General features: G+C 37.2%; 2 protein-coding genes across 6 annotated transcripts; one reads left to right on the forward strand and one right to left on the reverse strand.

Moving 5' to 3' along the window:
• The first annotated feature begins 30180 nt into the window (after positions 1 to 30180).
• Positions 30181 to 51559, forward strand: LOC116261317 (calcium-transporting ATPase 4, plasma membrane-type-like). Of its 4 annotated transcripts, none has more exons than XM_050079428.1 (8): positions 30181 to 30584; positions 44934 to 44988; positions 45072 to 46999; positions 47087 to 47245; positions 48943 to 49114; positions 49333 to 49631; positions 50144 to 50517; positions 50962 to 51559. In XM_050079428.1, the coding sequence occupies exons 1-7, from the start codon at positions 30414 to 30416 to the stop codon at positions 50459 to 50461; spliced, it is 3102 nt and encodes a 1033-aa protein (XP_049935385.1). In that variant the 5' UTR covers positions 30181 to 30413; the 3' UTR covers positions 50462 to 50517; positions 50962 to 51559. The 4 variants fall into 4 exon arrangements, with proteins under 4 accessions (XP_049935385.1, XP_049935386.1, XP_049935387.1 ...); XM_050079429.1 differs by having other exon boundaries at positions 50965 to 51559; XM_050079430.1 differs by having other exon boundaries at positions 51103 to 51559.
• Positions 51560 to 52690: 1131 nt separating this feature from the next.
• LOC116259790 (probable glycerol-3-phosphate dehydrogenase [NAD(+)] 1, cytosolic) lies at positions 52691 to 57928 on the reverse strand. 2 transcript variants are annotated; one of them, XM_031637703.2, is made up of 6 exons: positions 57694 to 57928; positions 56220 to 56881; positions 54656 to 54877; positions 53876 to 54123; positions 53532 to 53671; positions 52691 to 53094 (listed from the first exon to the last, which is right to left on the reverse strand). In XM_031637703.2, exons 2-6 carry the CDS (start codon positions 56875 to 56877, stop codon positions 52956 to 52958), a joined length of 1407 nt encoding a protein of 468 aa, XP_031493563.1. In that variant the 5' UTR covers positions 56878 to 56881; positions 57694 to 57928; the 3' UTR covers positions 52691 to 52955. The 2 variants fall into 2 exon arrangements, with proteins under 2 accessions (XP_031493563.1, XP_031493564.1); XM_031637704.2 differs by having other exon boundaries at positions 57565 to 57700.
• Between the last annotated feature and the right edge of the window lie 14161 nt (positions 57929 to 72089).

The raw sequence follows: 72089 nt of genomic DNA on the forward strand, positions 1-72089 counted from the left end.
AAATGCAGCAATTAATGTTACAAGAAAGGCAGCTACAAATAAGTTTGGCACAAGGCTAATCCACAATTCTGCTCCCTAAAGACATTCTCATGATAAAGTAGTCATGGATGATACATGAGATGATTATTAGGGATACCATTAACTATAAAAGTGAGAAAATGGATGCAAATCAGTCAATAATTATATATCAAAGACAAGAATCAAAAGGAATAGAAATGAATAAACACTAAATCGAAACCACACTGCCAAGTAATGTTAATAGAGTAATCTAAATAAACCAAAAACACACATAAAACTGAAACAACCATAACATGAGAGTTCAACCTTCCTGGTCCTCAAGTCCAAAGAGATATAATTTCAACCCCACCAAAACATGAAGTTATGTTTAGTCTATAGTAGGTTTTAGGTATAGACCCAAAATAAGAAGATAATGAAGAAAAAACACAAACCAACATAGTGACAATGTCCTTTCTTGCCAGTTTCTTCATCTTCTTGGATGTTCATATTAGCTTCCTCATTTTCTTTGATCTTAAAATTTATTATCTTAAAGGACTCATTGAAATTGTAGGATACAACTTCATAAGTATCAAAAGACCTATAACGTGCACCTCTATACCGATACATGAGAGGATGACATTTCTCCTAAGTATTATAGATACCCTGCTCTTTGCCCTCAAAGAAATTCCTGTAGGGCTTCATAATTGACATCCTGTTAATAAAAATAATTGTGCACATATATGCTTTAGCAATATGTAACAGGTATGTCCAAAAAACCATGACAATTAACCATATACATGCATGTAGAAATCATCAATAGAACACTTATTGCTTTGGTAATCACTAAACATTTGGGTCGTTATAGCAATGTGCAAGGAATAATTGCTTTCACGTTAAATTGTTTATTCCACAAACTTAGATCCACTTATGATAGTGAAAACCTTGTCATTAGATTGTGGATCATCTTATTCAAATTGCTCAACATTGAGATTATGTTCGATAATGATATTATGTAGTATATATGCTGCTAACACAAATTGAACTTGTTTTAGAAATGAGAATTCAACTTGTGCTTTCAGCATGAGAAACTACCCTTTTAACACTCCAAATGTCCTTCTAACTGCAGTTTAAAGTGATGAATGTCAATGATTAAATAATTCCTCAACAATTTGTGGTGCTCTTACACTAGGTGTGTTAAATTCAGACATATGATAATAGTGTCATAGATAATGTGTTAACAATCTCACAATATTTGGATAACCATCACCAGTAAATAGTAATTTCTACAACAGATGTCCACAACATAAACATGTAGCTTTATAGATAAATTGGTGTCATAATTTCAAGGTATTCATTGTTTTTTTTACCTAAAGGATATGACAAAATGATGTTTGGATGAACAAATGCACAATATAATACTCTTGAATCTATGGTACTCCCTTCCCAACCTAAGAGTACATAGTGGAATCTCATAACAAATCCAACTATGGCTACCACATTGTTGGAAAAAACATTTTTCTATCAATGTTGTTTAATGTGTTGATGCGAAACAATGTGTAGACATTTTGAAGCAATGCGATGTGCAATAATGTGAGGTGATGCGTATGACCAAAATTTTGAAGTATATAATAGCTTCAAGATAATATAAAAAATGAAAACCACAGCCAAAATAGCAAGTATTTGAATAAAGGACAATGTGAATAAGAAATCTGCAAGATTTTAAACATAATATTCGAACAATTCAGGCCATAAATCAATCAATATTTGGGATTTTGAAGTTCATTCTGGAAGTCTTGGGAAAACTTGGTCTCATTTGATTGGTGAAATTGGATTGATTTTGGGGAATTGTCTTGTTTTGAGAAAAATCATTTTGGAAGCTTTTGACCAAGGTTAAGAAAATTTGCTTGCTTTGGATTTGAAAATTGGCTTAATTGTTGTAGAAAATCCAATCATGGATTTGAAATTGATTTTGAAAATGTAGGTTTTTGCAATTATTTTAGAAATTTTGTATTTTCACATCAAAATAAGTTAGTTGCTCAAGTTTTTGTCGCAATATGATTTGGTTATGGTAGCGACTACAACTTGACTCACTTAGATTTTGTAAAAGCGAGTGGTTGCATTTGTGAAGTGAGTGTATGCATGCATTTATAATCTCTTGCACACACATGCTTCACTCTCTTTCACTCAATGCGTAATTTCAATGGGATCTCACATAGATACATGCCTATCTTGTAGATGAAAAATATAGAACGTGCTCCAAGCTTAGTCTTGATGTCAAGAATAGCCTTTGGAGTTAATGTCTATGTGCTTAATTTGGAAATTTTGAATTTGGGGTCCCAAAAAGAATTGGATAAAGACAGATTTTGAGAGAATCCTTCTCCTTGGGTGAGGAAAATTGTGAATTTCTCTAGGATAGAACATTGTCTCTTGGTTTGGAAATGAGATTTGGTTTGGACAAGTTTGTTTAAACTTGTTTTTGGCGTAAAGTGTTGGCAAAGTAGGGCTTTTAGATCAAGAACCCAACTTTTGTAAATTCTTGGTATTGGGTCTGGGTTGGCATTTTTATAAGACTGATTTTGAGTTGAAAATGGTTTGATAAATATCTCCTATTGATTTTGAAAATGATAGGATATTTGAAGTTTAAGTTTCCAAATGCGTTTGGTAGGAATATGATTTCAGTAAGGATTTTAGATTTGACCAAAACGTTTGTTTTGGATCTAGAAGCTTCTTTTGAAGCCCAATTAGATGAACTTGTTAATAATTGATTTTCAAATTCATGGATATTTTCTAAAAAATCCAGAAATGAGATAAGTTGAAATGAGCCGATTTTGTTTGATTTGTTTCATTTTATGATGGATCATATTCATGGATTTAGTAGATCTAATCCTTGGTAGAACCGTTTTGACAAGGCTGTGAGATTTAATCCATCGTACATTCAAGAGAACATCCATTCTTTGTTTTCTCCCTCTCTCTTTGCATTTATTCATTCAATTACATAGATGAAAGGATGATATTCTTGCCCAAACAATTATAGTATTCCTCCAATATTGCACGGATGAGATCTTTCTAAATCAGATTTTGAAATCATCAATTTCTGATTTTTGAAAAACAAAATCTTAGCTCGAATGGGTTGGGAAAATTGTGGGAATGCATACACATATACATTAACATGTACATTTTTTTCGCATCAACCCAGCTGGACATCACTCACAGCTCTTTAAAAATAAAAGAAATCCCAACACAAACCCATGTTTCGTTTGTCATTTCCATCTGTCTATCACATGAAGAGGCATTCATGGAATGCCCACCATTGCTTCTAAGGTAATGCTTTCAAAAATGCCACAAATCATGAGGATTATAATGAGAAAATTCGTTTATGAAAGTCACTATTTTAGGACAAGAAGATAGATGCCATTGAGTTAGATAGCTTGGTAAGAACCTCATACCTGATGCTCCTATTTTAGGATTGGTTAGGGTCTTGAACATGGTGATGAATCACCACCATTTGGTAGATTGGAAATCAACTTGCCGATTTTATTGGAATAGCAGAAATGAAACCCATTGATTTGGGTGTTAGGGAATTTAAAACCAAGGGTATTTGAACCATGGATTTTAACATTTGATGGAAGGAGGCATCAACTTCACCAAGACTGCTGCAAAGCAGACTATAGTGCAGTCGTTTTGGTAGAGGGAGGAAGCAAGGGCTGCATGCAAGGGACACCTTCTCCCTTGCCAATCAATTCTCTCATTTTGGCTTCTTTCTTTACCTTGCCTAACTTGAAAATCAAGTAAGCATGGAGGAGCTGTCTCTTCATGTTAGTTATAGAAATCTGGTCTTTGACCAGCTAGTTAGAATTCAAGAGAGAAAGAAGGAAAGGGGAACATCTGTAAAGGCTGGTTCCCCTTTCAACTCAACCAGAATTTTCTGGTTCCATCCTTGGAACCAGCTAGGAGGGGACGTCCAAATGGGCTGTCTTAATTTTTTTTAGTCTTAAAAAATACTTGTTTAATTTTCTTGAAGTTGAAACTAGCGAGAGGGTAAGTCTTTTTGGGACATTTCTTCTTGCTTTTTCAGAAATTTTACATAAGAATGAAGAAGGACTTATTCTTTGAATTCCTCCTTGGTTCATCATTAGTTTGAAAAACCAATTAGTTAATTTGGAAATTTTTTGGATTGATTAAGCTTGCTTGAGCCACTCTCTATTTGATTAGTCTAGATAATCATTGATCTAGTCTTGAGCGCTTTATCATGGCACATCCAAATTGAAATTCTTTTGACTCATTTGAGTTGGGAATGGATTAACACAATTGGATTTGGTCAGAGTTAAATCCGAATTAGGATTATTGTGAATTGTTTTCATAAATAGTTTTTAAGAGAATTGAAAAAATTTTTCGTTCTAGGAGATTCATTCCTAGATTTTTCTAGAATGAGAATAAAGAAGGAAAGAAAGAGAGAAAAAGTTTCACTAACTTATTTTCTTTCTCCATGATGCAGGAAAATTTTAATTCTCACTAATGTGAATTTTTAATTTCGATTGAAAATTTGAGTTTTAGATCTTGATTTGTATCAATCTCAAACTTAATCTTGGAATTTTGCTTAATTTTGACAAGAATCATAATTTTTGCTCATTGAATTTTTGCAAGTGGTCCTAGAATTGGATTAGGCGGACATCGACTACGGTTCAAAATTTTTCTTGAAAATTTTCAAAATTGCCATTGAGAAAAAATTGATAATTTTAGGGCGTGAACAAATGCTCCTCTTTGCTGCTGAGCAAGTTGAAGACTTTGCTTAGCAGCAAAGACATGCACAACAAATTTTTATGAATTGTTAAATTTTTCCTCTTGGGCATTGAGTATTGCTGTATTTTCGTGAAGAGCAATTTCTGAGTAGGAGCTTGCATGTATAATTTCTTCATCCATGTCATAGGAAACATTGTAAAGCAATTGATATTGATTAAAGAATTTTTTATGGTTGGGAAAGGTTTTCACGTTTGTCGCCTGGAGGACTTAGTGCTTTTCACCTTCTGTCCCTTGGCAAACACTTTTTCTTTCGCTTTTGCAACTTTTTGGCTTTAGCTTTTACATTTGTGATTTTTTTTTTCTTTCGAGCCACCCTTCAGTCTTAGGGAAATACCTCTTCACCCCAAAAGATACCATGGAGTTCCACCACTTTGGTGGATTTGTGTAGTCTACTTTACGTCATATCTATCAGGCTTTTTATTGAACTCTTGTAGCGAGTTTTGTGTCAGTAGCTCTCAAACCAGTTGGCCTTCAGGTACCAGGTGTAAAAATACCTTTCAACTTACTTACTCGAGTCAATAAGGCTTCAAAAGGTCTGACGAAAGCAAAATGTTCATGAATTGCCTTTAGCTTCACAGTGTAAGTATATGTGGTAGGCCCACCCACTATTGCAGAGCTTTGAACTAAAGGAACTTCTACACTCACCCGAGCTCATCGTTCAACTCATTTTTTTATAGCTCTTTCTTGCCTTGCCAAGGTCCTTTTGGCTACGAAAACTTTTTGCCGTTGCTTTTCATGTTAGATATTCAGAATTAATTTTGTCTGTCAAGATCAATATCAATTTCTAGACATTGATCCCTCAATTTCATCGGAATTTCTTGTACATTGCAAACCATTGCCCCTTGTTTTAGCTCATTTACAGTCAGATTGCAAACTCACTCTCAGAATTTGAAAATTGTTTGTACAAATTGTTTATGGAAATTGTTTGAATTTTATTTAGGAAATTCATTTGGAAAGAATTTGTTTGTTCAAATGTTGATGATTCTGAATTATTGTTACATTCAAGCATAGAATTTCTTGAGGTGTGACATTAATTAGATTGGGGGTTTCTACCCAGTCGGCATCAATTAGCCAGTATGAATTGGGGGTAAGAGCCCTTAATGATGCAATGTCCTTCTCAATTGGGAGCCCATTTGCCTTTTGGCCTACCCCTAAGAGGAGCTATAGATTGGAGAACTAATTCATTCACTTTGAACTTCCTTTCGATGACAGATTTTACATAGTGCCAAGCTTCCCTTTTGCGGTAATCTTCATCATGTTCAACAGTTTGTAATCGTCTTTCAACAAGGTGATCAAGCTATGTCAATATCTTTTGTTTTTATTTTCTCAGAAAGACCAGCGACAAATTTCATTTGTTGGTTTTTGAATGTGTAATGGGAGCACAATCTCTGTACCATATACTAATTCTGATGGTGTGATAGTTGTGGGCATCCAAATCATAGCCCGGTATACCTAAAATGCATTCTGCATTTTCTTGTGCCAATCTCTGTCAGTTTTACATTCCTTTATAAGACACAAATTAAAATATTGTTGTTGGATGCGTTTGCTTGTCAGTTACCCTAGGGGTAATATGGAGCAAAAAATGATGTTGAATTTGATATTTTTGGTAGAGACTATGCATTTTCTCATTTTTTAAAGAAGTGCCATTGATTGAAACATTGTCATGAGAAATGTTGAATTTGCATATGAGGTTTTTGTGGATGAAGGACACCACATGCCGTCCTTCACCTATTTTCAGAGTACTCTCTTCCACCCAATTGGTAAAATAGTCAGTGGCTGCAAGGAAATAATTGTGACCATTTGAAGCAGGAGAATTGATTGGGCTGACCACGTCGAAGCTCCACATTGAAAAAAGCCAAGGCGAGCTAATTGAAAGGAGGTAAGTTGTTGGAGCATGTATTGAAGGTACATGCAATTGACATTTGATGCACTTTTTTATGAATTGATGGCAATCCTTTTGCATATTGGACTAGTAAAATCCAGCCTCGATTATTTGTTTGACTAGGGTTTGTTACCCCACATGGCCTCAACAAATTTCTTCAGTGGGCCTCTTGGATAATTTCTAATGCCTCTTTTTTGTCGAGACATCAGGTGTATTCTGCATTGAATCCTCTTTTGTAGAGAACTACGAAAACAAAATATCTTGTAGACTTATAACTCAACAACTTCTGTTTTTTGGAGGACATTTCCGACAAAAATGTTTGGATGTAATCCTTGATGTTTTGATACCAAGGTGGTTCCCCACATTCTGTTTGGAGCACTAGTTATAGTATGATGTACACAAGTTTTTTAAGTTGCCAACCTTAAAAAATCTTAATGATTCTTTAGGTTTAAAGGTGATGGTGGAACCCAAGCTGGCCAAACTATCTGCAATTGGGTTTAATTCTCGTTTGATATGTGATAGTTGACATTCCTCGAATTTCTCTATGAGAGATATCAACGGTTTTTGATAAGGAATCAACTTTTGATCATTGACTTGCCAGTCACTATTGACTTAATTGACAACTAGAAGCAAGTCTCCAGAGATATGAACTCTTCGTACTCTGAATTGAGGAGCATTTTTGAGCCCTTGGATCAAGGCTCCATGCTCCACCATGTTGTATGTACAGGCAAAATTTAGTTTGAAAGAGTATGAAATCATCTCATTTTCTAAAATAACAAGAAGTATTCCAACGCCGGCTTCGTCAGTACTTTTAGAGCTATCAAAGTACATGTTCTACAAGGGATATTGTTCAATCACTATGATTTGTTTATCCAAGAAGTTATCATTTATTTTGATTTCTTCCGATAGAGGGAACTCTATTAGTTGATCTGTAATGGATTATCCCTTAATTGATGTTTGTGATACATACTCTAGATCATACTGCATCAATAGGACTTGCCACTTGGCTATCCTCTCATTCAAGAATAGTTGTTCAAGGATATACTTGAGTAGATTAAGTTTATATAAGATTTTTACTTCAGAGAAGAAGAGGTAGTGTCTTATTTTTGACATATCCAAACTAGTGCTAGGCAAGTGTTTTCTATGTGAGAGTAATTCTTTTTGTATTGTACGAATGATTTGCTAACATAGTAGATGGCATGTTCTATTTTACATACATCTTCGTATTATACCAAAAACCACCAAAAGTTGAGTGATTTACTATGATGTATAGTAGAAGTGGCTTGCCCAAAACTAGAGGCTTTAAGATTGGAGGATCAAGGAGATCTTGATCTTTCCAAATGATTGTTGGCATTCAAGTCTCATTCCAATTTAACTCCTTTTCTTAGGAGTTGGTTGAACAGTTCACATCTCATGGTCAAATTGAAGATAAATTCACTAATTGATTAGATTCAGCCTTTTAAACTATGCATCTCTTTTAGATTGGTGGGTGACGGCATATTAATGGTTGCCTTTGCTTTAGTTGGGTCCATTTCGATCCTTTTTTACTGACCATGAACCCTAGTAGTTTTTCATACTCTACCCAAAACGTGCATTTTTGCCAGTTTAATTGGAGCTTGTATTGTAGGAGTCTTTCAAATACTCATAAAAAGATATTGATATGATTTTCTCGTCTTTCATTTGATTAGGAGATCATCAACATAAGCATCCATAATGCTATGCATCTAATCATTAAATATGGTGGCCATTGCTCGCTGATAGGTTGCCCTGGCATTTTTCAGCTCAAAAGGCATCACTATATAGCAGAAAGTTTCCCATGGGGTTGTGAGTAGTGTTTTAGGTTGGTTAAGAGTGTCTAATTTGATTTGGTTATTCCTAGAGTATCTGTCCATGAAAAAAACATTGCATGACCTACGGTGCTGTCTGCGAGTAAGTCGATGTTGGGTAATAGATAATCATCCTTGAGAGTGGCTTTATTTAGATCTCTCAAATCGATGTAGAGACTAATTTTGCCATTTTTCTTGGGAAGTACCATGATGTTAGCCAACTATTCATGGTAGTCGATTGCTTGGACAAATCCAGCTTTTAATAAGTCTTGGAATCCTTCTTTGACTTGTCCTTCAAGTTAGGGGTCCAATTTTCTTAGTTTTTGTTTAATTATCTCGCATTCCGATTTTAAGGGTAACAGGTACTCGACTAGTTGGCTGTCAAGGCTTGGCATGTCTTAGTAGATCCATGTGAAAGTGTAGTCCTTTCCTCTAGAGAGAGGTTAGTGTCAATTTGTAGTACTTTTGGATTGTTTGTAGTGCCTATGTTAATTTCCTCGATCGGATCATTAACTAAACGCGATGGTTGATCTTGTTTTCCCATTTGAGTGATCTGTAGATATTCTATCTTTGAGAGCTCTGAACTCATTTGTGCCAGTGAACTTGATTGCTTTCCTCCTGATTCAAAGAGGGAAATTGTGAGACAAAAATGCAAGATTGAAATAAGTCAGATTGTATGTCATGCATATCATTGAGATTACAACATGTAACACTTGGTTGTCGATGGAGTACAATGATTTCTCTTGAAAATGAATAAAAAAAAAATACCATGATTAGTTTTCGATTGGTGGTGAACATCTGCACATGGTGGTGCCTTTGACAAATGGTATCGATTTGAGCTCTCCTTCTTCCACCATGTTCTCATTGTTGTGACATCCCAGAGCGCGAGTGTCCCTATGACTTGGGAATGTGATAGGTTCTATGATGATGTCGGAGTTCTTTCCAAGGCCAGTAAATGGTTGATATCCTTATTGTGGCATGAGCTTGAATCCCTTCCCGTTCTGGGACAATCTCTTGAACAAAGGATGATCTTTATAAGTTAGTCCAGGAAGAGTGGCCATGCATGCTCGATTACCCACATCTACATTTTAGGTTTGTGCAAAGACATCTTATTGAAATTTCATGCTAGCACATCTTCCTTGTAGACCTGCACACTAGGCACTTCTATAGAGAATGTTGGTACAAGTATCATTAGATGAGGATATAGTTCTTGACGATCTTCTACGTATATTGTTGTTACCTGCATTCCTCTCGCCCATCAAACACATTGATGTAGGGTGGATGGTATTGCATAGGTTTCATGAATCCATAGTTGGCCCAATAACAAATTGAAAGATGGTTCTATATTCACTATATGGAATAGAATCTCAATTAGAGTTTATACGATCTTAACTTTTAGACATACATATCCCATGTAGGGCTGCCCCTGTCCATCATATCTGTAGACTGTGATTGGTGTGGGTGCATATTTCGGTTCCCAGCTTCCTAGAGCTTATGCTATCTAAAACAAACAAATATTCAAACTTGCCCTACCATCAACCAACACATGAGTGACTGTAGTGCTCCAGCTTATGGTTGTAATATAGAGAGCATCATTGTGCAAAGCGCCTCCATTGGGGAGGTATTCATATGTGAAGTATATTGGGCCATTTTGGTATAGCCTGTAGGCCCATTGGTCCACTCTGTTTGGACTAAATTTTCCATCTTGATGTGGGTTGGAGGCTCTTGTCAGCTGTATAATGTGTCCAAAGGCTCTGGATCTAATTCTTCTTCTTCTTCTATAGGGGCAACATTGGTAGAGGGTGTTCCTTTGTCTTTCCTTGTCAGTAGCTTGAAGAAGTTAATTGGACCATCCTTCCTATGAGTCTTCATGGCTTGCTGTTTGGACGGGATGGAAGCATGTATGGTCATTGAAATTGTTTCATTCCCATGCTTTGGGAAATGATTGGTTATAATTTCTAGCTATCCATGAGTCACCTTGATAATTTCTTTGTCTATTGCATTCTGGATTATGTTTTTTGAGTACTAGGCAGTCCTTAGTGTTGTGTCCCGGTGCTCGGTGGAATTTGCAAAACTGGTTTTGTTCCTCCCCATGGCAGGAGGAGAATTTGCAAGTTTGGGCAATGATAGTGTGCGCCTTTTTAGTAGTTCTTCCATGATTTCCTCATAAGATTGTTCCAAGGCTATGAATTTTCTATTATAAGTCCAACCTGGCATTTGTTTTTGTTGTTGCTGGGTCCAACTTTGGAGTTCAATTCTTTTTTCTTTGCTGCATTTACAATGACATTGGATGGAACATATTGGGCCTTGTTCCTTCTAGCCTCTTCTTTATGTTTTGTAAAGATTATTGCATCAAAGGTCCCATTCTCTGTGCCGGCTTCAATGCATTTGATTCTTTCTATCAAGTCAATAGATGACTTTATGGGTGCATTGGAAACTAAGCTTCTCAACGGCCAATAAGGTTGCTAGTAATCAACCCCAAGGTGTGAGATTGAGATATTGGATCCCTCATTTTGTTGAAGGATGATCTCCATCTCTAGATGAAGTCTTTGACCTTTTCCCTGGCCTTGGTTTGATGTTGTAGAGGGTGGTGATAGTTGGAGTTGTTTCCACATTATAAATGAACCATTTGATGAACAAGTTGATCATCTTGTCGAATTTTTTAAGTTCTACTGGGCTGACATGCTCCCGGTACCATGGTGTTGCGATGCCCTCTAGGATCCATGGAAAGCAATGGAAGAGAGCACAATGATTGTTTCTGAATTTATAACATTTGACAAAGAGCATCATTAAATGAGCTTTTATGATCACCCTGACCATCGAACTTCACAAATTTCTTTGGCAAGTTTTTGATGTACTTGTCATTCTCAAATCTTTCATAGAAGTCTTTGCAGGTGAAGTTCCATTTGTTTTGCATTTGAATTGGATGGCATTGTGTTTCTTCTCTAGTTTTTGGAGTTTTATTTTGATAGATTTCTCTTTTTCTTTTTTCTCTTTGGTGGTTTTCATGTTGTCTTCTCCACTACTGGTTTCAATAATCGCATTGTTGGAGGTATCACTGTCACTGGATCCCTTCTTTTCTTTTTCTTCTTATCCACCTTTGCTTGGTCTTTATTGAATTTGAGCATGAATTGGCAGAACATTTTGTATTCCTCCTTATCAGATTTAAGGGCCTTCAAGGTGGTTGTAGAGTTTGAGGATGACTTCTCAACTTGGTTGAGAGGAAATAGTTGTTCCAACTCCATCTCTATCCTCCTTTTTCTCTGACTTTGGAATTGGATGTTCACCTGATTGAAAAGGAAGAAAAGAATGATAGAGATTAGAATGACTTGATGATAGACATGAAAAGATGTTTCATTGCAAATAAGATGAGACAATGTTGCTTAGATTGATTACAATGCCTTTAGACTAGATTTTAACCCCTAACTAAGGGTGACCAATGGACGGGTACCTTCCCACCTTCCCGTCATTTGGCATAATTAGGACCCATGGGTGAGCCAAGGAAAAGGTAGATGTGGGAAAATGCCCCCTTGTTGTTGGGCTAAGACATGTGTTTTGGACTACTCTAGAATATCGAGCTCATACTTTGCGATGGCTCATTCGGATTTGATGTCATGAACATTCCTTTGCTGCTACGAGAATTGACAGAGACAACACTCTAGATGGTACTACACAGTGAAGTAGGGTCGTAAGAGTAGACAACCTCTATTTGGGTTGTATGTATGTCTTGATTTGACAATGTTTCTTTCAAAGAAATCTCATATGATGCTTTCTTCATCAAATTGTTTCATTTTTCTCGGTAGTGTTCCATGCTGAACAATCTTCTATATGGTAAGACATATCATTCAATGTGGTCTAGCTCTCCAATAGAAAAGTTGAACAACCCTTTGTATAGGAAGGCAAGAGTTGCCATGGCTATTGATCGATGGTGGGCTTTAATGTGTCCCCATTTTTTGAAGAGATGAGTGATCTTGAGATCTATAATTTCCTCTTTGTTGTGGAAGAAGATTAGTCCGATGGTGGACATCATCACTGATTTTTTTTACTTGTTAGAGGCATTGCCGGATAGGGTGGTTGGATTGATAGATTCAGAAAGTTCCTTGCTGAGACTTTCCAATTGAATGAATTGGTGCCTATCTTGTTCTAGTAGTGGCCAACTTATTTTTCAAATGAGTTCGTGTATCACCTCTTGAATTTTGACTTCTTCTTGGTTGACGAAGAACTGACTTTCAATTGGTCCTCTTGGATCACCCTCTGGCACATGGAGTCCCATGACGTTGGAAAACTCATCTAGGGTGATGTCGTTTCACCCTATAGAAACCAGAATACGTTGTTCTTGGATTCCACCTTTCTGCAATTGCATGGATCAAATCACCATTGATAGGTTGGGTCACCAATCTGACCACCTTCTTTGAGGCCACAATTCTCTGGTGGTTTGGGTACATACACCCAATGGTAGAGTACCATGACAAGTTAAATTTGGGTAGGTAAACTCCGGTTGGTATGATTCTAAGCCCAGATCGGCTTTGGTAATCACTGAAGAGAGTGATCATAGGGAAAGATGGTGTCTAAAGAGTTTATATAGACACAAGGAAATTGGCTTCATTAGATGATGAAGTCTCATTTTGTACAAGAGGGAAACAAACAACCATTTGGTAGAATTCTATTTTTTTTAAAAAAAGTCTAGGACCCTTAATGAGCCTTTGTTATACCAAGATCAATGGTATTGGCCTTTCTTAAGCTTATCTAGAGTTTGGGGCTCTCCATTTCTCCTTGTTCACTTATTAATATACCGAGGACTATTGTCTATTTCGGTATTAATGGGGTGATTTTTCAATCCAATTTGCTGGTCTAGTTGTAAGGCTATATCTTAGACTAGGTCTTAGAAATAGCCCGACAACATAAAGACCAGGACTTGATAGCTAATGGGGGTTTTTGAAAACTCGAACACAGAAATAGTTTTCTCTATTACATACATTCCTAACAGATGAGTTTTGAAACTTAGAGAGCAAACATTGACCTCATATAACCCCTAAAGCGAGGAGGGGTAAGACTAAGACTAGGGGAGCATGTTTTTTCTCTTCAAATGGCTCTAGATCCATAGAATCATGCATGACAATGATAGGTGTAGTCATGCACGTTTCATGCAATTGAGATCGGGCATATAAGAAAATAACTTGTGTTTGATAAACTAGACAAATGATGATGGGTCCCACTGGGTGTGCCATCTATTTGCACCCCGATCTTCATGGTGACTTGTGTGGCCGAAGGAAAATGTGCACAAAGCACCAAAATTTGGGTTTTATTTGAAAATAGATTTTTAAGAGAAAGGAACCCACCCATCAGTACGAGGAACGACTGTTCCTGCCGCTATTAGCAAGGGTAATCAATCCAAGGTCTAGACTTTTTGAAGCTTTGACAAACCATTTTTCCTACATGCATGCGCAGATATTGGATTTTGGAGTTTATTTTGAACAAGATTTGGATTTGATTAAGAATATCCCTTTATTTTGGAAATTAAAAAATTGTATGAGATTTGTTTAATTAATCCCAAAAAATTAAACTTTGATTTTGTCCAAAAAATGGAGTTTGGGAAATTGAGAATTTTGACCTTGGACAAAAGATTGACATTTTCAAAAAAATTAGGATCCAGAATTGGATTTTTTAATAAAGTTGGGATTTGAATTGCATTTTTGAAATTGAGATCTTGAATTAAAAAATGGAGATTTGGGCTAGATCTTGGAAATTCTTGGAATTGGAACTTGTTTTTGAAATCAAATTTTGGTTTTAGAAAATTGAAATTTCTATGTTTGGAATGGCCATAAGCCGACCAATACTTTGGATTTTGAACTTTTTTTTGGAAATCTTATGGAAAACTTGATCTCATTTGATTGGTGAAATTGAAAAATTGGATCGATTTTAGGAAATTATCTTGTTTTGAGAAACTTGATTGTGGATTTTTTTGTCCAAGATCAAGAAATTTTGCTTGATTTGGATTTAAAAACTGGCTTGATTGTTGGAGAAAATTCAATCATGGACTTGAAATTGATTTTGAAAATATAGGTTTTTGCAATCATTTTAGAAATTTTGTGTTTTCACGTCAAAATAAGCAATGTGCTCAAGTTTTGTCACAGTATGACTTGGTCACAGTAGTGACTCCGAATTGACTCACTTAAATTTTGTGAAAGTGAGAGGGTGCAATTGTGAAGTAAGTGTATGCAAGCATTTGTAATCTACACACACATACCTGCTTCACTCTCTTTCACTCCATGCATAATTTAAATAGGATCTCACATAGATATAGGTCTATCTTGTAGATGGAAAATGTAGGACGTGCTCTTAGCTTAGTTTTGATGTCAAGAATAGCCTCTGGAGTTCATGTCCATGGGCTTAATTTTAAAAATTTTGATTATGGGGTTCCAAAATGAATTGGATAAAGACGGACTTAAATGTTCAAAACTCATTATTTGGAAATTTTGGCGATTTTGAGTCAATCCTTCTCTTTGGGTGAGGAAAATTTGTGAATTCTTCTAGGATAGAATATTGGCTCCTGGTTTGGAAATGATATTTGGTTTGAACAAGTTGATTTCAACTTGTTTTTGGCATAAAGTGTTGGAAAAGTAGGTTTTTTAGATCAAGAACCTAGCTTTTGGAAAATTCTTCGTATTGGGTCCAGAGAAATATAAACTTTTATAGGTTGGCATTTTTATAAGTTGATTTTGAGTTGAAAATGGCTTGATAAATAATTTGCATTGATTTTGAAAATCATAGGTTAATTGGAAGTACATGTTTCCAAATACATTTGGTAGGCATATGATTTCACTAAGGATTTTGGATTTGATCAAAACATTTGTTTTGAATCTAGGAGCTTCTTTTGAAGCCCAACTAGAAGAATTTGTTAATAGTTGATTTTCAAAATCATAGATATCGATGAAAATTTCAGAAACGAGATAAGTTGAAATGTAGCACATTTGTTTGATTTGTTCCATTTTATGATGGATCATACTCATGGGTTGACTAGATCTAATCTTTGGTGAAACTGGTTTGACAAGGTTGTGAGATCTAATCCATTGTACATTCAAGAGAACATCCATGCTTCGTTTTTTTTTCTCTCTCTCTCTCTCTTTGTATTCACCATTCAATTAAATAGATGAAAGAATGTCATTCTTGCCCAAACCATGCTAGTATTCATCCAATATTGCATGAATGAGATCCCTTTAAATCAGATTTTGAAGACATCATCCATGATCAGGTGGTTGACTAGGCTGAAACACCTAGGATGGGGGAGCGACTAAGCTGAGTCGCCTTGATTGGAGGAGACATCTAGGCTTGGCTTGGCTAGACTAGGACATCCCAAATAGGATCATCTAGTTGCTATCTTGAAATGAGTTAGAATCAGATTGGTAAGGCCTACCTTGAGTTTGCCTTAGTGGGAGTGACCATATGGAGAATTGGAGCTGCTTAGGAAGCTTGGCTGATGGCGCCTTGGGCTGAACTCGAGTTGATGCCAAGCAAGCTTTCGTCCAAGGTTGATGCCCTCTTCTAGATGGCTATTGTAGTCAAGGAACCAAGAGTCTCTTGGCTGGAGCAAAGGAGCTTGTAGGGAGCTTGGGAGCTATAAGAGAGTGACGTGATACCTTGGGGAGAGCTTGAGAGAAAATGGTAAGGGGGAGTAGCATCGGAGCTTGAGTGAGTTGCTTGAAAAAGTTGCCAAGGGGTTGCTGAGGGTCCCTAGCTACTTGTAAGTGATGGTTTATACATGCACCAAGTCATCATAACTTGATGTCTTGGTGTTAGACAAATTTTTTTGGAAAGCCAAGAAATCATGGAACAATCTCCATGATTTTGGCATAGAGAGGAAGCAAGGACTGAATGCAAGGGGCACCTTCTCCCTTTCCAATCAACTCTCTCATTTTGGCTTCCTTGTGTATTTTTCTTGGCTTGAAAATCAAGTAAGCATGGAGGAGTTGTCTCTTCATGTCAACTATAAAAATCTGGTCTTTGACCAACTAGTTAGAGTTCAAGGAAGAAGGAAGAGGAAAGGGGAGCATCTTTAATGGTTGGTCTCCTTTTCAACTCAACCAGAATTTTCTAGTTTCATCCTTGGAACCAGCTAGGAGGGAACTACCAAATGGGCTGTCTTAATTTTTTGGTTTTTAAAAATACTTGTTCAATTTTCTTGAACAAGTATTTTCTGAACTTTTCTGAACTTTTCCTCTTGCTTTTCAGAAATTCTAGATGTGGATGAAGAAAGACTTATTTTTTGAATGTCTCCTTGGTTCTTCATTATTTTGAAAAATCAATTAGTTAATTTGATTTTGTTTTGGATTGAGTATGCTTGCTTGAGCCACTCTTTATTTGATTGGTCTATATCATTGTTGATCTAGTCTCGTGTGCTTTACCATCACACACCTAGATTGGAATGTCCTTTTAACTTGCTTGAATTGGGAATGGATAAACTCGATCGGGGTTGAACCGAGTTAGATCAAGATTGAGATTCTTATGAATTGTTTTTCTAAACAGTTTTTAGGAAAATTGAGAATTTTAGCTCTAGGTGATTTGTTCCTAGATTTTTCTAGAAAGAGAATAGAGTAAAAAAAGAGAGTGAAAGAGAGAGAGAAAGTCACATTGAGACTTATTTTCTCTCTGTGTTGGAAGAAGGTTTTAATTTTCACTAATAAGAATTTTAATTTTGATTGGAAGTTTGAGTTTTAGTTTTGATTTGCATCGATTTCAAACTTAATCTTGGAATTTTGGCTTAATTTTGACCAAAATCCTAATTTAAGCAATTCATTGAAATTTTTGCAAGTGGTTCCTTGACTTGGATCTACAATTGGATTATGTGGACATAGACTCCCATTAGGGAATTTCTTTGAAAATTTTTGAAATTGTGATTGAGAAAATTTTGACAAAAGTTAGGGTGTAAATACAATGGATCTTCATTTGAATCATCCATATATTGAACAGCTTTGTCTTCTTCTTATGTTCATAATCATAATGAAATTTCACATTTTTCATCCTTCATTTCTTTTTTCTTTCATTCAAAAGTAGTAATAAAATTAGCAGCATTTAGTAAACATTGAAGACAATTATACTTATCATAATTTCCAATATCTTTTTTATTTCTATACCTTTGCCATCTTCTATTCTCGTAGAAGATGAATCACACTTATACTTTTTTTAAGGCCCGAAGAAATTTTCAAGAGGAGCAATTTCTATATATGATAATTGAAATCTCGGTCCAACCAATTATAATCAAATACAAAGGGTGGTAAAACAAGATCTTCCCCTTCTACAATTTATTTGTCATCTTAATCAATATTATCAATAAATAAGGGATCTTCAACACTTTCCCTTTCTGTATGTCTCTTGCTCAGCTTCATATTATACATGACAAACACCAAATTGTTGTGTTTTTCTTGCTCAAGACGATTTTTCCTTTCTGTATATACTTATCATATAATTTCATAAGTTATAAGTACTACAGAATAAACAGATAAAATAAATAGAACACAATCAATCATGTCAATATGTTTTATCTACAAAAAATAAATGCTCCACTTACGTTCACATCCTGATGTACTGCAAGTCTGATTGATAATTTTTACTGCAATGTTCCTTAATCCTTTTGTTTACATACTAAATGAATTCCACCAATCAATTAACTAAACAAAATAGTAACAAACATATTACATTATAAGTTTATCTTATTCTATCATACAAACATTATGAAAATGAAAAAAAAAACTTGACATATACCAGAAATTAGTCTCTTCCTTCTTCCAATTGCTTCTAGTCCTTGAAAATAACCTTATGCTTTTCATATCTATGCATTTGAATAACAATATTGCATTGTTCTTCTACATCTACCATTATATCCAAGCATTGCAGAAACCAAACTTTCACCATATCATCTTCGTTTGCATCTTCATCATAGTAAAACTACAAATTTAATTAATATCCTGCAACATGTAGATTCTCACACAATTGATCATCTCACCATTTGTCATATATTTGGTAGATTGTCATATACATTTTTTCATCATTCTCTATATTGAAAGTTGATTTTTCTTTTTATCATCCTCATGTGAATATAATGAAACCCCATAGTTGGGTTCTCATCTGAATCAGCTGCTCTTGACCTTTACTATAGGCAATGTGACTCTAATAATATAAGAAATAGCCTTCCAAAAATGTTTGTCATTAGTGGCAATATATGCTACTGACTTATCTTTCACATTCTTAACATAATACTCATTTTCTTGAAATTCTGAAGATAAAAACATATTTTTCAATCTTCTTTTATGCAAGAGTGAGAGGGGACTGAAATGGTAGAGGTCACAACAATTATAACTTATACAACAGTAGAGGTCATGGCAATTTTGGTTCATACAATGGAGGACGTGGGAACAATAGAGGCCGTGGGAACAATAGAGGCCGTGGGTATACTGGAGGTCGTGGTAATACTTCTAATTATAAAATGTCTGCAGTTATTACTTGCCAATATTGTGGTCGCAAGGGCCACAATTCTCATCAGTGTTATGATATTCCAAAAGCATTTATGGCCATGGCTCTCAATACGGGAACAACTAATAACGGTGCTTCATCGTCAACTTCTTCTCCTAATGTGATGGATAACAATCAAGAATGGTATCCAGACACAGGCGCGTCTCATCATATGATGAACTGTGATCAATCTATGGAAGGTAAATCTCCTTATTATGGTAGTAATTTAGTTATCATTGGCAACAGAGAAAAACTATCCATTAGAAGCATCGATAACATGCCCCTAACATCTACACATGAAAGTTTTAGATTAAAGAATGTTCTCCATGTCCCAATAATTCATAAGAATCTACTTTCTGTTGCTAAGTTTACTAGAGATAATGACTACAAAATGAAATTTATGCCTCATGCTTTTTCTGTCAAGAATGTGCAGACGAGGGAAATAATGCACCAGGGATGACTTAAGGATGGACTTTACGTATGGACCAACACTAGCACTGCTGCAAGAAAACTGCATATTGGAAATAAATTGCAGATATGCAATGCTTATGTTTCTTCTTTTAATAATGTTGCTCATGTTTCTAGAAATACTTTTAACCTTTGGCATGAACGTTTGGAACATGTAAATGACTCTTTATTGAATCACATGATCTCATCTAAGTATATTGCTTCTGATTCAATGCCTAAAGAACACTTTCATTCGGTTTGTGCTTTAGCCAAGATGCATCGGTTGCCCTTTGATTCCACTAAGTTAAAAATGTCTTTTCCTTTGAAATTATTACATGCGGATGTATGAGGACCTTCACCATGTATTTTTAGAGAAGGGTACAAGTATTACTTGATAATAGTAAATGATTTTTCAAGATTCACCTGAAGTTTTATGCTTACAAAGAAGTCTGAAACATTCTCTTGTTTCCAAAACTTCCATAAGATCATAGAAAAACAACTGAGCACAAGATTAAAGTTTTTCATAGTGACTGCGGATGTGAGTTTATGAGTGTAGAATTTTCTATGTATCTTGCTTCTCATGGTATTCAAAGACGTCTCTCATGTCCCTATATGCCACAACAAAATGGTGTAGCGGAACGAAAACATCGCCACATTGTTGAAATGGGACTTGCTATGCTTATTAATGCTTGTATTCCAGCTTATTTTTAGACTGATGCTTTCAGAATGACGGTCCATATTATTAACAGGTTACCAATTAACCCAAGAATCCACTCCATTTGAGAAACTTCTTGGTACCAAGCCTCAATTGGAGAACCTTAAAGTTTTTGGATGCACTTCTTATCCATTGGCAAGTCCTTAAAATAAATCAAAACTTGCTCCAAAGTCTCATGCATGTGTCTTTCTTGGGTTCCCAAAATGCTTTAAAGGCTACATATGTTGCAATCCTGTAACAAATGTGCTACTATTTCCAAACATGTTATTTTTGATGAGAACACTTTTTTATACTCTGAAACTCGACCACCCACTACTGCTCAAGAGATCATCAACTGGTTAGCTAAAAACGCCTCTCATGCATGTCTTTCTTGGGTTCCCAAAATGCTTTAAAGGCTACATATGTTGCAATCTTGCAACAAATGTGCTACTATTTCCAAACATGTTATTTTTGATGAAAACACCTTTTTATACTCTGAAACTTGACCACCCACTACTGCTCAAGAGATCATCAGCTGGTTAGCTAAAGATGCCTCTCAAACCACCATCGGTTCTCAACTTATCCACTTACCCAACCCTAGTACATTTAACCTAAGTGGGTCTTTAAATGTCCCTCCAAACCATGGCCACATTTCCCAACAAACCAACACGGTTTTCTCTGCACCTATCATTTAGAATGAATCCCATCCAACTATTTTACCCCCTGAAACACTTAGTCATGTGAGAAACCACCCCATGATTACCCGTTCTCAAGATGGAACCCGCCAATCTAGAATATTCACTTATCTTAGTGAGACTAAATCTATTGACACTGAAACTGAACCTGTTGACCTACAAGAAGCCCTACAGGATGATCGATGGCAAGGAGCTATGAATAGTGAGATTGAACCACTTAACAGAAATAAAACTTGGGATTTGGTTCCTTGTATGCCTCATTATAATGTAGTGGGATATCGATGGATCTACAAAGTCAAGTGACATGCCGATGGGTCTGTGCTCGGTTTAAAGCATGTCTTGGAGCCAAGGGATACAATCAATGAGAAGGGATTGATTATGTTGATACTTTCAGCCCAGTGGTAAAGCCTACTACTATTGGACCTGATGCAGACCTTCCCACCAGAAGGCCGAGAACCAGGGCCAGCACGGCCAAGCAAGGCCAAGAGAGTCAAGCGCCATCGGCCAGCATGTTGAAAAGCATAGATCAGCTAAGGGAGGCTAACATAGAACTTGAAGTTGATGCAGCGGGTGGTGTGGGCGGAGCATCATCAGCGGAGCGTGGGCAGCGGGCTGAAGACCTCAAGGCGGAGCAAGCACGGGAACTAGACCTAGATCCGGTTATAGCGAGTTCGAACCCTGAGTCTAGTCCTGACCCAGTCCACGTGTGGCAAGCCTAAGGCCGAACTTAGGCAAGTTATATGGCTGAACCCGTGAGGGAGAGGCCAAACTCACTAAACATTCGAGACGTCTCGGTCTCCTTTTATGCTTTTGCTTTATAGTTGAGTCGTTTCATTTCAGCAAGTGTCTCGGTTCACATGTTAAGAACTGGTTTTATTTCAAGTACTTAAACTCTTTTGTAAGTCTTTTTTCATTATGAAATCAAGAATTAGAAGTTGAGTTTTTTCGTGTGAATTGGCTCTCACCTCTCTCTTTCCTTCATCGTCTTACCGCCGGTGATCGAAATCCAAAGGCTCCAACCCGTGGCTCTGGTTGAAGCAAAACAGGTTTGAAGGCGTTCCTTGAGGCCATCGGAAATCCTCTTGGAGCACCTTCTTCCTACGCACAAATTTCCCGACTGAATCGTCATCTTCTCACTGTGCAACTTCTTCATCCCCGGAAGGAGTTAGAGGTTGGAGAAGATAATCGGGAAGGCTTGGAGGAGAGCGAATCGTGGCTCTAGTCGCCTAGTACCCAAGCACAAGACTCCGACTGCAAGAGAAGAAGTAGGTGTCGTTAATCAACCGGCTCCTTCCCTACTTGAGCATAGCAGAGGACTAGTTGAAATCATCCCTAGTAGGCCTTGATCTCTGCTAAAAACAGAGAGAAAGAGCACCAGAAAGGAGGATCAACGCTAGCTCTTAGAGGACTGATTTTCAAGGTGAGAAACCGAGAGAGCTCGTCGGAATTCTGTTGGTAGACGACCAATAGGATTTCAGCGAAATTGACTGGTTAATCCCCTTGGAAACTCGTCCACAACAGCAACAATCAATCCAACATCGTACTTGAGTTGCTGTCGAGGAAGGAGATTTGTTCCCTGCTCGTCTTTTCCAAATCGTGCGCAATATCATACACAGAATAGCAACAATAGAACAGCAAATTGGGAGGAAGTTTCATATCAATTCTAAGCAAGGTCAAGGCAGTTTTCACTCTCTCGTTGGCTCAGTTAGGATTGCCCAGATCTTAGCTGCAATTTGTTCAAGTTTCAATCATTTCAGATGAGAATTGAGTGAGTTCTAGCCAATGATCAGAAATCCATTTCTGCCACCGGAAATACTCAACGCTGCACTAACTCCGGCGAAACCCGATCGGCTTCCAATCTTTTCCACCAATTCCAAGTTTGCCCATGGTCATTAATTGACTAATTGATTACTGGATTATTTGAAAAGGGCAGTTTGGTAAACTCAAAGGGATAGTGCTAAAGAGTCCAAACCCGTGGGCGCTCACTCCTCTTCTTTCCCTTAGGCTTCCCTTCATTAGTTCAAGCATTACATAACGCTTCTCATTTTAAAGAGCTCCACACTTGGCCACGCACAAAGGTAAGTTAATTTCATCCCTCGCCAAGTGTCCTCTTCATCATTACACCCCAGCCACAACGGTTCACCCCCTTCACTCGCATCCTTCACCTCCTCTACCCGTTGGCCTCCCTTTCTTCTTGTAACCATCCCTAAAGCCAACCCATGAGCTCAAGAGATTAACTCCTAGCTTGCCACCTCTCCCCTTCATCATTAGACCATTTTAATACCTCCCTACTGCATCATTACCCAAGCCATACGTTCACAACCTCCCAATGCAAATCGCATAACCCTTGGCTTCCTCTCTTGGTGTAACACATCCTCATAACCGACCATACTCATTAAGAGCCACCTCTTGTCATTAGGAGCCATCTCACCTTGCCTTAATTTCACTCTCTTAGAATTAACCCTCCACCATCATACGCTTGACCCTTATTCTATCTCTAAGCCATAACCAAACCCTTAGCAATTAATCTCCATCTCCCGGCTCTATACAACCTAACCCAAATTGAGCCTACCTAATCCAACTCCGAGCTCACTCCTTGTTCCGGGTTCAGTTTGACCCCTTGGAGTCCATTAGCTAGGTTCATCTCCAAGGATTGCACGTGATCAAATTAGCATCTCTACTATAGCAAGTAAGTCATCATGCAGCCTCCCCCGCTGCAACCATCTCCCGAACATCTTCCTAGGAGCCAAGGTGACCTCGGCCAGGTGGGCTGAGCCCCTGCCTCCATCCAGGCGCTCCTCCATCACTTTGCTGTCTCTCTTGGCCGACCGAGGCCTGCAGCAGCCGTACACCATCCATTTCTGTTGTCGTGATCCTCTATCACTCTCGGCAGTTGTTACTAGAAGACTAGGTGTCCTAGACCAGGCGGGTCTAGCCTCCACTCCACCTCCTTGCTGTGATATCCGAGAGTGGCTGAGCCACTGGTTTTCTCGGATCCTATTGCTGTTTAAGCCGATCTCTCATCGGCTAGGTAACTTCTAAACATCCTATAGAACAGGGTTATTGGGTGTACTTGCTTTCTAAGCCAGGCTCTAGCCAGTTGCTACTGTCGGTAGTCCCTCCAAGGCACCTTGCCAAGGACACGACTGTGAGTAGCTAGACCACCAAAGGGAAAGGGCATGGTTTGGCCGTTCTTAGGGATTGTATGAATGGTTTGTGAATGAATGATGAGTGAGTTGTGAGAGTTAAATCTGTATCGCTCGCGTTTGTACAAGCCTTAATCCCCTCAGTTTTGTAATAGGATTGAAGACTTGGGTAAGGGAAAACATACTTGTATCTTATACCCAGGGTACTATTAAGTCGGGGTTGCTGTCCGGCGGGAAAAGCTTTGTAAATATAATTTGCTTAAGTTTGGACTTTAGGCTCCCGCGAGTTGATCCTGGACTTGGGATATATTCTCGGGCGTAGAAATCGCTAGCCGGGTCTAGGTTCCCACCAGGACCTTTTTCTTTTTATTGCCACCAGTCGAAGATGGAAAATTCATCAACTGAATGTTAACAATGCTTTCCTTCATGGAACCCTAAAGGAAGAAGTTTATATGAGCCAGCCTCCAGGGTTTGAAGACAAGAGTAATCCATGACATGTGTGAAGATTGAAGAAATCTCTATATGTTCTCAAACAAGCTCTTCGAGCTTGGTTTGAAAGCTTGAACACATATCTTATATCCAAGGGATTAAAAGGATCCAAATCTGACTCGTCCTTGTTCACATACTCACCAAGTCCTACATTGCTTATATTCTCATCTATGTGGATGATATTATTGTGACAGGAATATCCTCATAGGAATTGCAAAAATTCATCAATGACATCGGCAATAGGTTCTCCATCAAAGATCTTGGGGAAATTCATTACTTTCTTGGACTAGAAGTCAATCGCCAGGCTAATGAGCTCCTTTTATCTCAACACAAATATATCACAGATCTCCTCAAAAGAGCTCGAATGGAAGAAGCCAAGGCGGTAATCACACCGGCAGCACCTAATGTTCATCTATCCAAGTTTGAAGGGGATACACTCAAAGATGGGGAACTCTATACAAAAGCATTGTAAGTGCATTACAATATATAACACTCACTCGCCCAGATATTGCATTTGCTGTCGACAAGGCTTGTCAATTCCTTCATGAACCTACCAATATACATTGGACTCATGTAAAGCGAATACTTCGCTACCTTCAAGGAACACAACATGTTGGTCTACACATAAAACGATGATAGGAGATCAACAAGTGGATTCCTCACCATGCTTGGAGGAAACATTATATCATGGGGATCTAACAAGCAGCACACTGTTGCTCACTCAAGCACAGAAGCACAATATAAAGTCATGGCTGGAGCTGTAGCTGAATTAATATGGTTACAACATCTTTTTAAAGATCTTCAAGTTCCTATACAAGAAGCGCCAACATTAAAGTGTGATAATCTAGGAGCAACATATCTTGCAGCTAATCCTGTATTTAATGTCCATGCCAAACATATCGAAATTGATTTTCATTTTGTTAGAGAAAAAGTGACAGCACAAGATATTAAAATTGAGTTCATTAAATCTGAAAATCAGCTTGCAGATATTCTAACTAAGGCACTAGCTGGACCAAGGTTTCATGATCTCAAAACAAGCTCAACCTTGTTAATACAAGGATTGGCTCATGGGGGCGTGTTAAGAAAGCGATAAACTCTGATCAGGAACATCTGGCACTTCCTAAAATATCGAGTACTGATGATTGTAATCCTCCTCCTAAGATTGTGGAATGTAATCAAGATCCTAAAATTGTGGATTTAGATTGTCACGGCCATTCAATAAATAAAGAAAGCTCTCCCTCTCAGTGTGTGTGAGAAATTGAGGGAGGCCAACTTATAGGCTGAACCACGTTAAAACTTTATTGCTTTCTCCTCTTCTTTCCTTACTTTTCACATTCTTATCCCCTTTCTCCTCCTTCCCATCCTTCCTCCTAAAACCCTGGGCCAAGATTTGTGGTAGCAAGAAAGAAAGGAGGAGTGAGAGAAGACGACAAAGAAGGAGGAAGACCGAGATGGACAAAGCAGTGATGGTAGTGGTCAACCTATAGTGGTTGTGGGAGGCCACAAAGGTGGTCGAGTTGTGCTGGCGAGAGAGAGGGAGGGGAAGAAAGAGGGCAGAGGATTGCGGCAGTGAGAGGGGGGGGGGGGCGGGGAGAGAGAGAGAGAGAGAGAGAGGAAATGACGAATAAGAAAGAAGATAGAGATGAAGAGAGAGGGAGAGAGCACTACAAGGAAAATGATATTTACTAACACACAAATTTCATTAGTAAAGGCCTCTCTTAATGCTGACGATGCGTTACAAACTCTGTTACTAAAGGCCTCGTTGCTGAGGCTATTCTTACGAAAGTGTTGTGCGTTAGTATTAATTATTACTAATGATGATTTATGGTCATTACTAACACATCGTCTATGTTAGACAAGGCTTTTCTTATGAAAATTCATGTGTTAGTATTAATTATGACTAACAAACATTTGTGGTCATTATTAATGCAAATAATGTGTTACTAATCATTAAAGGAGAGCTTCCAAATAGGTGCCTAACACAGGCTTGCAGTTCGTATCAAACGCAAGTATAGTACGTGTTAGAAAACCCTTAAATAAATGTAACACATACATTTGATGCATTACTGTAAGCCATAATTCTTGTAGTAGAGTAGCATTGATGGTGGTCGACCTAAAACTAAGGTGGGAGGCCACTGGTGGTGGAGTTGCGGCAAGAAACATTGCCCTCCAATGCGTGGTGAAGAGGAAACAAGAGAGAAAAGATGAACATATATGGAAGCCCTAATATCAAACTTTTTGGTCTGCAGATAAACATTAGACATTAATAAGTTCAACAAAAATCTGCAAACAAACAGCCACTCTATAGCAACCCTTAACCGTATATGCTTTTTGGGTATTCACATATTCGGATTTGAATATGAACAAAGAAAAGTCATATCTGAAATCCAAAATCTGATTTTTTATTCAAAAATCCAAATCTAAATTTTGAACTGAATCTAGACGATTTTCCAGATGCAAGAGCATTGGATATATGATATTTAGAACACCAAAATAACCAAATCAACTTCATAACTTAAACAAAAACATTATCAATGTTAAATGTTCAAAGGTTCAAATAAACGTTAATAACTACACCCATATGAAATCAAAATAGAAACTATGTTGGGCCTCATGTTGGCAAACATCGACAAACAAATGTTCTCAAAGATTCACAAACCTAGGACAATGAGATTAATCATACTACAAACACAAAAAACTATGACAACTTTCAATAATTGGTCTTCTGGCTCACTGTAACTGCTATGATGTAGACGAGAAACATCTTCCAGTTCCTGCATGCTATGGAAATAAAAAGGTAAACAAATAATTAGATTACATGCATGTGTTTGCACCAGAAAAAGGAACACACGCAACAAGGGACATGCTTTTTTCTTCATTCAATCCTATAAACAAGGAGAAACAATAAAAATTTAATCATATGGCGAGCTGAAAGTTTTCAAAGAAATTAAATCAATTCTTTCACAGAAACCAAATATCTATTTCAAAATTAATACAATGGCCAAATGAAAATTTTAAAACATGTAAACTAATACATTTTTACTTAACAGTGTGTCAATTTTTGGACTTGAAGATTCATGTTTTATATTTTAGTGGCAATCTGTAGAGTCATTTTTGTCAAATAAATTATGTTGAGTGTATATTATACATTGTATTCAGGATTATTGTTTGCCCAAAGGAAAATTGACAATAAAAATGAACTAAAGCCAGAGATCAGACCTTTGGGGAGAGCTTCCTATAAGACGACATCAAATGAAATAGAAGAATTAAGGAAATATCTACGCAAATTGTAAACCTGTAACACTTCATAATCCGTCAGTAACCAAATGTATGTATATGATGCGCAATTTCAGGTATCCAAATAAACAAAAAAAAAATCAACAATTGAATGTAAAAGAACGTCAAGAGACAAGCATGGAGACATGGAAAATAAAGTAATACAATGAACTAGTACAATTAATTAATCTCGAGCTAGAATAATGCAGTGGGCATGCTGAATAAGGTAGACCCACCTATCTCTCTACGAATGGACCTCCTTGACCTGAACCTGATCAACAAGATAGTGATTGCAGGGGGGAATCCAAAATAGAATAAAGTTTTCTTAAATTTAATTCCAGACCGATTCCCTACAGATGATAAAAGAGGGATGGACCACCATGTCTGCAGGACTTGGTTTTATGCTGAGGAGGTCAAGGCCTTCAAATGGGCATCATATGAAGATGATTGAATTCAGCATCTATTCTCTTAGACTTTGGAACACCAAACGTGGCAGACCTATTCTTAACAATGGCACAATTGCAGCATTACTCTTCTCAAGCTGTTGAGAACCCTTGTTCATTCTTCGAAATAAGCCAACCATTATTCTTGTCTTCGGCAGGTTGCTTCTCATCATTATCTTGAAAACTAAGAAACCGAACACTACCTTTATCTGAATCACATAACAACTTGTAGATCTTAGTCATATGTGAAATCAAGTATCGTGTTGCTTGCAACTGTTTCTTGTTTAGTTGAAATTGAGAAGATTTCCCCCAAATATGACGTAGAGGGAGTGTCTTCAGCAACATGAGAAGGTTTCCTCAAATTTAACCTAAGAAACCCCCTAATCCAACAAAGCAAAAAAGCTTCAATAAAGGACACTGCATACAACATTTGGGGAGAGAGGGAGAGAGAGAGAGAGAGAGAAAAAGAAGGGATGGAGCAGAGCTTGGCCTCTCACCTAGACGGGATGCCAAACAGTCGGTCGGCTCCAGCGAAGGAAGCCGGTGAGCAGCTGAGAGCTGGAGTGCTGGTAATCAAGTCACCAGGACACTGTTGATAAGGCAGTCGGAAAGCGTGAACCTTGGAATGGAAGACAAACAGAGAAAGCTGTGGGTGAGAGAGAGAGAGAGAGAGAGAGAGAGAGAGACACACGATAAAATGAGAATGTATATCAAAATTTGGGGATAAGAAGTCCCCTAGATACAAAAATTGGGGACAAGAAGTCCCTTAGCTACAGTAACAAATTGCAAGACAGAAGCAAAAGAGGAAATATACAATACAACGTACAGAAAAAACAAAATAAGAAGGGTGTAAAGAGAGTGGAAGGACAAAACGACAACATCACCCAGCCGCAAAAAGAGGACGACGTCGCAACTGAATGGCAAAATGAACATCTCCCCGCACAAGACGAGCTACAAACTCCGGCGAAGAGAAGGTGCCCCTGAAGACCCTGTTGTTGCACTCCTCCAAAATGCGCCACCAAGGTAAAATGAGCCATAACCTGCAAACACGACCCCAGGAAACAGTCAAGTTGGGGGAAGGACAGAAGATGAAAAGAAGACGAATGAAAGGTGAGTCTGTAAGGCTACTAACAAGGGAAGGCCAGGCAGAGGCAAAGACAATAAAGAAGAAATGACAAGATGTAAAAAGGTGGACCTAAGACTCAGCCGCGGCGAGACAGAGGGAACACTGGTTAGCTAAACTGATGCCTAGGTACTATAAGTAGTTAAAAGTGTTGATGTGGCCAGCAAGAAGAAGCCAAGCAAAAGCAATGGCACGAGGAGAGGGGTCAGGAGACCAAAGGGATCAAGGTGAGAGCGATGCCACAGAAGAACCAAAGGAAGCCAGGTAGCAAGAAGAAAAAGTAAAACTCCGGGAATGTGAAAGAGGCCAGAAATGAGGTGCAAACGATGAGAGGTCAACAAGGCGGAGAAAAAGAGGAAGAGCGGAAAGCAGGTTGCACCAAAAATGAGAGGGAGAGATGTGAGAGATGGAACAACTCCAAACACTAGGAAAAGACAGGTCAAATTTAAAGCAAATGAATAGGATTTGCCAGACGCCAGTAAAAAGATAACAATTGGGATACAATATAAGAAGGACAAAAACAGATAATGTCGATGAGATAAAAAATAAATCTGTAAGATAATGGTAAAAGTATAAGATAGTGACGTGAACAAGAAAAATGAAAACGCTTTTTTGCCGTTGGTCATAATGCATGTACGGATTGATATACGGATTGACGTGCTTGAGCTTCATTTAATCTCAAGATCTTTTTCTCTTGGTTTTCATTTTTGTTTTTTATAACTTTTTTAGTTTTTTATAAAAAACGTTTTTTTTTTGTTACGATAAAAAATGGCGCACGGCCTATATAGAGTAAAGTTGTGCGCACCGTTTAAGTATGCATTTTATAGTCATTGTACTCTTTTCTTTTTAATTTTTTGATGTGTGTGTGTGTGCGCGGGCGCATGCAGGGCATATAACCAACCGAGTGAGAAACAGGATTTCGCAGGGGAGCGTCGAAGGGGCAAATTCTCCAACCGTCTCCCGTCTCAATCGCCGAAAAATTGATGCGTAGGAAGCCCCAGAAGATCCCCGCCAGTTAACGGGACCATAATCATCTCTTCTTCTTCTTCCGATACTGTTTCTTTTTTCCGCTCCCTCTCTCTCTCTAAGATGGAAAGGTACTTGAAGGATTTCGTTATCGAGCCGAAGAACCCGTCGGAGGAGGCGCTGCAGAAGTGGAGATCCGCGGTGAGGATAGTGAAGAATCCAAGTCGGAGGTTCCGGCATGTCGCAGATCTTCTCAAGAGGAGAGAAGCCGAAGCGAAAAGGCGGAAAATCCAGGTAATTTCTCTCTCTCTCTCTCTTCGTCCTGGTACTCTTTTTCTTGCGCAGGTTTATTTACTCGTTCTGTTTGTTTTGTACGGTTATGAGAGATAATTGCCGTTCGTCTGTTTGTGAGTAGTTTCCGATGAATTGAGCATTCTGATGCATCGATTTTGGGCAGCTTAAGGGCGAAGCTTCCCGAAGTTTGCTTGAAATCCCTGCAACGTTTCCTTTTCTCCTCTGAAAAGTCTGGTAGGGGCACGTAGGGACCAATGTCTCGAGCAACCAGCAGCAACAAAAAATAATACGCGATGTTATGTTCAGTTGAGGCAATAAATTTTCGTCTCTTGGATCTTCGAATTTCTCAATCCTTAGTTCTTTTGATAACTACGAGTTGCAAGTCCGCAAAGCTCCGCTCAATTTTCCAGGAGCCCTGCGTCTCGGTGCTCCATTTTCTATTTGGCTTCATTTTTTCTCCAATTATTTGGTTCCAAATTCATCTCCGTTACCCTTAGATTCATACTTCTTTGCATGTCACAAGGAGGATTCAGCTATCCAGAATCTGCTTTCTATATCCATGCTCATTTATCTCACTTCTATTCGCCAGTTCTCCTTCCCGCTCTTCCCCTGATTCCGGTGAGGCATTTACCGAAACCCTGAAAATCGCAGCGTTGATATGTCGGAGATGCTTCCACTTACAGATTGAGCTTCAAGCATTCTTCCGATACTTCTTCTCCGCAAACTTCAAAAAAGTTCCCGCCGATCTGCGGTGTGCATGAGAACCATTTCCAATTTTCAAAAATATATCGACTCCATGGATTCATCATACACCTTAGCTTTCCCTCAAATAGATCTCAAAAAATATCTTCTCAAGACCGACAAATTGTTATGGCAGAAAACCTTTTGACGGACAAGTTTTCCAAAGCAGCCATGTGTCCATTTTCATACAGACAAAAACTCCGTAGCTCCCATTCCGCCCCTGAAGTCAGTTGGGTGCAATGTAAAATTGTATAGATATTTTTCTGCAACTATTTTTAATGGTGCAATGGTGGTCAGCATGCCCTAGGAATGTAGCCTCACATTTCTAAGAATTCTATTGCCAACTTTTTCTTCCTTACGAAGTCTATCTACTCACGGAAATAAACTGATCTAAGAGTAGACTTTCTAAGGTTCGAACTACGGACATCACATGTATCATTAGGAATTTGGTTGCCGCGATGTAATTGCAGGGCAACCGTCTTACGAGGACTTGGTTGGGGCCTATCTCTTTTGACTGGGACAAAGAGTATATCGAATGAATTAATCAGCGCTGTATTGGTCTTGAAAAATCAGCTTATTTGACTTGTTTTATGTCTTCTATTCAAAATAATAAATAATCTAAAATAAAAAATCTTTTTTAAACCTGTCTTTATTCAAGAGAGTTTCGGCGACGGGTGGCGGATGCGATGTAATGATCTCCACGAGCTTATGGAGATCACTACTGTTAACAACCTGATCCTCCTCATACTCTTTGAGGAGACAGTTAGCGTTTTCCTGTTTGACTTCCGATGGGACATTTTTGCCCATGTTATGGAAGTTTTATTCATATATATTTTTGGGGGTTCTTACCTTTTACCCATGGTAACCTTTAGATATATGGTATTAAATACCTGGGCATTAGAATGTCCTGCATTTAATTCCCGTACTCTTAAGGGGTACCACTTATTGTTTGTTGACCTGTTACTAAAACCCCATTTGTTTATAACAGTTGTTGAGATTGTACGCGCGTGCCCTACCGGATTAAATGCAACCAGCAAAAAATTTTACCCGGTATTGAAGTTCCATCTAAACAGTTTAGATGGAAATTTAATACCGGTTCTAAATTTCTAGAAGTACCCAAAAACTCATGGCACAATCATTATTTGTTGTTAGAACTTTTCATGAAATTTGAATTAAAGTTATCGCCCTTTTCATAGCCCAAAGGTATCTTAGTCTGACATCCCAAATCGTAGTTGAGAGATCGGGGCTCGAACATTTTTCGATGCCTATCCTCGGAAGTTGTAGAATAAAATTCTGAAAAGACAATTCAAACGGATTCATATGCAATGTCTTGTGATACATGACAAAATTTAAAACAGTCCGGATTTTGGTACTGTCACCAGAAAAAAGGGGTAATGGCGATACTGTGTTTAGGTGAGAACAGGAAACGGGAGATGTACGCTGTTCGGTAGACAAATGGGGCTCGCTCTCTGACAAGCGAAATGACAAGGAATTAAGAGTACTTCAAATAAGCCAAATCTGAGGGGCGGAATGGCAAGAATATGTCGAAAGAGCTATTTATAAAGACGAAAGATATAAAATCTTCAGAATGTTCATTTCTTTTTCAGAAATGATCAAACTGCCAGCATTTCTCTTTGCTGCACGTGTGGGTTCACTAGGGCGGAACACCCCCGCAATCAGCGCAATAGTTCAGGCGCTTGATATGAAAGCTGCGTATCTTGTGTATTAATGTAAATAAAATAGGCCCAAGTTTAGTTCTCGCTTTTTTGGGTTTTGTTATGAAGTCTTAAATTTAGCATTATTTCAGCCTTCCGGGTTCGCATTGATTTAAATTCTCCAACACATACACATTTCATGGAAGTAGAGTCAAATATAATGATGTTAGAATTGGATTTAGGATTTTAAATTAGAATGTCGCTCAGGTATGGGTTTGGTTGAATTCAATATTTCATTCTTCTAAGTTGGTATGTAATTTAAGCTCGCTCGGAATATGATATTTTCAATTTTCAGCAGTGTAACAAAAAAAAGGGGGCAATATGTCTCATATTATTCGAAAGTCCATAGTCACAGAAAATGCATTTTTTTTGAAAAAAATGCGAAAAAATGTGATAAATTTAATGACAGTTTAAAACTTAAAAAACATGTTTTTTTTAATGTTAAAAACGAAAAAAACATGTTTTTTACATTTTTTCACTTTTTTTTATTTTTAATGCCAAACAGTTTTTTGTTTCATTTTATATTTTTTATTTGTTGAAAATCTACTTTTCTTTATGTTCTTTATTGATGTTTGTGTTATTAGTTTCCCACTTATTTTATTTTTCTAGTATTTTTAGTTTTTTAAAAATTTGCCCTATTTTTTTCATTTATTTTTTATTTTTTTCAAGTTTGCTGTATTATACCCAAAAAAAACCTCACCGTTTTTCTGTAACTATATTCCAAAGTCTAGGTGGATTACACGTTGATCAGGTGACTTTCAGATTGAGAACATATGCCTGATCCATAGCGTCCTGTGTGATTTTCACCTCAAATAAGTCAAATTTGGATATCTATCTCCACCAATATCATCTCATTCGAATAATATCTCCCTGGCTCGAGGCTTTTGTACAATTTCCGCCTGAATTTGTCCAACTATTCATTAAGAGGACGTTTGATGCCCTGAAAGCTTTCTTATGGTGTCATCCTCCTGATTAATTTTTCAGGTTTTTAGTCGGATTTTCTTTGAAAATCCAAAACGACAATTCGTTTAAAATGCAGAGATTATCCGCAAATCACTTCTTCCATGTTTGATGGCCCTTCCTCCGTGTTATATAGAGCTCAACTAAAGTAAAACTTCTTCAAAGGCATAAAACGCACACGAATACCGCTAATCCATTGTTTCGTCTTTTTTACTTTTATCAATTATCCCTGAGTTTATTCTTATGAATATCCATGCGCATACGGGTTATAGAATGCGTATTCTATGGGTTCAGATGGTTCTTAAATATTATATAATTTTTTTTTCTTTCAAAATATTCATGAGCAGTGGTTTGTTTATCACTTATGACGTTTTTAACTTAATGTCAACGTGATTTATTTATCGCTACTTAATCTGACAAAGCATCTTTTGATTCAAATTGGTTTTGTAATAAGTTATGATTTTTTATCATAACTTATTTCTGACAAAGCATCTTTTGATTTTTTTTTTTAATTCCGATTGGAAGTGATTATATTTTATCATCAAATTGTTTGGCCTTATCAAAGCAGTTGACTTTTGTGAGGCTAAAAAATTACAAATCTGAATGATGATTGACTTTATGTCTTTTTTACTAAATTATTCAGTAAATAAATCTACAAATGTAGGTGACAAAAAAAATCAATTTCTCTATTTTATGCTGCTTTGTTTTCTCTCTAATTCAAAAATATTTGTTCTAGGTTTGGACAAATTGATGAATGGCACGCACCTTTCCATCTTAAAAGTATCTTGTTTTGAAAAATAAATGACAAACGAAAATTGTGATATAATAGCATTTAATCATTTAACCAATTTGATTGAATGATATAAAATGCTTTGGATATATTATAGCTTTTTTTATAATTTTTCAAATACGAATGCCAAAGAGTATGAGGTTTCTGAGTAGGAATTATGAGCGAATGGCAAAATATCGCTTGCAAATCAACTTTGGAAATCATATTGTTAGTTTTCGTTTATTTTTATTGCAAAAGGTGCGAACTTGTGAATCATAGAAGGACTTAGCATAATTCTTCATTATATATATGACCTCTTAATGTTGTCAATGAAATGTGAACATCCTAACGTGTTCATAAACAGTAATATAATGTAAATCATGTTTTGATTCGATTTATTTTTGTAAGAAAAAAAACATTGATTTTTCTACCATCAAAATTTTGATGCTCTAAAAGCCTTTCATTTTCTGATTATTAAAAAAGCATGATTAAAATAAAAAAAAACAACAAACTTAATTCATGTTCCTCATCGGATTGCTCTTAAGATCACACCCATCTGGATTGATTGCATAAAAAATATTTTAATAATTATTTTTAGTAGGTCCAGTTTTTGTCTGTTACATACGTGGTCTGATATTTACCAAATTCTCTCTCTACCCTTGTGTATGTGTATATGTTCAGATTTGGGTCCTTTAATTTTGTCAATGTCTTAACTAAATAAAATCTATGAAACCGTTATTTATGAAATTAGAAAATCATAATTAGCATTTAGCATTGAACATGTAATTTTAATACATTACAAGAACATCTTATTTCTTTTAAAAATTAGAAATTTTATCGTAATCAATCTCATTTGGTAAATTCAGTTTAGGATGTCCATTGTATGTTTGTTTTGTTTTGTTTTTTTTAATGAAGGAATTGAAGTTGTTAGGGAGCAGAATGCAAGCTACCATAATACCGGAAGCCCGAGCGTGAGCCTGGTGTAGGAGTGGGTTGGCTTATGATGGTTGGTATTAGAGTCCATTCACCATTTGAACTTGGGATATTACTACGTCATGTTTGGTGGTATCATTAATTCTCGGACTTGGGGGGCCCAAACACACGAATACATGTACCTTAAAGAGAGGGGAGAAGGGTGGGAGGGAAGGAGATGAATAGATGTGATTATTTAGTCCTATATTGAAAATTAAGTGGAATATTCGATGACATATCAAAGGACTAACTAAGTCGTAGAATATCCAGCTTCTTAGCCCTTTTGGAGGAGAAACTGAAGCTACCAGAAGCAGGTTTGAATCTGCTACACCGTAAGTCTGAGCTTGCCAACTAAGCATGGCAGAGAGCCTGATTGTTAAGCATGGCAGAGAGCCTGATTGTTACATTTGGTATAAGAGCTAGTTCAACCCTCAGAATTAGGGTCCTGTACCCACATACATGTATGCTGTCTTATATCACGTACCAAGAGGAATCTTTGAGGACATATAAAAGACTTCCTCATATAAAAGACTAGCTAAGTGATAGAATGTTTTGGTTTATAACATTTTTATGAGAATAACCGAAGTTGCTAAAGAGTGGGTTGAGATATGCTGGACTAGAAACAGGAGCCCCATGTGGTAGGAGGCACATTTGTGGGGTTTTACACGTATAGATGCATGTGCTTAAAAAGAGGTGAAGATGTGAGAGTTTAGTCATGTATATGAAAATTGAGAGAAATCTTCGGAAACATATGTATCTGATTAAACGATAGATTGTCCAGGTTTATAGTCATTTTGGTTTCTCGTTTTCTTTTTGGAGAAAAAATCAAAGCTGTTGTGAGATGGATTGAGATTCTCAAACCTGAACCTGGTGAGCCTGGTGTGGAAGTGCGCTGGGACATGATAAAGAAAGCCAGTCGAATCATAGACTGGTAAACAAAAATTTGATATATCTTGATCATGTATGTTTTTAACCCCGGTAGGTGTGGTGATGTTTCTTTTTGTGTTTTTTCCGTTAAATTGGATATCATTTCCTAACAAGGTGAGCTGGTGGAGCCCATTTCTTGCCGAGCAAGGTTCCTAACTTCCTAGTCATCAAAATGAGCGTACGTCGTTGGAATTATTGGTTTTAAATCTTGAATTTGGTGGTACTGTAAAGTTACTAATTTTTTTCTACCGAGTAAGATATTTTTTTTATTTTTGGTCTGTTCATCTATTAGGCCCCGACACATGTCCGGGCTTCAATGTGCTCTCAATATATGTGTGTATGTGTGTGCCCGTGCGTACCTGTGCAAAAGTTTGAGGATAACGAAGGTTATGCTAGATATTTATGGCAAGTCTTTGTTGGGCTCACGACTAATTTTTTATGCCAAAAGGGTTGTTTCTTAGAGCATGACTCGTTGATAACTAAAATTTTTTATGATTGTGACTTCTGAAAATAAAAGGTCACAGTATTTTGGGGGGCTTGTAAAATATGAGAATTATAAAATACGACAAGTCATAAGATCCGTTGCTAGCAGTCTATTGATTGTATTGACCTATAGCTTACAATATCAGGCATATAAGTAAAAAAAAAAGTATTTCTACTTTACATTTGATTTGACATGATATTTTTAGTTTTTGGTGAAAGATTCTAACCATTTTGTGATTGAGACTGCATATTGGTTGTGATGCTATATATTCTCACATTGTCACGAGTTCTCTTACTCGAAGACCTGTTTGATGTTTCGATGGTGCACTTGCGTAAAATCAACGCTGACAAACAAAGACGTTTTCCTTGAGTTTTTTGCGGAACCATATGCGACTGCGGATTCTAAAATGGAGATGGAGATATAAGGTCGATCATTAATTCTGAATGGAAGATATGTAGGTAGGAGATGAGGTAACCAGGCTTGTCAAAACTGTGTTATGAGGGTACATTTGATGTACTGGTGGAACTAGAAATTCTTTTTTCATGAGACACTAAACATATAGTTAACAAAATTTTAATTAGTCTTAAGACATAGGACAGTGACTTGGGTCTTGTGGGGCTGTCTTGTATAACTGGACACACTAATTTAGGCTTTTCAACCACTAATTAATAATTAATCTTTCATATACGCTCCATGGAGCCCCCACCTATGTACGCCCTTGATGTGATGTGAAGAGGGGCAATGAAAGAATTGAAAATAACTAAGCCACACGTTTTCAGTTGAGAAATTTTATAAATAAACAAAAAGTCATTAATTAGTTTTAAGGGGCATAGCATAGTTGGTCGGCTAAAGGATTGCACAAATGATTCATCATCAGTTTGGTTTTCTTGTAGGTATAACTTTTTTGGACTAAAAATAATGTATGTGCGATACTTGAGTTGAATGATATACCATAAACCACTTAAGTTTTAAACCAAAACAGCTCTAGACCCTAAAGACGGGGAAAAGGGAAGAGCTCTGCCTCTTAGATACCCCAAATGAAATGTTGAAACTTTTTCTCACCGATTCAAACTTTGAAACCCCTAAATAAAAACCATTAATTGCGGAAAGAAAAGTTGTTGGAGCTTTCCCTCACTGACACCAAACCTTATTTTAAAGAACAATATTTTAAAGAACAATTTTCTTTAGCTTGACACTATAAGGGGTTGATAAGAACGTTTAGGGCTATTAAATTCCATAACGACAAGCACTTTATAAGAAAATAGGGCGCGGTTGAGAGGGAAGTTAATTGTAGAATTAAGTATTCCAAATTGTTCTTGAAGGACTTTAGAAGAAAACAGGGCTAAGTTTTATTTTTTATCCTAAAAATCACGCGTAAGGACTTACGGAGTAGGTTAAAGGAAATAAATTTTGAATAACGCAAACTGGTCACACCGACGGTTGACCACCGACGGGCTGAGGGTTTTGGTAATCTATTATCCGTGGGCATCGGGTCAAGCTGGGCTGGGCCCAAGACCGATTTTAAGTGGTCGACGAAGTTGGGCCTGCCCAGTTCAATTTCTTCACGGGCCGATTGAATGTTTGAAAGCCCGCCAAGTAATAAAATAATAAATTTATTTCAAGTCAAAAGTAGGGCGACTGAATTTGTCCTTTTCCTAAAAGTCAGGACTTGATTTGGAAATTTCTGGTTCCATCTTATCGTCCTCCACACTCCTGTTTGTCCTTGTCGAGATTCCTGGTTTTCCCTCTCGTTGTACATGTGGTCCCTTTGGACAATGACTTCACGAATAAGGAAATCAGAGGCGCTGACGATGACCCGTTGGGGTTAAAAACGAATGTTTTGGGTAACCCTGGGGGCCTTTTTAATTTGGAAAAATTGATGCTCCAAGCCAGCTCGTTCGTTGAGATTTACTAGTTTTCTAACTTTTGTTGGCTTCAAGTCCCTAATCAATTGGAATTCGGCTGTTTTGATTCCATCACTTGTTTCAGCAAAATCATTTAGAAAGTACACGCATTATTTTTCTAGGAAACAATTAATTTTTTTTTTGTTGCAGTTAAAATTGCTACGGTTTCAACATTATAAAAAACTAGACTTTTTTAGCCAGCAACAACTAGTCTCCTTCACCCGGTCCTTCACGGTTTTTGAGCCGCATTTTCCGTGGTGCAAAATCTTTGCTTTCAGAGTGCTTACACCTTTTTCCAACGGAATTTGGTATCCGATTCTTTTGAATTATAAGCACAGTCGTCACCTTTATGCTTGTTATTTTAAACGAAGTTGATGGTTTGGGTCTTATAGCGACCCTTATTATCAGTTTCTTTTCTTTCTTTGAGACGTATTTTATCATACTTCTCAATTTGAGAGTTGAACCCCCCATTTTTTCCTCCATCTGACGCCCCCCACTATGTTTCAACTTGAGTACTTGAGTATTGATGTTTTCCTCTTTTGCAACATATGTAGTTGGTGTCATGAAAACTTAATAGAAACTAAAATTGATTTTGCAACATATGTAGTTGGTGCCATGAAAACTTAATAGAAACTACAATTGATGGTTTGGCTCTTATAGGGATTTTTTTCATCATTTTTTTTTTCTTTTTAGAAAGAGTATTTTAAAGAGTATTTTATTACACTTCTCAACTTGAGAGTTGAACCCCTCACTCTTTCCTCCATCTCCTGACAGTACAAGACATGTTTTTTGTGTCTAAGGGTAATGCCCCACTATGCTTCAACTTGAATATTGATTCTCTCCTCTTTTGAACATACGAAGGAGTTGATACCATGAAAACTCAATAAAAATGAGAACTCAATAAAAACTGTCAATTTACAGTCTGCGAGGGGATATTTTTCCTTTTTTACAAATTCATATCGTGTCCACAGTGTACAAAACTGGGATTTTTATAAAATTCGAGTCCATTTAAATGTTCCAATATATTCTTGCTATGTCTAACAAGACGGATCCAAAAGTTTGTGTCAAGGTTTTAAGATTATTCTATCCTGATCCATATGGACAAAATTTTGATAAAAGATGAAAATGTATTATTTCAAAATATAATGGCACAAATTTGGGTGCGATCAATTGATGCGTACCCTTCCTATCGTATTATTTTTCTTATTCATACTACTTAGCTGTATGAGTACCGGCCATCAGCCAACACTCATATGCCCATATGGCCTATTTTTTCTTTTCTCTATTAAAAAAGTAGTGTTAGATTTTTAAATTGATTTAAAAAAGAAAAACAAATGCAGGACTGTATTGGTCGGCGTCATGTCGGCACTGCGACTTCAGTGATTGCATATCTGTTATTGTATTACTTTTCGACAAGTATGTTTTCTTTAAATGTTGAACTAGAATGTCTTATGCAAATCTGATAAATGATAATTCATAGATGAAGATAATCCATCTTTTTTTTTTTAATTTGAACGTTGTCATAAAAACAAAGAACTTTGAATCGTTCAATCATTAATCTCTGTAGCATTCTGTTTTCACGCATCGAAATAAATTGATTTTGAAATTGGTTTTTATATCTGGAGCCTTTCAAACCGTATTTGTACAGCTACTACTTAAAAAAAATTAAAAAATTTGCCTTTACTGTACAACGATGTAGACTAAATGGACATCGAGCCTTTCAATTATCCTCCATGAAATGAGTGGTAATCTTTTACTTGTTTCATTTCCTTTATTCCAGCACTTTTCTTTTGGATTACCTTTTGCCTTTATTCCTTCACTGTGATGAATCCTGCGGTGTCCCTCGCACTAGTAGTGTCGGCATCTACCATTTGGTCGACCCTTCATCGCACAAAGCATTGGCTGGAGGAGCAGCAAAAATTCGCCTCTTCTGCATAATGAACTTCTCGAATGATTTGCAACAATCCTTGACGGTCTTCTAATTACAATCGTGCAAAATGTTACTCAGATATTCTCGATTGAAAACTTTCAGCTTGGGTGCATTTATGAGTTCGTCAAAAAGCTAAACCACGCCCTCCGGTTTTTGTTGACTAATGTTGGTGCTCATCAATTTTGGACAAAATATCTTTCCAAAGCAGCAATCTTTGTCGGTAGTAATCTCTGTCGGTCGAGCCAGTGGTTGGATGTATAAAGTAATCGCAAAAACATTGTAACGTTATTCTAAGCTAAGGCTAAAAAAGAAGCAGAAAACAATTAAGAAAAAAGTAAAATAATAAGAAAAAAAAATACGCTTTCTATGATTTCATACATTGGTATAGCAATGAACATTTCGTTTGTTTGACGTACAGAACACATAAAGCCATAACCCATTTAGCAAAAAACTTGAATTCTTATGTACGTCATGAAACAAATTTGTTCAATACAAATGAAATGAAAATATGATCAGTTATTAACTTCATCTTCATTTCCGTCCTCTCCCTGCAATTAATGATTCTCTCTGACGTACATAGGCTCTTGATCATCACCTTCATTTAAACCTTTGATGTTGAACCTTTACGATCTTTCTTCTGATATATGGTGGATGTTCCTTTTCAGTCCATGCCAGCACATCAACGTACTTTAAAATAAACTTGCTCTATGTTTTTTTTTTTTTGGTTGAAATTATTTTTTAATTACTTGTTATGAAATGAATAAAAAATTATTAACATATATTATAAACTAAGCGTATATTAGCTTATTATGTTTGTTTCAATTGCGTATTATATAAAACGCAGAAAGTTCATCAACTACATATGTCCAGAAGTGCTCGCTAGATTACCAGAGATCTAAGAGCAGCGATGGCAGTTACTATCACCAGGCTAAAACGGTACGAAAGCTCTTTTGTGTCGCATAATGACCAAACAGGGAAACTCGAGTCTCACAAGGAGTGCACAAGCTGAACATGGGAAGGCAAGTTCCCAAAAAATCTTGCTGCATGTCCGGGAGGCCGGAAGGGCTGCGGGAGCCGTGGCTCTCATTCCGCGGTTAGGGTTCAATCATATTGGCTGCAGTTTTTCAGTGGAAGTCGCACCTGTATGTATTTATGAAGTTGGGAAAAACTATTCCTACAATTTTGATGGTTCCGGTCCAGCTTTTCAACTTAGAAAAAAAGCTTCTCCCTTCTACAGCTTGGAGGTTTTCATTTAGGTTATGGAGAGAGAGTGGGTATTGAGCGGATCCCAGCCTCATGTAACAGTTTGGGCTTAAACTCAGCTGACTTGAATCCAAGAAACTGCATCACCTTGGCATCTTAGGATTCCGATCATAGGCCCATCTGTATATTCCAAAAGAAAATGATGCTCAGTTATTGAAAGGTTCCAAAAATCCTACTTCCTTCAGATTTGTGGTGAGAGGTTCAGCCGTGCTGGACCACTGCCATCGATGAGCGATCTCACCTTCTGCTATCAAAGTGTAATTTATCCGAGTGGACGCCGCCTCTCTCAGATACATCTGAGACTGGTTTCACCCCCAATCATCACATACTATATTGTATGTCCGACTGTCGCTATGGTGTCTTTCTGACAATGGAGCCACACTAAATTATTGGGGTATTTGGAAAGCTGTTGACAGTTGCCAGTTGTTTAATATCTGAGAATAAATAAATAAATAAATATATATAACACACACAAAAGAACAAAAAACATACCATACTCCCAACTCTTCGTCAAAATGTTCTATGATACTATCCCCCAAAAGACTATTGGGAATTCCGGACGCGGTGCCCAGGTAAATGTTAATCTGTAAATTTTGCTGGATTAGTATTTCATGATGCACATACAGCCCTGTCATAATATTCTTTCCACTAGATGTACCTCGCTTTGCCTTGAAGTTTTGCGCTTCCTGTTTTTGTAATCATTGTTCGTGCTGTCACCTGATTTGTGTTGCTCGCCTGGTCATTCGCTTTGTGAACAAGTTTCAGTTTTTCGTTGGCCAAAGGCTTGCGTGGTCCTGTATGCCAGGCACCATTCTGCTCGAAGATTCAGCCTGTGAAATTTGAGATTCTTGATTGCTCTAACAGGCGTATACAAGAGCTTAGTGAGCCCTAGGATGTGGCATTTCTTCTGTGGTAGAATGATCTACTCAGATAAGACTTAAGATCTGGTCACTCAAAAATTTTGAATTCCTAGTTGATGGTCAATTGGACAACGTCTTGTAGGTCAGACGATCGAATAATTTACCTTTCTCTTTTTCCAATGTCGAAGCAAATGCCTGTATGTGTATATTGATCTGTAATTTGGAAGTGTACTTTGGATTGAGGTTAAGATACTTCCTTCTGTTAGTAAAGGGTAATAGTGTAACTTTACACTTCTTTTTCTTGTTTTCCTCATTCCTCTTTTTTATGTTTAATCTTTTTATTTTTACCCTTTTTTCTGATGAAAGACTAGCTGTTGGAGTCTCCAACGGCTAGTTCTAGCCATTGGAGATTCCAACAGCTCACTCCCTCCTCTATTATTTCGTATGCTCTTTGGGTGAGCTGATTTGTAAGACTTTGTTAAGCAAATTGTTGTTCTAAGCAAGTATTGAGAGCAATGAGAGAGATTTATGGTCTGTTTACACTTTCTACATTTGATCTTTGCAAATTCGGAAGAATGAGAACATTTGGTTTTAAAGTGCCGTAATGGTATTATGGTACAATGTATGGGTATTAATTTTCACATAGTAGGTCGTTTCGTGGTGGTTGTATCCTATTTTTTAGCGTAATCGTAAACATAGTTGAGTATTTTTGTGCGGAAGGGGAAATTTCAGAAAAACTTTGAAGTACATGAAATTTATTAGAAAAAATTATAACACAAGAGTTTCTTGCTTCTCACTGGCAAATTAATGAAAATTGAGAATAGCTTGTAAAGTTTTAAAATAAAGAAAGACGGTGTAGGAAGAGGGTGGTAGCCTAGGAGGATTGCGGCTTCAGGCTGAGTAGTGGGAAAGACCATTCTTCCTGAAACAAAGACAGAAGCATACACTAAAGCACATTAAAGGGGAAGTATGAAGTATCACATAGAAAGCGAGAGCATATCACTATAATAATGTCGGAGAAATACTTTTTAAAATTGCTGTGAGAATTTTCCTTCAAAAACGGCTGATGCTATTTTCTGTGATAAAAACCCGCCGTACATCTTAGGATTTTGTTCGTGTCAATGACTCAGTATTCATGTTGGACATGTGTTGCACGGGTTGGTGCTATGTCTCTACGATTCTAAAGATTGTTTGCTGAATAAATAGACAAGGACAAACTTCCGTCAAATGTGCTGGTGATGAGTTCTTATAGATGTGCTAGTTAATATAAATAATAATCCAGTTAAGCGACGGGCCCCACCTACTAGACCGGAGGAAATCAAGTTTGATATGTCCTCCATCTTTTAGCAGGGGAGATCCTCTGTTAACGGCATAATGCTGCAAGCAACTCAGGCTTTGTTTGGAAGCCTTTCATTGGATGAAAACATCGCTTCCAGGAGTTACTAATATATTATTTCACCAGACAACCGGGTTGTCAAATTGTGGTATTAGGTATTGCTAAAAGCATGCTCTTGTGAATGCTGTTGCCGTTTGATATTGATGTTGCTAAGCTTATCATCATAGAGTGTTTTGCCATTTGTACTAAACATCATCCAAGGATGTTGGGAAAACTACGGCTAGTTCAAATGGCACTGCTTTCAACAGAATGGTGTTGGAGAAACAACAAGGCCCTTCCAAGTAAGGTTTCCAACAGAAGTTGCCAAGAGCCCCCAACAACTTTCTAGATAATACGCATGCCTGACCTTTATTCCTTAGCAAGCTGTAAACCATTCTTTTGCATGTAATACTTGCTGGCGTTTAATTTTGCCGTTCTGTTATCTTCAGGAAAAAATACGTGTTGCACTTTATGTCCAGAAGGCAGCATTGCAATTCATTGACGGTACCCTATCTATAGTGTAGTAGTGTTTATTCTTTTGCTCCATGATTTTCATTTCTAATTCCATGGATGGAATCTGTGTTCAGCTGTTAGTGCAGCTGATCATCATCTTTCAGATGAGGTCCAAGAAGCTGGTTTTGGTATGGATGCAAATGAACTGGCATCCGTTGTTAGAGGCCATGATGCAAAAAAACTGAGATTGCATGGTGGGGTCGATGGAATAGCCCGAAAACTTGCAGTTTCTTTGAATGATGGTGTGAGCGAATCAAGCTTGGATGCCAGGCAAAAGATTTATGGGTTCAACAGATATGTTGAAAAGCCTCCAAGGAGCTTCTGGTTATTTGTCTGGGAAGCATTGCATGACTTGACGTTGATCATTCTGATGGTGTGCGCAGTGATATCAGTGGTAGTTGGAGTTGTTACTGAGGGATGGCCCAAGGGCATGTATGATGGAATAGGGATTATTCTCAGTATATTCCTGGTTGTTCTTGTTACAGCAGTCAGTGACTACAGGCAATCTTTGCAGTTCAGAGACTTGGATAAAGAGAAGAAAAAGATTTTTGTATATGTAACCAGAAATGGGTACAGACAAAAGATATCCATTTATGACATAGTTGTTGGTGATGTTGTTCATTTAAACATTGGAGACCAAGTTCCTGCAGATGGCATCTTCTTAACGGGTTATGGTCTGGTAATAGATGAAGCAAGCCTCTCAGGAGAGAGTGAACCAGTAAACGTAGATCAGGGAAAGCCTTTCCTTTTGTCAGGAACAAAAGTGCAGGACGGATCAGGAAAGATGCTAGTTATGTCTGTTGGCATGAACACAGAATGGGGAAAACTGATGGAGACTCTCAGTGAGGGTGGAGAAGATGAAACACCATTACAAGTAAAACTCAATGGTGTTGCCACAATAATTGGAAAAATTGGCCTCTCCTTCGCGGTCCTTACATTTTTGGTATTGCTGTGTCGATTCTTGGCCGACAAGGCAATTTCTGGAGAGTTCACAAAGTGGTCATCGCAAGATGCCCTTTTGATCTTGAACTATTTTGCAGTTGCAGTAACAATAATAGTTGTCGCAGTGCCAGAAGGTTTGCCGTTAGCCGTGACTTTGAGCCTTGCCTTTGCAATGAAGAAATTGATGAATGATAGGGCATTAGTTCGGCATCTGTCAGCATGTGAAACAATGGGTTCAGCTACGTGCATTTGCACTGACAAAACAGGGACGTTGACAACCAACCATATGGTGCTCAACAAGCTATGGATTTGCGAAGACACTCACATTGTTAAAAATGACTCGTGGAATGAATCCCTATCATCAGTACATGAAAGTGCAATGGCAATCTTCCTGCAAGCAATCTTCCATAACACTGGTGCCGAGGTAGTTAGGAGCAAAGAAGGGAAAAGAAACATCTTAGGGACACCCACAGAATCAGCATTGCTAGAATTTGGATTGCTAGTAGGAGGTGACCCAGACACAGAGCAACGTCTGACACTGGTAGAAGTTGAACCTTTTAATTCTGTTAAGAAGAAAATGTCAGTAATTGTGGCACTTCCTGGAGGAGGGTTCCGTGCATTCTGCAAAGGAGCATCTGAGATCATCTTGCAAATGTGCGATAAATATATTGATTCCACTGGCGAGTGTGTGTCAATGACAAATACACACGCAAAGAACATTATGGATGTCATAAATAGTTTTGCAGGTGAAGCATTGCGAACACTGGGCTTGGCTTTCAAGGACATGGATGAGAAAGGTAATGAGATTCCAGAAGATGGTTACTCCTTAATAGCTATTGTTGGAATCAAAGACCCTGTGCGTCCTGGAGTCAAAGAAGCAGTTGAAACATGCAGGGTTGCTGGCATTACTGTGCGGATGGTTACAGGAGACAACATAAACACAGCCAAAGCAATTGCAAGAGAGTGTGGCATACTGACAGATGATGGTTTGGCCATAGAAGGGCCAGACTTCCGTGAGAAGGGCCCTGAGGAGCTTAAGGAGCTCATTCCAAAAATTCAGGTGCTTGAACAGGCGCTTAAATCCGAAAGAGAGAGAGAGAGAGAGTTTTCTAGTTTCAGTATCTAGCTTCTGACTGTAGTCTTACAGGTAATGGCTCGTTCTTTGCCGCTAGACAAATACAAATTTGTAACACAACTTAGATTAGTACATAAAGAAGTTGTTGCTGTGACTGGAGATGGTACTAACGATGCACCTGCTTTGCATGAATCGGACATTGGACTAGCGATGGGTATAGCAGGAACGGAGGTATTTGTCAGCTCATCTCTGCTCAACAGTTCAATCTGACTGCATCACAAATGCTGCTTTTCTTTTATTTTCTTTTCCTACTCAGCAGCACCTAGATGTTTCCTGCATCAATTCATTTCGACATAGGCTTTCACTGTTTTGCCAAAACGTCTCTTATAGTCTTTTGTCCTTCTGGTAATGCCAAACTGATTCTTCCGAGTAAATTTAGAAAGGAAAAGCTAGGGAAATGTACGAAAAAGTGCATGGAGCTGCTTTGCAAAACCAGTCTATCTGCTGCCACTTGGCAATGCACTTCATTTACAATTCTACTACAACTGGTGTTAAAAGAGATCTTTTCCATCTATATCTGATTATGTCACTTTAGCTTGGTAGATGTAGGTAACAGATATTGTTCAAAGTCAAATGTCTGCGACATGTTTATTGCATCTTCATTTTGTTATATAGACTACTTTTGGATTCTAGAGCAAGAAAAACTTAAAGCGTTGTCAGAGATATCGTTCAGCTATTTCAGCAGCCAAGTTTTTCTCAGGTACTAACTGGGGAGATTGTTTTTCTTGCATAAGTCAAGAAACTAAAAGTATATAATACCTAGTAGAACAATTTATGAAAATTATGAATCTTCTACTGCTTTTCTCGCAAAAAGGCTGAAAAAAATTTAAAATAGTTATTAAAATGTTAAAAGAAATAAAAAATTATGAAATTTATTAAAAGTGTTATTTTAGAACTAGCAAAAATATTATGATATTATGCAATATTGTCATCTTGGCAATGCTTTAGAATATTGCAATAAATTCTTTTTTTTTTCATGTCACTTGTTTTTGAAAATATTATTGCGACTATAACAATGAGAGCTAACAGTAAATTGCCTTGCCTGTAGGCGCACTTTGAAATGTTTGTCCAGAAGATTTGTCTCCTGAAAGAGTAAGTTGTTGAAGGGTCATATTATATTAAATTAAATTGAACTTAAAACCAGTAGGCTTTGGATTGATTTTTGGATTAAGCTTCAAATCCTTCACTTTTGGATTCATCTTGGCATAACACGTGCGTCTGCATTTTCTACATAAATAGTGGATAATTCATTCGAAAAACTTCACAACATTTAGGAGGTCGTACTTTTGAATCTTCTAATATAAAGTGTTTCATAACTCCTACAGGCTAAAAATTATGTTGAGTACATCTTAGAAAAACTTATCACAGAAACTGCTCGTCAGATTTTATACATCAGGTTATTGCAACCCTAGATTATTTAAGAAAGGGAAATTAAGTCGTCTGCTGCTAAGGAAAAACAATGTGAGCTAGTTTGGAGGAAGGAAATCATCAGCCGAAGCCAAATGTAGCTCAATTTGTATGGACTACATGACCATGGACAATCATTTTCTTTGCTGAGTTTCAGTTTGATAAGCTTGGAAATAGTTAACTTCGTCAGCTGCTTAGTCATTTAGTCAAGTTCAGGTGATACGTAGGGACAGGATAGTTGGCATTCGGACTCATTAAGGCTAATTTATTGGCCTAAATCAATTTCTGGCTGGCCATGCTTGTTTTAGCTTATATCAGGACTGTGACTCGTTCGGAATCTCCTAAACTTCAATACAATGTTGAAAATACACACAAGTGGAACTCTCATTGACAGACGACCTTTTGATTATCGCTTTTGTTAGATGAATTTTATGTAACTGTCTAATGATTTCTCCATTCAGGTGGCTAAAGAAAATGCAGATGTCATCATTCTGGATGATAATTTCAGTACAATTGAGAATGTTGTTAAATGGGGCCGTTCAGTTTACATTAACATTCAGAAATTTGTACAGTTCCAACTGACTGTTAACATTGTCGCGCTCATAGTCAATTTTGCTTCAGCATGTATAACAGGTAGGTCACACCTTTGATTTTGGTCAAGCCCTTTCTCTCTTGGAAGGCAAAAACATAAATTAAGCTCCAAGTTTTAAAGTCAGCATGCTTACTGCTGCTTCCCTTTAGCTGCAAACTTTCACTTGAACGTTTTTTGTGGTGCCCTTCTCTTCTGTACTATCATGAACCTTCTGTCTCAGAATGTTTTTTTCTTTTCTATCATTATAATTAAATTTCAGGAACTGCACCGCTCACTGCTGTCCAGCTGCTATGGGTCAACATGATCATGGACACTCTTGGAGCTCTGGCTTTAGCTACGGAACCTCCAACTGATGAATTGATGCATAGACCTCCTGTTGGGCGTGATGAGAGTTTTATCAGCCGGACCATGTGGCGTAACATCATTGGCCAAGCAATTTATCAGCTTATAGTTCTTGGAGCACTGGAGTTTGATGGCAAGCGGCTTCTGAAATTGAGTGGCTCTGATGCAGATTCTGTGCTCAATACCTTTGTATTCAATTCATTTGTGTTCTGTCAGGTTAGTCTTTATCCATCTAATGAACTTCAAACCAGAACAATTTAGGCATTGAGTGGTTAGTTTGATTGAATCCGGACTTAAGATTCCATACAAAGGTTCGACTGACTATGCTATGCAATAAGATTGGTTTCCTGCTGATAGTTGCAAATAGTTTGCTTTCAACTCCAACCAGATGGAAGCTAGTATATCTTGCATAGGGTGGGTTAGTGTGTACATGTCATTCCTCTCAAATACACTAAGCACTCTCTTTGCAACTCATATCTGTAAATTTGACTTTCCTGCAAAGCATTTGAATGACTGATCTCTGTGTTTGAAACTAACTAATCACTCAAAAGCAATAAAATTAAAAAAAAATAAATAAAATAAAAACACCGATCTGCACATACATTTTCTTAGATGACTTCAAGGTTTCTGAACTTGGAGATAACATAATAGTCTAGGTCCTCATCTCTTTCCCCCCAAAAAACAGACAGGTTATGAGAAGTTTTTCTTTTTCTACTGACTTGTTACAGGTGTTCAATGAAATAAATAGCCGATACATTGAGAAAATAAATGTTCTCGATGGCATGTTAAGCAGCGGCGTCTTCTTGGCAGTCCTGGTGGTCACTGTGGCATTCCAGATAATAATAGTGGAATTTCTGGGTGCTTTTGCCAGCACCGTGCCATTGAGTTTGCAGTTGTGGTTGATTAGTGTAGCAATTGGCATCGTAAGCATGATAGTTGCTATTTTTATTAAGCTAATCCCCGTTGAACCAGCAGCAAGAAAGTCAGAGCACAAGCAGGGCTATAAGCTGCTTCCAAGTGCCCCTCAAGAAACTGAATCACCATGAAAAATGAATAAGGATCACCAAACAGGCGATGTTCATAATTCCTTTCAGATATATAGGTGAGCTATTCTTCTTTTTTACATTTTGAATCATAATCAGCAACGTTGGTGGTAATTTGAACATACTGCAAACATGACAATTATCAGGCTCTTGTTATTGTAGCTGACGAAATTTCATATTATTTATGTTTTCAGATGTTTAGGATTATGTGAATAGTGTGATAATGTAAGGATAAGTCACAAAAAAAAAAAAAAATCATATTATGCTAGTTTTGACCGTATACTTTTTTGTTAGCATGTGCTTAAGGAAGAATCCAACACTTTATCAGCTATTGGTGTGCCCACGCTCTGATGCTTTAAACTCCTATAAGATGCAATATAACCTAGCTGGATTTTCTATTAGTTAATTTTCTTTTCATAAGACTACTTACATTAATGTCATCATGTCAGGAACTGACTTAAAAATGATGTTTTTCTATGGATTGGTCATATATATATTTTCAGCAGAAAATGCCAGTGCTGACCTTTCAGCCGTCTGTTAGATGATCGGAGTAACACAAGATTTTGAGCAATCTTTTGGTTTTCAGACTTGAAGAGATCTAGGGAGTGGTATGACACTATGATGTGAACATTGTAATTTTTTAGGGTCCAACATCCATCTCCGAACTAAGGTCATTTGCATCATCAACAAATTTGTCATCTTGTCTTGTTCAAGAAATCACTGGCAGAACCGAGCAAGGTCTCAAAAGCACACAGATTATATTTTCTGGCAAAGTGGAGAATGAAGGGAAGAGAAAAGGTTTTCGCATAAGGAGGCAGTCGAAACAATGGAATAAGAGAAACAGGTCATGAAACATGCAGCTGTACCTCAGAAAAAACTGACAGGTCTAACTGAAGTTTATTCAAGCTCTTCCTTGAAAGCGCCTTGAACATGACTTCCTTGCATGGCACGGTTGAACACTAAATTGAAAAGATAGAAGAATAATTTTCTATTGTCACATGACGTAAATGCACCTCTATGCATTTGAGTGATTCTTACTGATGCATTCCACTGATTAAATTGTTACTGTGCTTAATACAAAAACCTTCTACATTTGTTCTACACTGATTACTATGAAAAGTCAAATGAAAAGAAAATTGTCTAAGGGGTCATTTTGCCCTCGCAACTCAAGGTCTATAATCAAATGAGAAGCATGTAAGCAAATTCTCAGCAGTTTCTCTACAAGGCTTTTTTTATGAGTTTTTTTTTTTTTTTTTTTTTTTTTGTGTGTGTGTGTGTGTAATTTTCTCTATAAAATTATGGGAAGATCTCGGAAGCTTTAGAAGTTGAAATATAAAGATTAGTAACAGCTTTGAAAGTAGGTTTTCTTTCCCTTTTTGGGTAGAAATATGATGTAACAAGGGAAAATATTGGGAGAATTCGCGCAAAATCACATGCTCAAACATTTGAAAATTCTCGGGAAAATATCAGAATGCCTCAGGGTAATTGTATTGATATTTTGAATATACCAATATTGTCGTCAATGTAGTGGCCTGACTTCAGATAACAATATAGTCGTGACACTTTCAAGTTGTTGACAATATCTGTCAACTTTCCGTAATTCTTGGGAAAATATCAGTGCCTCAGGGTAATTACTGACTTCAGATAACAATTACATTGTGATACCTTCAAATTCTTGGCAATATTTGTCACTATGATTGAAAGTATATCAGGAGATGACGGAACTTTCCGAGCAGAAATTTCTCTTATTTGAAGTGACAAGGAAAAGCTTCCTTTATTTTTTGGTTTTCCAACCCCGTTGTTTCGTATCATTCTTCCAGTTCAAAACGCTTAAATATGTTAAAAACTCCTAGTTTCTTTTATTGGGCAGTTTTTTTACTCACTTTCACTGTTTAAATCGTATACTTGCTTGCAAACTAGTGGAAATCTCAAAGTCGAACCGAGTTTGTTTTCTTTAGTAACAAGAATTAATCTCGTGACGAACTTGCGAGGAATGATCTCATTCGTCTTTCTGAAGGAGACGTTTCTTCAAAATGGCACCAAATTCTTTTTTGTTTGTTTTCTCGGGGGGGTGTGGGTGGGGTGGGGGGCATCAGCCATGAAAATTTTAGGGTCCATTCCAGTCTTTAAATTGAAGCACCGTTCGTTGATCTGCTACCCTTACAAAACTAACAATTATCTTGTTCATATCATCATACATTTATCAGAAACCAAGTTTGTATGTGAGCTAGGTAGAGAGTCTTCAATTCGATGATATTGATACAGAAAACAGCCAAAATGAAAGCCTTTTCATTAATCATTTGACAGCATACTGCAACATTACTCAGAATCCAGACATTGCCTTGTCTTCTGATTAAAGACATATTTGACCAAAACAAACTACCGACATTTTTTACAAGCACAAGAAAAACCTTAAAATGTTGTGAAGCAAGTTCTGCCACCCATGCCCTAAATGAAGCAGTGATTTTGGGCTGAAGCAACTTGAATAACATTTGCTTCAAATGCCATTGGTCAATGGTTGTCCCAAAAGAGAAGGCTTGTAGAAACCGTGTCCTTGTGCAATCTCAATTCGATCCCGGGGGTCATTCATGGTCTCATCCCTTAGAGCTTGAAGAATCCCCTCAGTTGAAAGTTCCCTGTGAATTCAAGTGGAACAAATCAGCAACCACTTAAGCCTAGCATATGTTTTACGATCAAGAAAAAGTATACACTGTTCAGGCCATTCTTATCTGCAACTAAATCTCATTTATGTTTTGAACCCTTTGTTAGTGCAGTAGAATTCAGGAGAAAAAGCAAATGTATTTGGTTCCACGCATAAAAGAGAAACAGGCTATGCACTATCAGATGTATAAAACCAGCTGTACCTGCTGCTTAATCAACAAAGGAAATAAAACAGTCCAGCCACCAGAAGATGATAATTTGACATCCATATCTAGGAAGCACTTGAAATTTTCTTGGATAGCAAAAGCTAAATGTGCATTATGTAGCAAAATGTTGAGAACCAAAAAATGAAACTGTAGAATGGCATATGTGCATGGTATACTAAAGAAACTGCAACAAGCATCAACTTAACCTTTTAATAAGTATTCTATAAAGTGTCTTCAGAATGGGGCAGAGCTCAACTGGTGCAACACCTCTGTTTTCATCAGGATGAAGCACTTTGAGGCAAGGTTGACCAAGCAACTCGTAGAATGCATGCACAGCAGATACACCCTGGGAACCAAACATCAAAGAAACCAAGAAGAATAATTGTTAAATATAATACTAAAAAACTACCAGAAAGTTGCACATAATTTGGAGATGTGCACATGCACATGAAATACTTTTTATCATGTTCATGTCCGAGCACCTGCCAGTTAATCCCATAAGGGGGAAGTTCATTTTCTGTAGGTATGCATTGAGGAATAAAAAACAAACCTGAATCATTCCCTTGCCTTTGATGCTGTCACCCATATCAGGTCTTAATTCTCCCTTGGCTAGCATCTGCCCATACCATGCGTTACGACCTTTTAACAAAGTAACATAGGTATCAGCCAGCAATGGGCCAGCGAGCTTCTCTGGTTCTTCCGTTAACAGATGAGTTATAAATATCATTTCAGATGTACAATGTGCAAAATAGACTGATTTACTGGTAGCACTCTCATTGGTCAAAGCTGCAACCATGCCTGACATAGTAGCAGAAAGTCTCAGATAAAGTGCAGTTAAAGATAAAAAATTTGCAGATTTATTATCTAAAATCTCTTGCAATGCAGATGCAGAGATGCAGCAGATGCAAAGATACTGTCTAAGTTAAAGGAGAGAATTCATGTGACTGCATCCGCTAACAGATGTATCAAGGATGAATTTTACAAGAGGATGACTTAACCTAAAGTTTGTCACAATAATTGCTACAGAGTTGGTGATGGAGATCAACCATGGCACTGAGTAGCTACACGAAGGAAATACTCAAATAGCCATGCCAGTCATACATGTGTTAAGAAGGAAATGAAATTGGAATCTGAAAAGTATTCCTTCGAGCAGGGCAAAATAAAGGATCTAAAAGATTCCTCTTGGACCGAAAAGAAAGTGAAGCATAAGGGAGGAGATGATATGCACACTCAACACAGGAAGTTAACACCATTCTTGCAAATGCCTAATTGAACCAGCAACTTTGGTATGCACTACGCACATTTTGCTCCTCTAGAGATGATATTTTACCTGCACCAATAGCATAAACATTCTTTAGACCGCCCATAACTTCATGTGTCACAAGGTCACTGTTATCCCACACAATGAAATGGGGTTGTCTTAGGAACTTGGCAAGAGGTTTCCTCCATTTCTCAGATCCACATATTCGGGCATTAGCGTACTCCTTGTTGTATATCTCAGAAGCTATATTTGGCCCTCCAAGATAAAGAATGTTCTCCATTGGAACTCCAGCTGGAAGAAAAAGGATCACAAGAAAAGGAAACATAAGAAACCCATGTAAAAACATAATACGAATCTGATATTATGTCTAATGTGAGTACAACATGGTAGCATGAGTAATAGGCAATTCTGGACTCTCTCACATGAATACAGAATCTGGCAGTTCTATATTCTCTAGCATTAACACAAAATCTTGTTCAGAGACGTTAAAACTTAAAGAGATCTCTGTAAACCATTCTTATTCCCAAATACTGGACAATGTCGAACATTTAATTTTTCAACATAAGAAATTCAGTGCCAACAAAAGAAAGTTACAGCTCCAATAAATTCCTCCTGTTCACCATTGTACTTCATCCATTTTCTAAGTAAGATATGGGGGACAAGCAAAACCATTGGCTTGCATAAATTTGAGTTTCGAAAATGCAAACTTTACATTGTGTTAACTAGCATTGAAAACTTTATATTGTGTTTACCAGGATGGCAAACTTTACATTGCGTTTGCAAGGATTTATTCGATATTTTCATGTGTCAGAATTGAGTCAAAGATGATCTTTAAATTACTTTCTGAAGTACATGAAATGTAAGCTGCCGAGTATTCATTGTATCCCTTCCCTTTGGATTTTATACCTACTAAATAGGGTCGCATTAAACGTACGGGACCTATATCTGCAAAAACAATAGTGTCTTCCAAAGTTGTGCTTACCGTGCCTACTACTTACTTGTGGGTCCCACAGTTTGTTTATCTAATTTAAAGGTGGTAGGCATGATTTATAGCCAACGACTATTAATGGTCAACCGGCGCCGTCCATCCGGATTTCAGCCAATTTTTTCTGTTCACACTTCAAATGAGATCAGACAACCTAAATTTGTAGGTTAAAAAAATCCCATCAGAAATCTAGTGCACTTATTGGATTTTATAACCCCTCTCAATTTTCAATCAAACAAAATCCATTGAATTTGAAACCTTCATAAAATTTGATTTGCCCATTAGATTTCAACGTTTTTGCAATCCTACAGAATGGGTCATTTTCGTGAAGCCAAATTAGAAAGAGTAAGATGGAAATGAACCGAACCCATCCATATGTATATGTAAAATTGTATCCACAAAAATGCTTAACCTCATCACTCACTGTTTTTCACAAAAAACGTTCAGGAAAGGAAAGGAAATGGCTGGTTGTCTATAAATATATCTAAAAAGTGAATTGTGTCTACCATGCTTAATCCTTTTCGAACCACTACTGAGACATATCGTTTGCCTCTACTTGCACAATCAATTTGTTTCTTGGTCAAGCTAGAATCACAACCACAAATCTGAAATCCAGATAGACAAACAGAGAGAGAGATATGTATATACTTGCACGGTTGATCATCTGTGTGGGAGTGATTATACGAGGGACGGGCTCCAACTCAGCTTCAATTCCCTTCGCCAAGGAGATAATTATAGGAGAGGTAAGCCTCTCCTTCCAATACCAGCTGATCTCTTCAAAAACCTCGCTTGTCTCGGTTGAAGGCAAGCCATTGACCACAATGTCTGCATCCCACACAGCTTCCTGCAAGTTTGTAACAACTTTCAATGGGCACAATGGTGTATCTATCATGTTCAGGCAGAACCCGTCCTTCAAGATCTCATCTGCGTGCAAAGTCCGGTCGCCGAGCCGGGCTTCGACGTACTTCAGATACGCGCATCTCCTGATTAATCTTCTGAGCACGTCTTCTCTTGAATTGATCACTTCAAAGAGATGCTCTGCTGTGGCTCGATCGACTGATCTTCCAGGTCTTCTCCATATTCTTATCTGAACTTTTTCGCGAAAATGGCCGTAGCTGTCTTGCAGGAGTGCAGCGAAGACACTGCCCCACGCACCTGCACCAACGCCAACTATTCTCAGCACGTCCCCATTGGCTTTCCCCAGAAGCCGGCGAAGCTCGTCGAGCCTTTTCTCTGCTCCATTTGAATTGTGGGCAGAACCATTTGAATGAACAGGATTATGGCTTCCTTCCAGATTTCCTACCATGTCTCTGCGATGGTATCATTCAAAACAGATATTAACAAGGATACACAATGCTTTTTGCTCACCTTATCATTTTGAGCCACTAAGGGATTTTATAATTCAAACACAAAAAATATGTCTACCCTTTAGATCAGAGGCAGATTTCAGACTTCTTTTGACTTAAGTTTGTTTCACCAAAAAACCAACTTCTAACACCAAACGAACTCAAAAGAACCCCGTAACAATTTTTACTACAAGTACAGTACTTCTGCCTTCCCAGCTGGGAATTTCAACTCTTTATTGCTTTAATTTCTTTTGCCAAAAAAACCAACTTCTTGTACTAAAGTAAACTCTCATATTAATAATAGAAAACCCAATTGCTAAAACCAATTCTTGAACAAAAAACTGCCCAAAAAAGGAAGCAAATGAGACTCATCTAAGAGACAAATGGCCACCAAGATCCTCTCTCAGAAGAGTTCTTCTCTTCCATTTTCTTCTTCTCACCAACCCAGGCTACCATCCTAGTTAAGGAACAAGAAATCGCACATCCAAAACAGAGGCTTCCTAAACCTCTCCAGAATTGGCATTCCCGACAACCACATTTCGGGAATCTAGAAAATCAAACTCAACTTCTCTCCCACCTCAGAGAACCAAAAGAGAAGAAACGAACAACACCCTATAAACGAGGAAGACAAAGGCAAGCCAGGTCACCTCTGTCCATGTCCTCCTTTAAATTCCCACCGAACCTCAATGAACACCCAGACGCAAGGTGAATCTGTGTGTGTATGTGTATAGCGTCAATGGCGTTGGTGAACCACTCTACTGGCCTCCATGCCCCACCTTCTTCATAGGTGGCAACAAGATGGTGGAGGCGGTGGGAGTGGCGGCGGCGGCGATCTCCTAGTTGTTGGCTACAGGCGACGACCTTTGGAGGAGAAGGATCTGGTGGAGGCCGGGAGGTGAAGTGGTGCATTGTTTATAACTCCGGCGAAGCGCCGCAGTTGGATATGGACAGAGAGGAAAAGGATGAGTAGTTGGGGACATTCAAGTTTGGCCCCTTCGAAGGTGACACAGAAGAAAGGCGCCGACGAGGAGGCAAAAAGATTAACCATGTCCATAAATACACACCCAAGTTTCGTAAAATGCTGCAATAATAACGTTATCTTTGCGCCATTCGTAACTCTCATGATAACGTGTCTCTGGTGTCTTCGAAATATTAGTAGGTTTTTCACGTTACTTTTAGCTATACTTTGCAGAGGTGATCAATTAAAATCCGAATTGATAAAAAGGACGATTTATAACGTTTTTTTACTCTGAAAAAACCAAACTTAAAAATAATAATCCAATTCAAATAAAGTGGACTTATAGTCCTTCATGTATTGTGTATTGTAAGGAGTGGGTCCTCTGCACAAGTTAAAGCACGTGAACATCTCGCCACCTACAAAACTTTGAACCTTGCTTGTGGAAGGAGAAGAGAGATTCAAGCAATGGATGATGGGATAACCCTCTCACTTTCTGGAATTCAAATAAAGTAGAACGAAATGTTTGTCTGCATTGGGACATAATCCTAATAATGTGACAAGGCTACTAGTATTAGTTCTTACCCAACAATTTTCTTGCTTTTAGGGGTATTTTGGTCATTTATTACAAATTGAGAAGTGTTTGATCATTTTTATATAAAAAAAAATGTCTCATTTCTCATGTTTGCATTTATAAAGAAAGGGGTTCTTCATCTTATAAGCACAAGAGTATTTTGCTCATTTCAATTGATAGACAATGGGAATCCAAAGATATGTGATGCCTAAGGTACTAAGCATCCAACAATAAATAAAAGTTCCTTGTCTGTTTGAGAAATCGTTGTGGCACCTGTAAAGTAGGTAGCTGAAGATTGTGGGGAGATCTCCTCAACGAGTAAAAAGTGTTCAAACTTTAAGATGACTTGGATGTTAAAAAGGAAAAGTAAAGATTTTCATTTTTAAGCCTAAAGTTTTAGAAAAGGACTCGGTTTCAATAATTTTCTTAGTACAAGTTGCAAGTGAAGCATACTTCTGACACACAAAAAAAAAAAAGAAGAGTTTCAATTTGTTTTTTCTCAATATCATGTTGCATTGAGTTTCATTCTCACTTTTCTTCACTATCATCAGTTTTTAATATGTTATTTTAAAAACTGAAAAGTGTATTTAAAGAAAATACAACTAAATTAGGCTCATAGTAGAACAGTTTTTATGAAAAATGCAGCTTTTATTTAAAAGTTCGTAAAACAGATTCTCTTTCTACAATTGTAACAAAAGGTAGGCCTAGAAAACAGTCAAAATTAGTTTTATACCAGCAATGATGAAGTGACTCTATAAAGAAATTGAAGCGGAAAATGTAAGAGCTCACTGAAAAGCGTACTCTTTTTATAAGTACGTTCTGTTTTGATCCCCTCATGAAGAAGAGCATCTTTGCTCATTAGTTTATATTTCAGACATTTATAAAATTTCTCTTTCTATTATTTCTGAGAATTTTTTTGTCCTTTTGCCGACAATTAGGGTGTGGTGTGAGGTTAAAGGCACGAGATCTGCGTGTAGCTTTTGTGATGAGAACTTTACACCAATTACCAGTAAGTAATCAAGGGGCCATGGCCGCTTCCTCCTAGAATTTTGAAAAATCGAAATTTAATTGTTGAAATTTTGAAAAATCAAAATTTAATGGTTGAAATTTTGCAAAAATTTGCATTTGGCCACGCCGCCGCGGCTATCATGTGTTGATGCTTATGTCTCTCCCTCAAGTTGAACGGCCTTCAAAGAACATAACTCGGCTCCTGTAAAAAAATTTGAGAAGTATAATTCGAAAACTTCCAAACAAAATTTCTAACTCCACCCCTACATACAATAGTTATTTGTTAAAGACAGGGGCCTGATCTTTCTTGTTTGAGATAATAAATATTACGTTTTGGTTTGTTTGTCTACCAAAAACAACTGCATGGAAAATAGGTTTTTAATATTAGTTTTCCCTTTTTGTTTTTACAACCTGAAAAGCAAAGGGGCCCCACAAGGGCCCTGGCCCACCTTCAAAAAGAAAATTAAGAATAAATTTACATATAAATTTTAGAAAATTTCATTTGTTTTATATAAAAATTTTGAAAAATGATATTTCGGCCCTTGTCAAAATTTGAAAACTTTAATTCGGCTCCCCTCATGAAAAATTTCTGACTTCGCCCCTATTCAAGGGATTCGAGATTTAAACCACATGAAGCATGTTCTAATGTGTTATTTATTTGGGCTGCAAACAGTGACAAGGGTGACACCAAGTTAAAGGATATATTGTAGGTCCACCTAAACCTCAAAAAAAGTTAGAATAAAGGTATGGTTTTGTGGGTAAGGTTGTTTCCTTTTAATAAACACTAAAAAAAACTGAAATCACGGATCCTCCATCGGCAATGTTAACTAGCTATTTGGCTATTCACAACCATTTTTAACGGTTTTATACTTTATATCTAAAAATATTAGAAATTCGTATGGAACTTAATATTTCTATACGTGTAAACAAGATTTTAAAATCTAACAAAATAGGGAGATGCATCAGAAACAAAATTTTACAAGAGTTCAATATTTAAAGACCTGAATATTCTGTCACATAATATTCATTTTACATGTCAAACAATATAATTTTTCGGTTGATTTTCATAACTTTAGACATGAACGTCACAATTGCAAAATTAATTTTCTAACAATTATGTTACCAGTTGATTTTCATGTTTTTTAGACTTGAATATCACATTTCGTAATTAAATCCTCTAATATACTAATTGGATTTTTCACCATTGCCAAACTCAAAATAATTAAGTTCTTAATGGAACATTGATTTGGAGTCCTCTTTTTTTTTTTTTTTTCGATTTTGTGTGACAAGCTAGGGCTAAGTACATTTTACCAAAAATTATTCCGGAGATGGAACATTTAGCGTTGAACTATCACAGAGGAGTTCAATGAACCCTTTGTCGATGCATTGAACCTGCAGGTGATGCATGCATTTGTGAATTAGTTGATTATACAACAAGCAAGCAACAGGACTGATGAATGGATCATCCCTAGCTATTTGGACACAAAACGTATAAAACCATACTTAATTAAAGTTTGGTAATCATTCCAATTCATTTTAGTTTGGATCTGATGGCTAGCTCCTTGTTGTTAGACAACTCACCAAATTACCTACTACTTCTATGGGAAGGTGCTGAAAGCATTAGCCTTTCGGTTGGATGGCATGTACTAGCTATGTCCTCGGTTCGAGTCTTGGAGGGAGCGATTTTGATGGTGTTGAGGAGTATTACCGGCACTATTGTGGAGATCAAGTGGATCTGGTGTTGATGAGTGTTAGATAACTTGGAACTGTTTTCCCATGTCAGTTCCTATCATCATGAAGCGACTTTCTGAGACACACCGATGAAAAAAAGTGAGGAAAGCGTCATCTCGTTGATTCGTCAACTCGATCGAGTATTTAAATAACCAAACTGTAAAACAGTGCAGCTGAATTGGACTCGTCAAAGACGAGTCAGGCCAACCTTGACTCGTGGCCAGATTTGTTGGCACCCGAGTCAATTCTGTGAGTTTACTAACTATGAGATGAATAATAAATTAACAAGTAAAAAAAAAAAAAATCTGCTATGAACGTAGCAAGGTATCATGCACATAGAACAATTCAATAGTAGAGCGATAGATAGGCAGTGCTGCCCACAGCTGCCTCCAAAAACTTTTCATTTTCATATTGGTTCTTTAAAGATTTGCTCATATATATATATATATATATATATATTAATTAGTATCATGCACGATAAAACTCATTTGGTTTCCTACTTAACAGGAGCAAGTACCCATCTGACATACATGGTAGTTGTATAATCCAAAGTACCTAACATATCAATATATAATGCAGATATCGATCTCAATGAATCCATAACAATGCTGGAATAGCAAGTAAGATCAGGGTAGTGTGACGTTGTTAAGTTAAAATTAGGTCACCGATTAACTGCCAATGTTAAGCAATGCATTAACAAGTGCAATTATGAAATGATATATATGCAAAAATGAATTGGAAGAAGACCACCAAATAAAGGCCTCTGATCTCTCTATCTTGGCAGTTGGGATGTGGGCTGTGTATTATATTCCATTAAATAAGCGGAGGTGGTCCTGAGATAAAGTCAGTACTGCAAGGCGTTCCGACTGACAAGACATAGATGGGTTGCGTTTGCATTGGCCGATTTTGTACTGTTTCCGGTGGGTCTCCCGCCCTATGTTTGTATGGGATGTGAATGCACTAGAGTATTCGAGCATACAAATTAGTTTACCAAATTAATTAAACAACTTTAACTTTACTTTTTCTAGAGAAAAAGTAGATTGGGATTTAATTTCCAGACATTTATTCAGGACATTAACGAAGGCTGATGCATTTATTAAAGGGGCCATGGAGGCTTTATTATTATTATTTTTTCTTTTGCGTTGCATGCCTCTAGCGACGCACACAACTCAAATCTGTCGGCCAAGTCGAAATAGGTGTGCTGGCATCGGTCCCTTCGGCGTCACATGCTTATCATCAGGGCATTAATTTCTACCAGCCACAGAAAAAATTTTTTTGGGGAGGAAAATCTCATTAAAAACGTTAAAAGCGAGTAAATTGGAAAAAGAAAAGCAACGTGTTTTTTTTTTAATCATAAATAAAAAAAAAAGAAGCTGTATTGTGTTTTTTCTTTTTTCATGTTTTTTTGAATTTTTTTTTGAGTTCTAACAGTTTTTAATTACCAGATTCTATTTTCATATTTTACTTTTAGGGTTCTAAACTCCTTTTAATTTCTGGTTGAATGAGTAATTGTTTTAAAATTTGCTAAAATTTCACCAATTTTTGCAAAAAAAGAAAGCACCTGTGTTGTTTTATACCAAAAACAAAAACGACGTTGTTTAAAACCCCAAAACTATATTTATGGCTTTAAATTCTACTGATCATCCATGGAGCTTCCTCACTTTTTTTCATCGGTGTGTCTCAGAAAGTCGCTTCATGATGATAGGAACTGACATGGGAAAACATTTCCAAGTTATCTAACACTCATCAACACCAGATCCACTTGATCTCCACAATAGTGCCGGTAGTACTCCTCAACACCATCAAAATCGCTCCCTCCAAGACTCGAACCGAGGACATAGCTAGTACATGCCCACAGTGACCCTGTCATCTATCGATTCAAGTTCAAGTCACAAGTTTGCCAACTATTCTCGTTCAAGTCACAAGTTTCCCAACTATTCTTATATAATGTATGTGCATGTGGCGTGTGTGCTAGTCTAGCACACCCTTTCGTAAGGCCCTGCTTGGTTTAGCCCTTTCACAATTAAATCACAATTAATGATTTAACAGTTATTTTATCTATTGAGATTGATTGGTGTCTTTCAGTAAGTAGTTTTATATTTAATATGCGGCGGGGCAAATACCTACAAATTTCGGTGTCATTTAATATTAATGTGTTATTGTACAAGGGGTGGAAACTCGTCGGTTCAGATTGGATTAAAACTCATCATCAAGGAAAATGCTTATGCTTTTCTCTAAGTGAATTCAATTAATTAAAGTATGCTAAATCACGAGAAAAATATTCATCTGCTCAAATTATAAACTAGCTAGATAAAGCACAGACAACTATACCTTCTAACAACAAAGGACCCAGTATTAAGGTCGACAATTTTTGCGTATTAATGTACCCTTCGTAAGCTTGATAAATGCGTTCTCAACAGTGTAAAAACTATATATCTATATCATCTTCTTAAACAAATAAATGACAAAAAATGCATTCAGAGGTTTAGATAAAAAGTAAAACTGCTGTAGTGGTTTTCTTCATAATTGGTAAACTTGCAGATGCTAGTTTGGCAAACATGAGTTGTTAAATCAACTCTTTGACCTCGTCTTACTGAGTCTGAGTCATGGGTTTGCCAATTATGGTTTTATTTTCTTTTTTTTTCTGAATTAAAGAGCTTAACGTGAACTTAGTACTCTGTAATACTATGTGACTTCTATAATGGATGATAGTTTACTTTTGTTGTTAGCAACTCAATGAGCATTTCACCAATTATATTGATAATATACATTGATTAGCTACCAATTGATTAAACTAAGGCACATTTTACAACATAAAGGTCGTTCCGTTATACCTAGACATCACCGTAGTTGAGCCATATACAAAATTTTGCAGTTGCATTAAAAGCCACTGATTTATAATATTTGATGATATATTGTTGTGGAAACACACATAGATCATCAAAATATGCTTTCCATTAGATAAATGGTCACAGACAAATATATAAGATTTGATAGATGAAAAAGAAAGAAAGATGTTCAATTATGAAGCAGACATGTTGCTTCATTATTACTTTTGCATATGTGCTCATATATATATATATATATATACATATATAAAAGAGAGAGAGAGAGAGAGAAGAGAGAGAGAGAGGTGTTATGGGAGGAGACATGGGGGGAGGGGATGGATGTGTACTGCTCACATGCAAGAGGTTACTATGATAGAGGCCACATGGTTGACGAAGCATGGGAGACAGAACTTTCTGGTTAATGAAAACTAATAGTTCAATTTTTAAACTTTAATGGGAATTTATATATAAATAAATAAAATTTTTATAGATATTAATGTGTAAATTTGGTAATTTTTCATAGCTGGTGCGGGCAGTGGCCCACATAAGGCTACACCTGCCTCGGCCATTGGATTGACAGCAAGCAGCAGGCAGTTCAAGTGGGTTATATATGAAATGGCAAATGCCAGTGGGGGCACTAAAACCTGCATTTTGCGGCTCATTGTTTTTCGGCGGAGGTATGTGGTTGGTACATAGCCACATGGTCATCTAAGTACTGGTAATAATTAATATGAGCAATTTATAAGCCACTGAAGAGAGGCATCTATGACGTAGCTACGTATGTGTTAGAAAATGCGGGACATCCATGACGTCGACTTTTTCCTGGTCAGTAAAAGTTCACATTCACTGACATGTTCGCTTTCTTCAAGGGGCCTTGTGCTGAGGTAAGGCCTTGTACTTCGTAGTCGTTGAGAATGAAGCTGTGGTGATACGAGCAATTGTACAAAAAAAAAAACTTCTTATTTTATATTGATATTTTTGAGCAATTTTTCTCAAACACATATTTGTGCTCCGTAAAAAATGCCAATTTACCACGCTTTCAGTACCTGCATTAGAGGTACATGTATGTAACAATGTCAACTGATCATATTTGAATTAGATGTATATTTTACTAATTTATCTGTATCTTGAATATTTTTATATTCTGATTCAAACTCAGTTTCAAATTCAAAGAAAGAAAATTAGATGCCAAATCTGAATCCAACTTTTTAGGTTAACGTCCGAATCCCAATCAATTTTTAAATTGAATCCAAACCACATTATTGACATTGAGTATATGATATTTATTTAAAATTATATCTGATCCAAATTTGAATCCGAGTCTGGTCAAATAATTCAGAATTCGAATCCGATTAGATTAGATGTCATTTCTTGTATTCGAATTTGATCTGAATTATTAATTAGATGTCAAAATTTTTTATACTCACTTTTTTTTTTTAAATGTCGTGCAGTGAGATATCGAATATAAATCAGATTTATTAACATCCCTATGTATAAGCAAAATTTTAGTTAAGAAACGACAAAAAAAGTCCCACTCCCCAATTGGACTTTAAAACTTAATCAATGTTAAGTCAAAGGAACATCGATTGACCAATCCTTAGATTGCAAGTCTTTAATTTATCGCAGCATAGTTAGGTAGGAAAGTGCCAACTTTGATTTTGAGTCAAGGGATTTGCTGAACCCTCAAGACGTAAATCTTATCAGGCACAAAGCAGGTTATTTACGCCCCGCTGTGCACGTTCGTGTGCCAATATAAATAATGATAAAAGTACCTCTGGTCAATAGAAAAAAGTGGAAAAGAATAAAAAAAACTGAAAAAGTTAAAACATAATTTTTTTTTTAAAAAATAATTTTCAAAATGGGCTCTTGCAAAAAGTGTTTATTTTCATATTGCAGTTTTCTTCATTTACGTACAGGTGGCCCTTAAAAATTTAATTATATAAACAGTGCCCTTAGTCAGAATGTTCTAGCTTCGCCCCTATGTGAACATGAGGTGTGAGAGAGTAGACAGCATAACTTTCTGTTTTCATGGATGAATTAATTCAGTTTGACAAGAAAGACTTGTTCAATCTGACTTCACATGTGCTAGAAGGGCAAGTAGTCATGAAAATGAAGGAAATAACAAGGGGAGAGGAAGCCGGTCGCGCTGGCTTAAGCTGTCGTTAGGTTATGTCGCCCTTTGGACACGGTAAAGGGCTTAAGGGAGAATCACAAAGCAATCATTTTGTACACTTGTGGGGTCACTATGTCACCGGTCGAATCGTCCGGCCAGCTTGCAGGCCAATCCACAACCTATAGTTCATGCCATGTCAGTTTATAAATGCTGAGAAGCAAAAAGTTGTCAAGGAGACGCGAAGCATCAACTACCACATGAATGGTAGGGCAGTATCAGCTCATATTTCATATAAACAATTTAGTGTAGCTGATTCTTCAATTGCTTCGCTAGGGTATATCAGTTAAAGTTGTGAATAACAAACTATTATAATAGATATTGTTTACTCTTCCTCTCTCTTATGTATATAAATATATACAACATATATATAGTTATATATATTAAAATTACTAGATTCCTTCGGCCTTTGACAGTACATGCCCTAATATGTGTATCGTTATGTGCAAGAGAAAGAAGGCTGCCCGATGAATGAGAGGGACTCATGGCCAGAAGGATATACATACATACATACATATATATAGAGTGGACTGTTGAGAAAAAAACTAGGAAAAAGAAGTGATGAATATTTTCATCATGTAATATTAGTTTATATTTCTTTCTTTTTATTTTTCTTTCAACCATCCATCATCATAAATTGAGGGGTCCTCATGAGTGAGTTGGGTGACTATCCAGAGTCACTATTCACTCATTCTACATATATATATATATCTATTAGAAAAGCCTCCCGTAGCTAGTTCTCCTCCTTTATGAAAGAGAATCATCTTTCATTGATAATGAGGTATGCATCACTTCATTTATGCCATTGATATAACTGCTTGATTGCAGGTTCCATATTCGCAGGAAGAATGTTACATTATAGATCTGGTGTATCTCCATCCTAACTTCATGCTAAAGCTTGGCTGGCATTTGAAGTTTTCTGCGGTGCTTGATGAGAGGATTTGTTCTATCACTTGTCTGAGTGATTTCAATTCAATCAAATCTAGTGCTAAAGAAAACTAGGTGGGCACTTGCAGCTTGTGTGCGCCTAGCCTTCTCCGATTTCATAATTTCCAATGATCTATTGGATATCACTAATGAAATTCCATATTCAGTTGGACCACAAGGGAAGGATAACATGGTGTGCATTTTCTATATACTTTCATGTGTCCTACTTGAGCAAAAGGTATCCACCCTATGATCAAAGTAAAAATGCTGCCAAGAATATCATCAGATGATAATGCCCATAATGCCATGTATGCTCGATCGGAGAGTAATCTAGAAGCATTGGTAAATCTCTATTTAGACTACAACTTTTGCCAACAAAAGGAGGAATGAAGACGGTTATTGTAGCATCAGAAGGTATCTAAGGTTGTTGGCTGCACAATGATAAAGTGATTGGGCACCTACAAGCAATTAAGACCTTAGTGTTTGGTCAAGGAGGACTTGACAAAATCAGAAAATTTAAATTGACTACAATATTTGGAATGACCTCAAGTTTATTCAGTGAGGCTTTGAAAATAGGTGATCAGGAAGCAGTTGAAAGAGCGATAGATGCTAAAAAGCATCTTTCCTTTCTCCTGAAGTTGGAAGAGGAATTATTAGAGACAAAAGGTGAGGATAATGTGGTTTGAAATAGGGGATAGCAATATCAAAATTTTATATGACTCGATAAAGAATCAACGCCGAAGGAATAAGACTTATTAATGTGGTGATCATTGGAGACTACTATGAGGAGGGTCCTAATGAAATTATGAAGAAATTTGTAAATATTTTGTAGTTCTTTTGGTAGAGATTATGCATTGGTCCCTAACTATTGAAGTGGCTTTTAGTCCTTTAGTTAGTGACACTCAGAACTGCCCACCACTGACAAATAAAAAAGACAGTTATGGGAGTTGATGAGAATTCCTCCCGAGTCCTGATTAATAAGTTTCTTTTTTTTTAGCTAATTGGAATTTAGTCAAGGAAGCTGTTGATAGGCTCATCAAAAACTTCTTTGCAAAGGAAAGAATCATGCAAAACACTAACTGCTTGCACATAGTGCTTATTCCCAAGGTGCTAGGTAATTCTCAAATCCAAAATTTGTGGCCAACCACTCTTTTACGAAAACATTGTCAAATTCAAGAACAAGGTACTGGTGAATCAAATAAGACCAAATTTGTCTTGAACTATACCACCCAATCAAAGCGCCTTGTTGCCTAACAAATGCACAACTATATGCTAAGGTATGAAATAGTACATTCGATGCACATGATACTAGTGAATCATAGAACTGTAAGTTTGATCTTAATACAACTTCCAAAAGGTTAGTGGGGACTTTCTTGGAAAAGAATTTATCTTCCTCGGTTTTGATGATTGGTAGACTCAAGGATCATATTTTGTATTCAATCAATATCTCTGGCTGCGCTAGTAAATTGCAAAAAAAAGTCCTTTGTTTAAGTCAACAGGAGGCTTCATGATGGATACCTCTTATTTAAAAAAGAAAACCCAAGTTTTTTTTCTTTGGGGGAGGGGGGCTTGGTGGAAGAGAAGGAGTCTCTATTAGGGTTTCACCGTGATGAAAGTATTGACCCTCCTAATGGAGGTGGAGATGGTGGAATGGTTGGGAATCACCATGGAAGGGGAAAACAAAGGCATTCAGTAACCGTGTATGATCAAGAAAAGAGGAGGCAGTCGGTGAAGCAATAGGGAGGATACAATAGATTGTGGGTTAATGTTTTGGTGTTTCATGAGAATGACAATTTTGAGAGCATCCCTGTAGTGAAAGTGGACTAGAATGAAGGGCATCCGATGGTTACTATTCCCCTAGAGGCCTAGCCAATAATGGCGCATCCCTTCAAGTTCGCTAAGGTTGCAACATTCCATGGAGGAAAAGGCAAAACGAGTATGGACTACAAGTTTGCAATTGATGCCCTGTGCAAGCTGTGCAAATTGAGTTTCTTATTTGAGTGGACTCTAAGGGTACGTTGCAGATCATGCTATGACGTGATGCACAGCAGATAAGCAACTGTATTCTTGTAGCTAGTCAATGGAGAGTTGGATATTAAATGAAAATAGAGAAGACGACCATGACAACCATTTGGATGTAGCTGCTAAACCTGCCAACAAACCTATAGAACAACTATTCATTCAAGGGTATCACTAAGGCCCTTAATGGAGTTTTTTTTAGAGGTAGACCCTTGTACCAAGACTTGGAGTTGTTTGGATTTTGTGCAAACGTGTGAATTCCCAATTGGCTTTCTGCCAGTCCCAAAAGTTTCACGTAAATTTGGCGAAAGAGAATGCAGAGAAGAAGAAATGCAATACGAGTCAAAAGTTATCTTACGCAAACTCATTGACTCAATGTCCCACTTGAGTTGGAAATGTAGATAAAAGGAAACTAGTTATAGAGGAAGGCCACCTACTCAATAACCCATGACAAAATACCTCCAATCAGTGGCAGAGCCAGAAATTTTTGGCTGTGGGGCACTAGTACGTAGTATGTGAAATTTTCAAATTAAAATATATATATTATTATACAAATAAAGCAAATAATTATAATTATGTTCTATGTGCATGTTCCAAGATGGGTTAACTAATAAAAAAAGTCACACACAGCTAAAAACTGCCACAAAATCATGCTTGACAGAAGTGTGTGTTTGTGGCAAATTACACCTAAAACAGTCATGAGTACGGACTATCCGGCATGATTCAAGCATCTTGCCTGCTTTGAAACAGTAGTCAATCATACCACACAATAAGACTCTGACCTATAAATAAAACTAAGTCCAAGACTAAAATGGGAGCGATAAGAGATGACCTACAACCAAATTCTAGCATTATAACCTAAATAAACAAGAAAGACATCAATCATAAAGGAAAGCAATATCAGTGCAGGAAACAAAATTTGGCCAATCAAAAAAGAAAGTTATAATTGTTATCTAGTTGAAATAACAAACCTAAAAACAATAGGGCAATATTCTTTCCACCTGAGAATTTGCATGTAGAGAACAAGAGCTTTCTTTTAATTCAACAGGAAAGGTGGATTTGCTTCAATGACAATAGCTGTTGGTTGTTCTCTAACATATTTCATACCTAAAGGATCTTTACCAGGAGATTGATACTTAAAAGCTGTCAATGGTGAAAACACAAATCGGATAACAATATGGACTCGTGGCTCATGTTTCAGAAGTGGACTTTCTGATGGTAAGAATCACAATTCCTACTCACTACGTTTACCAGTCATTGTTGTCAGTATGAGCTTTAGAAGTGAATCCTTTTGCAAAATGATCAAAGGGTCAGGCTGTAGGAAATATAGAATCAAGGGGCACTTATTTCTTTTTTGATCTTTTACGTACTAAAAGAACCCATTTAAATTCATCCAGAAGTCAAAAAAAATTATGAAAAATCGAAAGTTATATCATCATATATCGGTCCAGAAAACAGCTAATGCCATGCAGATCAGTTGTTTCAACCTGATATTATACAATCAGATATTGATAATCAGTGATATGAGTAGCAATTGCCCCACCAACTATGCAAAATTGGACATTCTAGGGGAGGAACAAAACCAACTTAACATAAGATTTCTGAGCTACGTACAATGCTCCGAACACATTTCTACAAAACCCAATTACAAGGATATTGAAAAGATAATTCATGAGCACTTACATCATTTCATTTCTCAAGCCAATCTTCAAAGCACAGTGTGAACTTCATTACATCATCTTCCATGACAAATTCTGCAGGATGGCTCATCCCACCTCTACACTGAACAAGCACAAGACCCACTTGCTTTATCATGAAGTCTCGATTAGCAAAACTTTAAAGGAATTGCAATTTGTAGAATTAAAAGGAGACATAAATCTCCCAATGTCCAACGACGTTCCCATTTCCCAACTGTCAATTCGTTACGCTTAGTGACTAGCGAGTAAAACAAGGCTGCCAAAGTCGATAGAAGACAAAGAGAGGAACCCAGCCCAAAGTTAGTGGCAGTTTCATCATTTAAACATTGAATGACTGAAGTCTGAACCCATTAATATCCTATTGTTAACACCCTCAATTTTTTCCACACCAAAATTGAAGCAATGTCAAAATTTTACAAAAAAATTATGTAAAATGCAATTGCAAAGCCAATTTTGAATCTAAAGAACAATTTAGATTCAAATCATGAATTTATCTCGTGACACGAATCCCAATGTAAGATTGCAAGTCCAAGTTATGACAAAATTAGGATTTGACATCCAAATCTAATTACAAATATCATTTGAAATCCAAATTCAATTACAAATGTCATTTGAAATCCATGTCCAATTACAAAATTTAAATTTTGACTTAAATCCGAGATTGGATCTAATTCAGTCTAAAATGCTACGTGGGACCCACATGTGGGCCCCACCTAGCCCGTGTGGCCAAGAGCCCCTCAGCGGTCACACACACCCCCATTTAAAAAATATATATATATTAAATGAAAAAATCATTTTCAAGGAGAAATAAATGAAATCATAACTAGAAACCTAGGAAAAGAGAGACATTTATGTGTCTCTCTCTTCCTTAACTAGGTCCTTTTTAAAGAAGGGTCAATTTTAGAAAAGCAATAACTAGACTGATCAAACCCACTTAATTCAAGTAGGTTCAACCCTAGTGCACCCAAATACGGCACCGGTTTTAGCTAGGCTAGGTCAACATTGGCCTAGCTCAGCCAAAAGGGTAGGTCTGTCCCACAACCCAATCAGTGGATGAAAAAAGACTTCGACCAAATCGAATTCACTTTGACTAAACTCAGTCAAAATACAATTTAGCTCAATTAAGAGCTTTTTTAGCTCATATTTATTAAATTACCTCAAATAAAGTGAACTACTCGCAAATGAGCTTTGACTTTGGTCAATAGCTCAAATTTGACCAATCTGAACAGTTTTACCCTTTTATGAGCAAATTGAGATTACAGA

The sequence above is a fragment of the Nymphaea colorata genome, chromosome 9, assembly GCF_008831285.2.
Source record: "Nymphaea colorata isolate Beijing-Zhang1983 chromosome 9, ASM883128v2, whole genome shotgun sequence".
Lineage (NCBI taxonomy): Eukaryota > Viridiplantae > Streptophyta > Magnoliopsida > Nymphaeales > Nymphaeaceae > Nymphaea > Nymphaea colorata.

What these genes read in the sequence shown, in the direction of transcription:
- LOC116261317 (XM_050079428.1), top strand. Translation starts at nt 30,414, where the DNA reads ATGGAAAGGTACTTGAAGGATTTCGTTATCGAGCCGAAGAACCCGTCG. An exon ending in CGAAAAGGCGGAAAATCCAG is followed by an intron (nt 30,585 to 44,933) that starts GTAATTTCTCTC and finishes TGTTATCTTCAG; the next exon opens with GAAAAAATACGTGTTGCACT. An exon ending in ATTCATTTGTGTTCTGTCAG is followed by an intron (nt 49,632 to 50,143) that starts GTTAGTCTTTAT and finishes GACTTGTTACAG; the next exon opens with GTGTTCAATGAAATAAATAG.
- LOC116259790 (XM_031637703.2), bottom strand. Translation starts at nt 56,877, where the DNA reads ATGGTAGGAAATCTGGAAGGAAGCCATAATCCTGTTCATTCAAATGGT. An exon ending in ACAGATGATCAACCGTGCAA is followed by an intron (nt 54,878 to 56,219) that starts GTATATACATAT and finishes TTTTTCTTCCAG; the next exon opens with CTGGAGTTCCAATGGAGAAC. An exon ending in TATAGAATACTTATTAAAAG is followed by an intron (nt 53,095 to 53,531) that starts GTTAAGTTGATG and finishes TTGAATTCACAG; the next exon opens with GGAACTTTCAACTGAGGGGA.